Here is a 64,481-nt window from a genome sequence, read left to right on the forward strand (position 1 = left end):
ATGGACGATCAGATAGGTGTGTGGCTTAATAATAATAATTTTTGGTTCATCAAAAACACTACTTCATATTTTTTTACACACAAGTTACTAAAATGGGTCCTCATTGGTATATGTTCCAAATACATCATTCATTTCCGTGATTTCGTATGTTTTGAAATGATAATTTAGCGCCTGCTTGACCAGAAGCGCGTTCTCGGTTTTTAAAATGCACATTTCCAAAGAGCATGCTTCAAAAAACCTATAATGTAATAGCTATCACTCTGTTATGTAGAATATTACCGTGAATTAACAAGATGTTCAAAGCACTTTTCTGTAAAATTATAAGCACCTACATTCATGTAATAAAATCAGTACATTTAACGACAATAAAATTAAATGTAGGTAGTAAATACACTTAACTATGTTCTTTTATTAGCAGAATATAAATATAATTAATATTATTAACAAAAATTTCGAACCTATTCGGCTTCATATATTCTTCTATTTTCACTCTCAATATATAATATTATATCAATTGTATTCAGTAAACTTTTAATTATTCTCTTTTATAATAATAAAGTGTATATGATAATCAATTAAAAGTTGTTATGAATAAGTAAAAATGAGTGTTTGAAATCCTCACTTATGAAACAAAATAAATCTAACTAATATGTTACGAAAAAATCAATATTGATTGAGGCACTAAGTAATATTGAAATTTAACAAATTGTTTTTAAAAACTTTAATCAAAGCACACATTATTATGTCTTGATTTTGGATTCTTGAGATTCAACAAGAATTTTTTTACTAAGGTTTAATTATTTTCTCAAGTTATATTTTAAACAATAATTTTCAATGAATATAATTGTTCCTTATAAATACTCGGAGATTAAATCACACAAGGCAGTGACATGTTTGTTTCATATAAATGGAAGTAATATAGAGTAAAATGATGGACTGATCAATCCACATTATAAATGTCTATTTAAAGTGCCAAAAATGTTTTCGGTGTCCAGATGGCAACATCGGTACACTATCCATTTATAAATATACTGAAGCGCTTATTGATGTACCTAAAGTAAGGAAAAGTTTCTGCTAAGTAAACGTAATTATGAGGGAGACCTTCTCAGATAACTTAAACCTTTGACTGTCAAACAAAATAAAAGTTCATGGGTTTAGCGAGAAATGCCAAGAATTGTTGTTAAAGGAAGCGTGCTATTTAAAAAAACAATAAAATGATTATATTTGAAAGTTGTAGGGGAAGGTGTCGTACCGTGAACCTAGTTGTACCTGGGTCCTATTGCCATTGTGTGCAAACTAGTAGCTTTTAAACAAATGTATTGATTATAGTTTGTAAGCAATCCACTAGATCGGATTATAAATGTCATTTGACAGTTGCTAATTTCAAAGGACATGAGTGAAATGAAAAAAACCTTTTTCCACTAAAATAGTCCGTTTTTTTGTTTATATATATGTTACGTTTTCCTCACCGCCTATGTTTTATTTTTGCGCAATCGACATTTTTTATGATTGACTAGTAATCTTAGCTAACTATCACATGTTTTTTTTTGTAAAAACCTAACCTAAAAATAGCTATTTGGTTATTTCTCACATGTAGTGAGGGTGTTGTACCTTGGTCCTTTTAAATGGTTTGTACCTTGGACCGGTCCAAGATACGTCACCATATGATTTTTTTTTCCATTGGTACATTTCTCTTTTATAACCAACGAGGATAACTTTTTGGATTCAGCTTAGTGGGATATTTTTTTATTTACCGTTCAGGATCTACTTGTTAATCTCAATATATTACTTTCAGTTTAAATTTATCTTGTAACAATATTGAGTAAAATATTATTTGAAGTTGTTTATTCTTTCACGTACTTATATTTCTTTTGTGTTTAATAAATCTGAAAAATAAACGCTAATTCGTTTTCAAAATCATTGATTTCCTACAAATAGTATTTAAAGGTCCAAGGTACAACATCCCTAGGACCAAGGTACATTACGAGTGTAGTAGCAAATGCGCTTTTTTTAAAAACGAACGTAGCTCACAAATGAATCACATTTTTATGCCAAAGTGAAATCTTACAACTAGTAAAAGAACGTCGTGAAAAATAAATTTGAAAACACGCATTAAAAATGATGCAGGAAAAACTTCAGATAGGACCGAGGGAGGACACCTTCCCCTATATAATATCCAGATGATTAAATAATGTATTATGTACGTACATAATATTATTTAAAAATATTATTAAAATCTAAACAATACACATTTTGAAATAAAAACTTTATTTAATGCTGAAAATGAGTATTAAAAACAATGTTTTATTTTGTTAAAACTGGAAATCACAAAATGACTATAAAATATACACAAAACACACCTAAGTAATTAAAAGTATAAATAAAAAAAACATGTTCAAATATAAAGATGAGTCTAAGAAATATTTTGCCAGTTAAAAAAATGTGATCAAACTTGATTTATAATTAGCAAGTTCAGAGTTAAAAATATCAGCCTTATTCTTATACTCATTACTGTATTTGTGGAGTCTGGGGATAGGCGAGTAAATGCGATAGTTGGAGATCTACGGCGGGTATGTCTACCGGATACATGGATACACACCGACTTCAGTAAGTCTAGAATGTTTCAAGAGATTTGACAAGAAGAATAATAATTGATCATAGTTAAATATAGCTGCGGAGATATTAAAGATAATATACTTTGGAAATTTCTTCTGGACGATGAATCAGAATGGACAATATAGTTAATGTAATTTTAACAATAAAATCCTATTCAATTTGTATAAATATGAATCTTTCTTAAAATTTTCATTTTCATTTTTTTTTTTTTTTTAAGATAAACTTGACACGTAAATAGAAAGCGATTTCTCATTTATATAATAAATAAATAGTTAATTTGCCAAAAAAAACTTTCTGCTTTATTACATATGAACCGTAAATTGATAGATGTAAAAAATGAAACAGTAGCAAATAATTCAAATATTCTGCAAAACAATTTGACATTTATAATTTAACAATTCTTATCCTCTAGTAAAGGCTTGTAAATTTGTCATTCTTTAAAACATAATCCATGGCATTTCTCATACATTCAATTAAAAAACATCAGGTAGTCAAAGGATTAAGTTTGGTGTTATAACACATATCGAGGCTATACTGACAGAATGCATTAAGTCAAAAGTCTTTAAATATTTCGAATATTTTTAAATATAGGTGCAATATTTTGATTTCAAATTTTATACTATTTCTAGAATAAAGATTACTCTTTCAAAGCTTTAAAAAAATATTAAAATAGAAGAAAATTCTGGGAGAAAGAATTCGTTGAAAGAATAAAGAAAGCTATAAATGCGATTATCTCGGAACTTGTTTTATTGACTTAATGCATTCTGTCAGTAAAGCCTCGATATATATTACGTAATACATATGTGTTAAATATTATGTAGGTACTTAAGTTTTTTATTGTCAGTGTGAAAATTCATTCAATATTGTAGTAAATTTAATTTAGCCTTAAGATCTGTAATCCATCTTGTGTAAGATACACAATTATAATGAAATATTTGGAAATTTATTCCAAATAAAAAAAATATTATGCATACATACATGGGTTTCCGAAACAAGTGAATTTATATTAAGAAATTATGTATAAGATAAATGTCTTATTCTCGATGTCTGAGTGTTATATCCATATAAAAATATTGATGTGGTGGTTTTCTATTACTATATATAAATATATTTCAAATGATATGTATAAATTTATTGCAATCAAATTTTAATATTACATATTATGTAATTTGTTTCTCATTTCCCCTTGTACTGGTTTAGTTAAATGTATTTATGTAAAATGCAATAAAATTTAACATGTTATATAAATATTGTACAATGTCTTAAATAATTCAAAGGAAATATTTAAATATTACAACACACATAATTATAAAATGTGCTCAAAAAATATTCTACATAAAAGACATTGCAAATTAAAACATCGCAAAAAGTAGAATTGTCAAAAGGCCAATTAATAATAATTGAAACATTAGAATTGTATTAAATAGATTCAAAATCAAAAGCATTATATTTTTTTAATTATCCAGAGTATAAACTATCGAATTTGTATTGTCTCTCAAAATGAACATCCAAAGTGAAGCGTGTTTTGCTAATATCAAACTCAAAACCAAGTTTTAATGGCATTATAATATGGATGTTTTATTCTATTCTAATTAATAAGAGACCTCATTAATACTATATTATTAAACCATTAAGGATTGGAAAATAATCTTTGTGCCTAATTCCGAATTCATAAACGTAATTTAACTTTTTACTGATGGCAGAGAAATGCGGGAATTAGGATACAGACAATGAAGTCTATTTATTTTTGTATTTCTTGCCAGCAACGTCAAAACAAAAGTATTAATTTGATTTTTTACTGTGGATTGTTCTAGAGAAGAGTGAAAATATTAATTTAAGTGAGATTAATAGACCCCAATATAAAGAAACATATTTATTTTAATTTATTGTATTTACCAATAATGTATATTAAGTATGTTGTTCACAGATATAAACATTATGAGATTCAATAAATCATCTACAAAACCTACATCTTTGTTTAATTTTTGTACTTAATAAATAAATTTAAAAATTGGACAGGTGCCATGGCGCAGATGGTTAGACGACCAACTATGAAACTGGCGTCATGGGTTCGATTCCCGCCAGTTGCAAAAAAAAAATTTAAGAAACATATTTTTCTCAATTGGTCTGGGTGTTGTGGTGTATTTTTTCATAACCTCCTTCCATATCCCCTCTTTCCCATCTGCTGACAAGCCTCTACATAGAGGCTTAGCGGGTTATTCCTTTAATAATAAAAAAATATGGCAAAACGCATATTGAAAAACTAAATAAAATTCAACAATGAATTAAGATTTATGTATTAAATTAAAAAAGATTCTCCATCGCTGTTAAAATATCTACCTAACACTTTATCTTTATCTTCACATTTTTGCACAAATTGCCATTCTATTAGTTTCACTGATGCAGTGTAAACGTAATGGCACAGTTGACCAGAAGGATTTGAGTCTCTGCGATAATTCCTAAATGGTTAATTGAAGATCTAACTCGAGGATTTTAATATGTCATCATCCAATTTTGAAAGCCGTCCAGATTTAGGTACATCTTTTAGATTTCTACTGCCCGATTTGAAACCGAAATTGACATCTACGTGCAGTTACAATGTCAACATAAATTTCTTTAACAAAAACTGCGTTAGCGACCTTGCTGGCGTTTAAGTTGTGGTCAAAAAAGTAACATACAGTGCCTGATTTGTCGTTCATTTATTTCTGGTTTGGACATTTTATCCTTAGCAATGTTATAGATTTTATTACTCGTAAATAATGTCAAACAATAGTTCAATGCAAAAAAAAAAACTGTTGTACTACTAAAACTACTTAAATACATTTTTTTTATTATTACAATCTTTGAAATGGGTTTTTTGAGATTTCTTAAATTAAACAAGTTTTCTTCATTTTCATAAAGAATTTAATATTTTCGTCTCGGTTTCAGATTATGTACAACATTTTTTATACTATTATCCGCATTTTATACATAGTATCAAATTCACTCATTCAGAAATTCTTATTGTAGAATATTTCAGGAAAATAATTCACTTTCCTTTAATTGTGTATTTACTGTAGGTTTTTGTAGGATCATATGGCTCCCACCGAGATGCAGGGAAAATGTGTTTATTTCGCTCATACCAAGATCTAAAATGAAACAAAAATGTATACACTTATAACAGAGATAATTTTAATAAAATATCCTAAATGTGACTGGATTACATACTATATACATACAATTTTAGTGAAACAAAATGCTGAAGTTTAAAAATTTCAATTTTTATTGTTTCAAATCGATATTCATATTTATATTTTTGGGAATCGAACCCAGGACCTCAAAAATATCAAACATTTACAAAAAAAACTCAACATATTGTAAACATTGTTGTAAAGTGAAAAGTGAAAAATGACAAAGTTTAATGTTATATAAGTTGTATTTATAAAAAGTTTTACAACACCAATACCTACATTTAATTGATTGTATTGTGAAATTTCTCTAGAATGTACTAAAATAAAGACAAAAAGTGTTAAAAATTTATTACATTTCAAATACAAGTACTTAATCCATCTTCATGTGCAAATTAGTTGGCTAATTATAAACATCCATTTAACTGTAGAAGAAAAAAAAAACATACTGTCACGCTTTTCAAAAATTAAATATATACAATAAAACCCCTATTTTACGTTTTTCAAGCGAGCAACCAAAAAAGTGTAAAACTGAAAACTTTAAAGTGAGGAAATGAAAAATGTATGGGAAAAAAAAAAATTCATTAAAATATAATTATTGAACAAGACTATACTCAATATACTGCAGAAAAATTGTAAGAACTGTCATTATTAGGGATTATTCATATTAACCAATGATTTAACTAAAAATACATGTATAAATGATTTTATATTGGTACTTAAAAATATGAAAAAAAAAAATAATTAGCGTAAAATGCATACAACGATATTTTCCCTAAATATTGGGAAATTTTATTTACATGGTATCACTTTTTTTAGTATGGCACCACAAAATTTCAACTGTCATTTACATCGCGGCAAAACTGTTTCACACTTTTATGATAACTGTTTAAACTATCTTCTATTCACATTACGTTTATAACATCAAATAATATTTATATTGCCTTTCTTTTAACTTTCTGCATAGTAATTTATTGATTTTAAGCCTTTATTTTTTCCAAATATGCATCAACTGTATGTCACTATTTAGTAAAATGACAAAATTAGACACTTAAACGGTCAATTACACTGCACATACTTTGAATTTAGTTTGAGACAATAATTTACACATTTTCCTCGATTTTATTCTCCATTCACGCGGTGGAGCGCGGCTCTTCTTTTGACAGATCGAATAAGTTTAAAAAAAAAATTAAACGTAAAACTGGAGTTTATGAAATACACAAAAAACTTCATATGAGGGTGTTACGGACGTCAAACGGAAAGCGGCCCTTGTAGGGACCGCCCCTGCGCTATATTAAAATGTTTAGACTTAGGGATCTCGGTATGTGTTAGAAATGAGCTGCCCCTCCAATAAAGACTAGTATTTGTCACTTTCGGGGGTGGCCTTTTCCATACCGAGACATTTAGAATAGGCATTTAGTTACAAATTAGTTTTAAGTATATTTTTGAATGTGCATCGTTTCGCGCTGCGTTGCCGCCGCAAGAATGCCGTGAGAACTGGAGGGGGTAGTGCCTATATACGTGGAGGGAGGGAGACGGATGGAGCGGGCGTGCGGCCTTCTCTATCGCTCTCTCTCTCTCCGCGCGGCATACGACGGCTAGACCCGCTCGGCGGGGTGAATGGTGGGGCACGTAGCGCGAACGGTATATAACGTGTACAAATGAAAATAAATGACACTTCTTCTCTGACGTTTGGCTTTTACTCATCTCTACTCGCTTCTCCCCGACCCGGCTTTCTACTCGATTCTTCTTCACTTCGCTTGACACCTTCGCTTCACCCTGGACTTGGATTTTGGACTTCTCTCCCTACGGATTCCTGACCACGGCGAACCGGCAACTTCAACCTGAAATAAGAGGCCCTTCTGAGGACATCTCCGGCCCTGACGAGTTAGACAAGATCGCCTAGCCTCCGCTGCCTTACAACCAGTGGATCGGGACGTGTGCGTTAGTGACTGCAGCGGAACCACAACACGACGCCGGTAGCGCGTTAGCTACATTGTTGGTCCTTCGAGAAATCCGGATCTGCTGTCGTCACACGAGTGATCATCTACCTGATGCCTGCTTCTCTTCGGTCTGGAAGAAACGCCGCCATGCAGGAAGGACGCGCCGAATCCGACTCCGGTTCATCGACTTCGGCCCAGACGACAACGGAATCTACCGCCCACTCAAGAGAGATGCGAGCCATGCAGCAGCGACTGATGCAGGACATGACGGCCGGGATGGTTGAGATGTTCAAGGAAATGAGATCTCAGCTCCCGCTCATGTTGGCCGCTACTACAACCCCAGAGAAGACCACGACGCCCGCCGGAGCGAGCGCCGCGGCGGCGGCGCCTACCTGTGCACACCTTGGGTCGTTGGAAACGACCCAACCCGGGCCTGCGTACTTGGAGGAAGCCGCTGAGCCACGACCGAACGTAGCAAGCCCTGCGGACCACGCTACATTGGACCCGACGACACTCGGCTCCATGGATTCGGAGACAAGACGACTCACCGGCGAGTGGGTTGACAACCAGAACAGTGCTTCATACCCCACAGTTGACAGGATGGCCGCAGCATTCGTGAGGGCACTGAAGGACGGTGATTCGACTGGAGTGACGTCGCAGCCACGAAGTGATGACCCAAGGATGACGTCATTCATCGCGAGGCAGACTGGTGCGAGAGACCTGCCGCAGTTCTCCGGGGATCCGCTAGAGTGGCGGATTTTTAAATCGCAGTTCAACCAGTCTACGGAGATGTGCGCATTATCCAATGCAGAAAACATCATACGGCTGCAGAGATCACTCACAGGACGGGCCAGACAGACTGTATCGGCCCTACTCGTGGACCCGGGCAGGGTTCCCGAGATCATGAAGATGTTGGAATCCGCGTTCGGACACCCTGAGCTCGTCGTGGAGACGGTCTTGGAACGGGTGCGGAGGATTCCGAAGCTGCCAGACAACGCGTCCGCGGAAGCCGTGACGGATTACGCCGTCGCAGTGAGGAACGTCGTCGCGACCGTCGAAGGATTCGACGGTGAACACCTTTCTTCGCCGAAGCTTCTCTGGGAAATGGTAGGGAAGCTTCCCTACACGCACCGATGGATGTGGATTACGTCGCGCATCGGGACGAAGAGAAAAGCGAAGTTAAGTGAATTAGCCGACTGGCTAAAGGACGTGACGGGCGTGATACCTAACGCCGGGTGCCTCGATATCAACACAGGCCCCGTCAGGGCTGAAAGGAATCGCGCCTCTAAAGGACACGTGCTGCTGAACGTACACAGTGAAAGTGAAAAATGCGCAAAGTGCAACGGAACACACAAGCTCGACGTGTGCCGCGAATATTCGGGGCTTGGCGTGAAAGACAAGTGGGCATTTGTGCGCGATTTAAGACTGTGTTTCCTGTGCTTGGGGAAACGCTGCCGAACGTCGAAATGTCGGGCAACAAGGTGCAACATAGACGAGTGCGGAGGAAGGCACCATCGCACACTACATACGCCGCGCGCCCAGTCGACGGATGAGAATGTGTTACACGTATCGCGGAAGGAGGGCTCGGTCGCCCTTAAAGTGTTACCTGTGACTCTCAGTGGACCGAAAGGTCGAGTAAATACATACGCGTTACTAGACGAAGGTTCAACTATCACACTCCTGGAAGAAGAGGTCGCCGACGCGATCGGAGCGCGCGGTCCACAGGCCGGTATACAAGTCACGGGTATAGCCGGAATCGCCGCGAGTGATGCGTCATCGCGACGCGTAAAAGTGATAATAAAAGGCGACGCCGGCGCTTATGAAGCGATCGCCTACACAGTTAAGACACTCAACTTGCCGACACAAAAAGTTAAAAGTTGCGACAACTCGGCGCGGGAAGTGACAGTGAGACCTAAGATGCTTATAGGCCTCGATAACGCCGAGTTAATAGTGCCGCACGGCCGGGCTGAGTTTCGAAGTGACGGCGTCATCATAAGTGATACGCCGCTTGGCCGCGTCGCGTTTGGCCGACACGTGAGTCATAACGATAATAACGCGAGTGCACCTACGGGTGAAAAATATAACGAAGATAAGTCAGTTTCTAATGGCATAGTGAAAACGGTCCTAGTGAGTGCTAAAGGACCGTCGCGTGATGACGCGCTAAGTGAATTAGTGAAATTTAACTTCAAAGTGGATTCGATCGGAATCACGACCGCGCCGCGGATATGTGCCGCAGAAAAAAGAGCGCTGGATATAATGCATAACTCCACAAAGCAGCTTCCCACAGGCCGGTGGGAAACGGGCCTGCTATGGAGTTCAGACAACGCATCGCTCCCCTACAACCGAGAAGCGGCAGAAAAACGCCTCTACTCGTTGGAAAGAAAATTAAAAAAGAACCCGGTACTTGAAGTTGCGTACCGGGCTAAAATCAGCGAGTATGAGGAAAAGGGATACGCCGTTGAGTTATCCAGGGAAGAAGAGGCACGAGAAAACCCAAGGAAATGGTTCCTGCCTCATTTTTCGGTATGCAATCCGAACAAGGTTGGGAAAATTCGGGTTGTGTTCGACGCGGCGAGCCCTCACAGAGGTGTGTGCCTCAACGACCACTTACTGACGGGACCGGACTTGCTCACGTCACTAGTGGGGAACATACAGAGGTTCCGAGAGGGTGGCGTAGCTATCGCCGCCGATATAAAGGAGATGTTTCTCCGCATAAAGATGACACCCGATGACACGATGTCACAATTGTTTTTGTGGCGTCGAAAACCGAACGAAGCAGTGAGGACCTTCGCTTTCACATCCATGATGTTCGGAGCCAGGTGTTCTCCGAGCAGCGCCCAGTACGTAAGAGACCGCGTGGCCGCGGCGAATGCTGAATCATTCCCGGAAGCAGCGCGGGCTGTACACGAGAAAATGTACATGGACGATTATTTGGACGCCGTGGATTCGACTGCGGAGGCTGCAAAATTGGTGAAAGACGTCACGGCCCTCCTGCTGACGGGGGGCTTTGAAATGACGGGATGGGCATCAAACAACGCCAAGGCATTGTGCTCGGTCCGCGACGAGGATCGAGCCAAGACGGCTATCATCATTGGCGAGGCCGCCACTACGGAAAGAGTACTAGGCGTGCGGTGGGACGCACGCGGACTATCTAGTATTCAAGTATAACCAAGAGGGCGGTGACGAACCTGAATGGCCTACAAAGAGGCAGATGTTGGGAGCCGCCATGAGGGTCTTCGATCCAATGGGATTTATTGGATGCATAACAGTGAGGGCTAAAATACTGTTACAAGCCGTGTGGCGATCGAACATACAATGGGACGAGGCTTTAAAACTAGAACACGTGCAGAGATGGCGCGAATGGCGGCAGTTACTAGCCGAAAGTAACTGCGCAATACCGAGGTGTTGTATCAACAGGAAGGCGGAGGAAATAACAATGCACGTCTTCAGCGATGCCTCGGAACAAGCCTGCTGTGCGGTGGCATATTTTGTGCACAGGGCGGGCACTAGCTTTATTATGAGCAAATGTAAAGTAGCGCCGCTAAAGCCTTTATCGATACCGCGTCTAGAACTTCAGGCGGCGCTACTCGCCGCGCGGTTAGCGGCGAGTATAAAGAGGGAAAGCCGCATGAAAATTAAAAGAACTATATTCTGGACGGACTCGAGCACGGTTCTATCCTGGATACGCACAGACCCGTTGAAGTATTCAACGTTCGTAGCGAACCGACTCGGGGAGATCGATGAAATCGCCGGAATAAACGGTTGGCGCTGGGTACCGACAAAACAAAACCCGGCAGACATCGGAACGCGAGATACACAGCCACTCGATCTGTCTTCGAACGGCATGTGGTTCCGGGGCCCAGATTTCCTCTCCCGGCCGGAGAGTGAATGGCCTCAGGAAAAAGGGACAATCTCGCCTCCTGAAGACGCGCTGGAGATAAGACCACCGCGTCACTTTGTGGGCCATTGCCACACGACGACAGGACTCCCGGACGTATCCCGCTTTTCATCGTGGGCACGACTTATACGGACGACGGCCTGGGTTATGAGGTTCGTCGGACGTTGCCGCCGTCCCAGACAACGTGACGAGCCCGAGAAGCCGGGAGGTGACTTCGAACTCCGGGCCGAAGAATTGAATAAAGCCGAAGAAATATGGGTGCGCCTGTCACAGAGGCGTGCCTTCGGCAAAGAAATAGAATGCCTACAACGGGGAGAGGCCCTACCGCCCGGAGGACGGCTACGCGCTGTCACGCCGTTTATTGATGGAAGCGGCATACTGCGTATGGGAACCAGACTACAAAGGATAGATGACCAGAACGTGAATGCCCCGCCAATACTGGACGGTGGGGATGAATATTGCAGACTGATGATAAGTTACCAGCACGCAGCATCAGGACATCCAGGGACGGAGCGCACGATAAGCGATATCAGGTCGGGCTACTTTGTCGTGCGCCTCCGTACGACGCTGCGAGGGATCATCAGGAGCTGCCGGGCGTGCCGCATGCTGAGATGCATTCCGAAGCCGCCACTGATGGGACAGCTGCCGGCGGCCAGGCTGGCTAGCGGGGAGCGGCCGTTCACTCACTGCGGCCTCGATTTCTTCGGACCGATGACCGTGACACTGGGACGGCGCACTGAGAAAAGGTACGGTGCGCTCTTCACGTGCATGACAACGCGGGCGGTGCATATGGAGTTGGCATACTCCCTATCCGCGGACTCGGCTATAATGGCTCTAAGAAGGATGGCCGCTAGGCGTGGTCACCCCGCGGTATTGTACACAGACAACGGTACAAATTTCCACGGGGCCGATCGCGAGATGAACGCGGCCATAAAGGAGCTAAGCCGAGATGAGAAAATGCTCGGTGAACTAAGCGCCAGAAGGGTGGAGTGGAAGTTCATTCCCGCCTCCTCACCACACATGGGAGGCGCCTGGGAGCGCCTAGTAAGATCAGTGAAGGTAGCGCTAAGCGCTACTATAAAAGCGCGTTCCCCACGGGAAGAGACACTGATAACGGCGCTAGCTGAGGCGGAATACAGCGTCAACAGCCGCCCGCTAACACATGTGTCTGTGGACCCGAAAGATGAGGAGCCGTTGACTCCTAACCACTTCTTGCTGGGATCAGCTGGCGGTTTACAGCCTTTGGTCCATTATAGTAAGGCGGAGGAGGCCACTTGCCTTAGGAAACAGTGGCGAGTGGCCCAACAGATGGCGGACATCTTCTGGCGACGGTGGGTGCGAGAATATCTGCCCACGCTGGCGCAGAGACCGAAATGGAGGGACCCGGCAACGCCCATACAAGAGGGAGACCTGGTATTAATAGCGGACCCAAAGCTGCCACGCAACACATGGCCCCGAGGACGAGTCACGAGGGCCAGCCCGGCCGCCGATGGACAAGTCCGCGTGGTGCAGGTCAAGACGGCGACCGGGACCTACACGAGACCAGCAGTCAAGGTGGCGGTCTTCGCCGAAGGGGGCCACTAGCAGCCGAAGGACGTCCGGATGCTTCAGCGCAGCGGAGACTGCACCGGGGGAGTGTTACGGACGTCAAACGGAAAGCGGCCCTTGTAGGGACCGCCCCTGCGCTATATTAAAATGTTTAGACTTAGGGATCTCGGTATGTGTTAGAAATGAGCTGCCCCTCCAATAAAGACTAGTATTTGTCACTTTCGGGGGTGGCCTTTTCCATACCGAGACATTTAGAATAGGCATTTAGTTACAAATTAGTTTTAAGTATATTTTTGAATGTGCATCGTTTCGCGCTGCGTTGCCGCCGCAAGAATGCCGTGAGAACTGGAGGGGGTAGTGCCTATATACGTGGAGGGAGGGAGACGGATGGAGCGGGCGTGCGGCCTTCTCTATCGCTCTCTCTCTCTCCGCGCGGCATACGACGGCTAGACCCGCTCGGCGGGGTGAATGGTGGGGCACGTAGCGCGAACGGTATATAACGTGTACAAATGAAAATAAATGACACTTCTTCTCTGACGTTTGGCTTTTACTCATCTCTACTCGCTTCTCCCCGACCCGGCTTTCTACTCGATTCTTCTTCACTTCGCTTGACACCTTCGCTTCACCCTGGACTTGGATTTTGGACTTCTCTCCCTACGGATTCCTGACCACGGCGAACCGGCAACTTCAACCTGAAATAAGAGGCCCTTCTGAGGACATCTCCGGCCCTGACGAGTTAGACAAGATCGCCTAGCCTCCGCTGCCTTACAACCAGTGGATCGGGACGTGTGCGTTAGTGACTGCAGCGGAACCACAACACGACGCCGGTAGCGCGTTAGCTACAGAGGGGAATATTTGAATGAGAATGTATGGAAAAAAATGGGACCTAAATATTTCGGTGTAAAACGCGGGAAAACGTAAAATCGAGGAACGTAAAAACGAGGTATTACTGTATATATCGTGGATATAGCTGTGAGGTAAAAAATTAATACATAAACTTAATACTTTTTAGCCGATTTCATAATTTATTGAAATCATAATAAAGGATTACCTTAGCAGAACTTTTCCAGCGTGAGAATCTTGTTTTTCTTGCGTGGCATCACTTAATAATCTTACATCATCAGAAACATCAAACTGAAATAGGGGTCCACTCTTTCCTCGAGCCTACAATAGTAATTATATTACATTAAAAAATCATAGCGCTGATAATACAATACATTAATATTTTTTTGGCTTAGTTTGATAGTCTAATAAAAAATAAATAAATAAAATAAAAACTACAAAATAAAACTATGTACACTAGTACTTAAATTAAAAAATATATATTAAGAATACATTATGTCACTTAAACATACTGTTCTTGCGCTGGCAATATCTGTCAAGTAACATTGTAAAAATAGTTGAAGAGATCAATAAAACAATGCACATTTTGATGATGGATTTTTAAAAATATATTGATAACCAAAAGAAAAAATATGCATTTCATTTTGAAAAAATATTTAAGTATATTTTGTTGAAACAAAATTATGTAATTTTAATGAGAAATTAAAAACATCTTTAAAAAAGAAAAATCACTCAACAGATTTTGCCAGTGCAACAATAAAACATAATATAATATTATATATAGACCATTGCAGAAGACCTTTAATATATTTATTTATTAATAATCATAATACAGTTGTATTTTTAAATAAAATGTATGCTTGCACTTTGCAGTATATTGAATCCCAACTCAACACAGGGCTTTTGGATTCTTGGAGTTTCGGATACGTTATTATTTTACGCACTATGTGCTTTTTTGTAATAAATAAATTTAAAACATTAAAACTAAACTATAAAGAGTAGATTTTAAAACAATAATTTATTTGAAGATTGTGTCTGTGTGATAAGAAATATGTAAATGAATAACAGTCTAAATAATTAAGAGTTATTACAAACCTTTGTAACTATGAAATCGTAAAATGTGTAGTGATGCGGTAAGATTAAATCTTCTTTCACATACATTAACTGGTCCGCTGAAACAGTTTTCAGTTCACTAAACTCTGGCCGTAATGTGTCAAGACATCTCTGTAGAAATTGATACACTGAATTTCCTGAAATTACAATAAAATATATTATAAGTTTTACATACTTTTCACAAACATTTTCAACATGAGTGAGATTGAATATTGTGCGGAATAAAAACATCATTATCATTCTTTTAAGCACACCTAATGATGCATAAGATGCAGGATTAGTACTCCAACTGCAGGGTATTAGCAATCATTTGTAATACACGTAAAGCTAAAATGACAAGTTTCAAGTCTTACGCGCCGGGCTAGGGGCTATGACATACTGCAGTGGAATATGAAATTAATATTTTACATCAGCCCGGAATAGAACCTGGAATCGTAAGCATGGTATGCACAAAGGCTAACCAATTAACCGAGAGAGACTAATCTCCACTCGATTTCCTTTTTCAGGAATTTTATCTGAGAGTATTATTGAACGGCAAATACTCATCCAGGGTTCTGGTTCTATTTCACAAACAGAACTATATTCGTAATGCCGTGCGGACAAGGTGTTGCTTTATGTTTGCTCGGCGGATCAGGAATACATCTGTGTGTGAAACGGAACCAGAACCCCGGATGAGTGTTTAAGATTCGATGGCTACCCTCAGGTAAAAAATTTAAAAGAGGAAATCAAATGGAGACAAGTCCGCCTCAAAGTGCAATGCTGAAGGTCCTAGAGGCGATTCCTGGCAGGGTGGACGTAAAATATTGATTTTAAAGGTGGTTCTATAGTGCAATGGTTCAATATTTTATCTCTTATGTCATTTCTGTCACATTGAGTTACAAGTTTCATTTTAACGAAATGTTTGCTAGTAGTTTTGCTACCCGTGCAGACCCTGACCTTGAGCCTCAAAATGATGAAAATCCACTCCAGTCCGGTGGTGAGATTATTATGGAGCGTACGCCCATTTCTACACCAACTTTGAAAAAAAAAAAGTAGTATGGAAGAAAAACCTCGAGTTGAATGAGCATCAGCTTCGTTTCGTGATTTGATAATTAGAAATGCTACCATTTACATATTTTCTAAGGAATGAATAGACTGCATTGCTGAGCGAAGAAATCTATATATATTCAAAAAGACCCCAGTAATTACTTCTAGTCTTTCACACTGACACTTTTTTCTTTTCTTTCATGAGTTCTTATTATTAACTAAAATATTTCAATTTTCAGAGCATTTCCTAAAAATCGTAAATAAGTAACTTGTGTCGGAAAAATGGAAATCGAGTTGTGGTATAGTGGGATTTGAACCTCGGACCTTTGGTCTGTGAGTCCACAATACTACCACAGGACCATGACCCGGTTTAAAAAAAAGGTTCTGAAAAAGATTTCTTTATCTCTGTTTTGATTATTGTAGTTCTTAGATCACAATAGGAAAAATCCTAACCTTTCTTGAGAGTAACATTTCTCCTATGACCTGAGCCATCCCAGTAGCTGAAGGTAACCGTGATGGGCTGATCCTTGAGGGTGGCTTGTGTCATGGCCCACTCCAGACGAAGTTCCTCCCGCAGCTTAAGGTCTGCCTCCTCACGGTCCCGATCAGGTAAAAAGGAAGTATCCACATCGGGGTTCTTTTTAATTTTCTTAGCAGCCTAAAATACACAAATTAATAGTAATGTACCAATTTTTTTCAATTAAAAAAACAATAAAAGCGTTGTTTGAAAATTGAACGCATTTTATCCAATTACTATGACAATGCCATAATCGATAAAATATATTTTGGTAATTGTTTTATAAATGTGTTTAAATTATATTACACCATCTGAAGCATTAGATAGATTTTGAGTTAATAATGTAGATGTATTGATAATATGATAAACTACCTGGTCAAAAACTATCACAAGTCTAAATGAACAGTTCTTAATTTGATAACACAAAATATGGTCTTGAATTTTCTTAAATCATATTGTGTGATATTTCAAGACTATGATATTTTGAGTTACTATAGTCTTGAATCAGAAAACAATAATAATTTTAGACTATTACATTTTGAGTTATCATAGTTTAAGAATAGACAAATGAATTAATTTTGAGTTTTGGTACCACATTAAATTTGCTAATTTATAATTTTTTTTATAATTTGCAATGCTTACATAGAGCTACCAGGAATAACTGAACAAAAAAAGACAGATCTTTTTAGCCTATACAAGAAAAATTTGATTCCTAAAAATAATAATTTAAAAGTCGTTAATACCGCTCGAAGAGAAAATCCATCGTCTTTTGAAGAAAACGATGGTTGAAATTATTCCGATTGATGAATTTGCACCTATAAACCTTTGTAATTTTGCAAGAGACTTTGAAAGTCCTTATTATTTTTTTCAGTTACATTGATAAACTATTAAAATTTGTTGAGATTGTTTCTGTTTTTTTTTGTTTTTATAGGTTATTTTGACCAAAAATAAAAAAAAATTGTTCAAAATTAATGTTAGTTTATTATAAACAATATTTTGAGTTTGTCCAAATTTTTGTAGACAAGGACTGAATTCAACTCCCCGAGGAGCTGTTTATAATAAAATATTACAACAGAGATGAAGAACATTTAAGAGACGGTAATATAGAAGTCTAGGCATATAAAGGGCTTATGACCTGTCAATGGCTGGTTTAAGTGGTCATTTTACACACTGTGTAACATTCACCATTTTGCCTATGTTTGAACATCCATATTTCTTCAATTCTTCCATTTGTTGATTTTAGTGAAGTTTAAGAGTTGAAACCTTTAATGTTGTGAAGAGATTCATCTGACTGAATTATTTTACATACTAGGCAACGCCTGAAAACAATTTTCCAATTTTTAAACTTCTTCTTGGACCAGTTGGTTTCATTACAATGTTTGAGTTTGTCCAAATGTTTGTAGACAAAAAAATGGATTTCACCCCCTCGGGAGTCATTAAGATTAACAAATTACAACAGGGATGGAGAATACCTTAAATAAGGGAATATGGAAGTCTAGGCATTTAAAGGGCTTATGACCTGTCATTGGCTGGTTTAACAAAGCGTCATTTGTATTTTTAAATGAACATAGATAAGTAGCATTATAAAGGATTTTTCAATAAGGGCGGGTAGATGTCGAAATGAAATAAAACAAGTTGTGTGTGAGGTATTAACAAAATTAAAAAAAAATAATTAAATGCCCATATGTGCGTGATTAAGTGTGAAATATGACATTGTTTAAATGCCCGCCTCGGCTTCTTACGGTGGCATGGATCTGAGTGATCCAATTTTCAATGACTCTTCCGCGTAGATCCGGCTGAATTTGAAAGATGGCCTGTGTTATGTTCACCTTTAGGGCATCGGTCGATTGTGGTTTATTTGCATAGACCTGTGACTTTAAGAAACCCTACAAGAAAAAGTCCAGCAAGGTCAAATTGCATGACCTCGGAGGCCAATTCAGATCACCCCTGCGAGAGATAACCTTACCCTCAAATCGTTCATGCAGAATGTCAATCGTGGCGTTCGCTGTGTGGCACGTAGCGCCGACCTGCTGGAACTACATGTCGTCTAGTTCCATATGGTTCAATTAGGGCTATAAGAAATTGGTTATCATCGTTTGAATAATAAAAAAAATATTTGACAGATGTCATCAAAATAAAATGGCCGCCACGGGTTGTCAAAATCTACCCGCGCTAATTGAAAAACCCTTTACTATCAGGAAATTTTTCTAAAATAGATAGTTAAATTTTGGCACTTGAGCGTCACAAATAAACACATTTTTAAACAGTTTTAACAGAAGCGCAGTTATAAAATCATGAAAGTTTGTGGTGTTTAAATATATTTTAGTTAGAACAAAGCATGCAATATAATAATATGTATAAAACAATTATTTCAATGAATATTATCTTTCTTTCCCCTCTTTGTTTATAGCATATCCACACATTAGCGATTTATAAATATTAACTTAATGTTTTAAAAAAATTAAACACATGGTTTTGAATTTTAAATTAAAGTTGGAGAGAGGAACCATATTTCACACCCAGCCTGTTCGGCAGCTGGGTATGATTAATAAGTCGAAATAATCGGCATGCGTGCATGAGAAGATGTATGAATATAGTGGAAGTAAGGTCCAGATGTAAGACGGAGTGGTACAGTGTTCTATTTTCTTTGTGTGTATTTTTATAATATAGTATCTGATCTAATTATATAATTTTGTATTCACTTTTTTTATAGCGCATAAAATTACTGGGTTAAAATGAAAAATTTATAGTGCTATGCCAAAAGTAGTTGAAATAAAGATTCACAATATTGGCATCAATCTGACATTATATTTATTTGAAATGATTGTAGTTAAGGTGATGATGTAATAAAATTGAGCTAATTATAGTGATAATCTAATTGAGGCATTTAAGTAATAAAGATTAAACATGTTATATCAACTAAACTTACCGGTTCGTCAGTTTGATCTTTCCAGCTTAACTTTTTGTCTTCAGTACTGTCATCTGAATCTTTGTCTTTATCATCATCATCATCTTCATCTTCGTCTTCTTCAACAGCAAATGATAACGCTTGAATCTGATTAACACTCCACATTTAAAAATAAAGTCTTCTAAGACTTGAAATAACTCAAATATTTTAAATAATAAATACGTACTTACGTGTATTTTCAATTTTAAATATTGTCTATGAATATTTGTAATTTAAGTATGCCAATTTTTAATTTGTGGGGAAATTTTTAAGTAGTTTATAGAAAAAAGTAAAAAATTTTGGTTGATTGGAAAATATTGCTATAAATAATAAATAGTAGTTATTCTGTACTAAAATTTTTAAAAATAAAATAAAAAGAGACTTTATAATTTTAAAATGAAGGGCTTAGCATTTATATATAATGTTAGTTACAATAAATATGATCAGCGCCTAGAATATTTAGTTTGGATAAGTTGGAAGTTAGGAGACAGATTGTAGACTTGATGTATCTTTACAATATAATTAATTGTAATATTGACACTAAATTTTGTTTTAGAGTCAATATTACAAGAATTTACCCCCCCCCCTCTTCAGTGAGGTCACATTATTATTATTATTAATCATTGTTTATAATGTGAAAAGAATGAAAAAATAATACTGATATCTTTCAATGATACATTAAATAATTATAGGAGAACTGTAATGGAATTAACCAAATCAAATACTCCATTATGTTAGTTAGGAAAAATGGTAATAACCTGTTAGTATTATGAAAGAATTAATAGAATTTTATTAAGCTTGACCATTTAAAAAAGTAATTACAAAGTTTTTAAAACTTATTTTTGCATGTTGTGTTTTTGTATAGTTGATGAACAGTATCCAAACATAACAAATTGTGTTTATTGTACGAATGTCATATGTATTGTTTATTTTTTGTGAACAATAATCAATAAAAAAAAAACAAATTCCTATGCTTGACTCATAGTCAGTATAGATGTGTTATAGTTTGTTACATGATATTAAAATATAAAAATACATACGCTCATACCTGTTGTTTTTGCTTATTTTTTTGGGCTTGTTTAGCTTCTATTTCCTTTAAGCGTTCCTTATCCTTTTCAGCTTTTTTTTGGGCGAGTTTCTTTTCTCTTTCTTTGACAATATGCTCTTGTTTCGCTCGCATTTCATCGAGAGTAACCAAACCGATGGTAGAACTTTTAAGCTGCTGTTCAACAGCATCATAATGAGTTGCGAATTTGTTTTCTATATTATGTATTCGGAGATCTTCCTCTATTTTCTTTTTCCTCAGTTCTATTTCTTGCTGAGCTTTTTCGCGTTTCTTCATGAGTTGCATGGCTCGGCCAGCTTCAGATGCTGCCCCCTTGTAATGGGCCATTTTTTTAAAAGCTGTCTAAAAACTAAAAGTAATTATTGAAACGCCTAAATTATTTAATGAGACAGTCTCGATTAATACTAACACAAACGATAAATTAATAACAACGCAAACGTCAAGGCTCGTGACAGCAAACTCAATCCACAGAGAAGCACAAAGTAAACAGTACTATAATGTCTCCAATAGAAAAACACACTAAAACCATAGGGAATAGAGATACCTACTTACATCATAAACGTGATACGAGCTAAACATACCTGTTTAAAATATTAAAACATTAAAATCTTTTGTCCCCGTAAAAATAAGCAGGTATTTTTGTTTTAGATTATAAAATCAATCTTTGTTTGGGAAAAAACGCGGCGATGTTTCAGAATATTTCAATACAAATTTAAATATAACTTTCCAATACAATGGTGGTTTCACTTATGTGGAGAAATGACGGATGGTGGTCCGGATGCTGTGTTTGGACGAACACATGCTGGGCGATGTCCTGGGCGGAGATCTGCCATGGATAGAGCCTTGGGTGGCTCTCGGGATTCGGTCCCGTGGCGATGGTGACGGCGACAGCCTGCTGGAAGACTGGCCAGCCGTGGTTTGGGCACACGCGGTGGCGGTGCAGGAAACTGGCGTTCCTTTTGTAGGATGGTGAATATCCTGGATGAGGAGTGACCTTCGTGGCTGGAAGGCGGCCTCCGATGACCCTCGTGGAGTAGTCGGATTCCACGAGGTTGCTACGTAGCACTGGCTACCCTGTACACTCACTGCACTTAAACTCCCTAACTTCGACTTCCTCACTGCATCGTCTCCGCGATAGAGATGGTACGATCACGTAGACTCGACTCACTTCCCCGACTGTCGACCGACTCTTGGTCGACTCTCCTTCCCGACTCTTTTCCGACTCTTTTGTTCCGACCGTTTGGGGTGGTTTTATAACGCCCAAATTATGAGCTCTCTCCTTCTCCCTTTCGCTTATTGCTTAAAACTCATTGTCTCTTTTCCACACTTATTCATAAACACATAGTCACATTTAAAACTAAAATATTATGTTCTGCATATTATTTCTTATTAAACTAAATTATAATTAACTAAGATTAGAATGTATATCAAATTAAATACGTTTAAACTAATTAATTAAAAATAAACATACACTAAACATAGAAAACTCAATCATTTAATGAATTTATATTATTGAATATTAGAAAGGAATCATTAATTTAAAAAAAACTGGAAATGATTCGCCTCCTAGTGTAGTGGTTGGCGCGTTCACCTACCATACTTGAGGTCCTAGGTTCGATTACTGGCAAGGTGTATGTAAAATCCCTTCATACATATTATAAAATAGTCGCTGATACGTTGCGATTGGCGCACTGGTGCAGTGCCCTATGTACCATGGGTGCGGATTAGAAAATGATAGCGCAAAAGTTAATTAGAGTTTTAAGTTAATATGTGGCAAGTCGGAATAATCGGCGCGCGTACAAATGAAGATGTATGAAATTTGAAGAAGAAAGGTTTTTATGTATCACAGAAGAATTAATTTTGCGTTTTATTTTTGTTATTTTTAAATAAGTTTTTAAAATACAAATATTATTTTAATGGCCATCGATTTGCGAATTATTATTTTAAAAAAGGTTATGTTTTTCCCAGCGGAAAACATGGGTCAATATTTATTGTTAAGTTATTATTTTCAATAGAAAGGATTTTGGAATTCCGGGTAATTTGCCGCTCGGTCATTTGAATTTAACCCGAGGTCGTAATTGACATTAACAATGGACGAAATATTTGTGGATACCTAGTAACGGCTCAGGTAAATAAGAATTTATTTTAATGTATTTATTTGTAAAGGAGGTAATTAAAAATGGGGTTCTTTTTGAACTAATAGGTTATATTGAAATGCATTATTGCTGAGAAACCCCAGATTAGAGAAAACAAAAGATTGTATTGGAAAGTTCTATTTAAATTCGTATTGAAATATTTAGAATATCGCCGCGTTTTTTCCCAATACAAACATGGTTGATTTTATAATCTAAAACGAAAATACTTGCTTATTTTACGGGGACAAAAGATTTTAATTCCGGAATATTTTAAACAGGTATGTTTAGCTCGAATCATTTTTAACATTTCATCAGTATTCATCACTAATCCGGATCTAGTCTGTGGTTTGGTCTATGCCACGTCTATGTGCACGAGTGACAAGTAGTTTTTGGCACTGGGTCAACTATATATCTTTTATCGTGCTTTTGTCTATGGGTTAACTTTTTTGCAAGATGGTAGAATAGGATGTGAAAATTTTGGAAATTTGATCAGATCTGATTATTTTAATTTAATACTGGTGATGTTTCTTAATTCTTTTTCGATTCATGCTTTCGTTGTCTTATTATCTAACCCATTGATTTAGTATTTTACAGAAATTTGAATAGAATCTATCATTTAAATTAATGAACAATGGGCTTGAAAATGGGTTCTTCGGATTTACCTGGTTCTGTTAATTTATCCGAAAAAGAACACGATGTTATTGATATATCCGATCTCGAAGAAGGAGAAATACACGAAGCTAGTGATCTCGATGATATATCGGATGTTTCTACTGAAGAAGAATTGCTATTAAGGGAGCGAATAAAATTTTTGGAGAATTACAATTCTGCCCTCGGTAAAAAAGAAGCCAGACTACGATCTAAAAAGGGTAAGGAATTTGTTCGTATTTTTGTTATTCGAAGCATTATTTTTTGATAATGAATATAAAATTTCAGATGCCAAACTTGATGTTAACAAAATTCGCAAGCCCAAATTGAAACCTCCCGTTCGCGTGTCTTCACCTTTGACTAACCTTGTCGTGATTGACGATGTAGATGACGAGGTTCCATATGCCGTTTTCAAAGGAATCAGAAGTAAAGTCACTCGAAATACGCCGAAGCGGCGTAAGCGAACTCGCTCTCGGAAGAGTCTGTCGCATAAACCTGTTAAAGAAAAATCTAAAATAGCATTGAAAAATGTTCCGTCGTCTTCCAGCGATTCCGATTGCGAAAATACTAAACAGCACAAGCGCATCCTCAGAGAAGCTGTCGGAATACCTAAACTCAAGGTTGATAACTCCACACTAAAATCTAGATTATTTAATTTTATACAAATGCGTAACACTAACAACACCGATACAAAGATCCAAGAAGTAGATAAAATAGAATCTTCCGAAGAAATAAATATCAATATCGGGTTAAATACTTTTCACCATCAAGATCAACATGTTACAAGGATCGTAGAATGTGTTTCAAATAACCTGGTAGTAAATGCTACAAATGATAAACAAAATGTAAAAGTCAAAGGTGATTTAATTGATAAAGAATTAAATGCTGTTTATTTCCATTTACCTGATAAACAAGCAAATGATAAATCTGCTGCCAACGGTTGCACATCGGAAGATGATGCCGAAACTTTACGCCAACTAGCTTTAAATTCTAAATGTTTGCGCAAAATATCAGACCCTCGTCTTTTAGATTGTAAGTCATTAAAATCCCCCGAAACTAAACATGAGAAAGAAATGAAGTCACAAGAAGAAGTAAAGTTAGATGATAGTACCGATAGTGAGACAGCTGAACTTAGGATGATCGCTTTAAAGTCAGCCATTTTAAAGAAAGCGTTAGATAGGAAAAGACTTCTGAAAAATAAAGATAAGAGAAATTTTAAGCGCAAGAAAAAGTCTCTGTCTAGAATTTTTTCAGAAGATGAATTAGAAAATTTGAGTTCAACTCATCTTTCCAATGATAATAATACTGAAGTCGAAATGGTAGACATGGAAATAGAAGTTGAACGTTGTAAAAGTCCATCTACCCAAACTAGTATTTTCGTCCGACCGGAAAATTCTTTGGGACTTCCCGGAGACGTGGGCGAACAAAACTTATTCAATGAGTACCAATATTACGATAGCAACAATTACATTCTCAAACCCATGAAGCACGAACAGTTTCCTTTAGACACGACAAAAAAAATTGAAAGCATAGAAGAAGAAGAAGAAGATGAGGATATTTTAAGGGTACGGTTATTAAATTCTATAAGTAAAAGTATTTCTAAAAATGTCTCCCAAAAATCTTCTAAAACCCCAGTGCCTACCATTCCCGCTATAATGGAACCTGATCAAGTTAAATGTGGAGAACTTTCCGATTCCGGATTAATCATTAAATTAGGAGAATCCGACTCAGGGAGCGACTGCGAAACAACCAAGAACTTAACTAAAATGCACCGGAAATTAATGCAGCAATCCGAGTTCCAAAAAAATCTAGATCTCTATCTGAAGACTGCGCGATCGCAATTCGAAAGTAAATCACCCGTAGTCAAAAAAGATAATGCTGTAGTGAAGAAAGATACTCCACAGGTGTTTATTGTTACTTTTTTTAGAAAAAAAATATGTTTTGAATATTGTAATGGTATTAATTTTTTGCGATTTGTTTCTCTAGGCTGTGAAGCATTTACCGGAAGCCGATCAGCGAGAGTATAGGCAGTTGGTGAAGCGAATGTCTGAACTTAGTGCCAGGAAGCAAGCAATCAAAAATTCACTGGACCTTTCGCAGAATACTCTCAAAGTGGCTATGTCTTCAGCTAACATTCAACTTCCAGTGGTTACCAATATCACAAGAACTGTGCAATCTGCAATCAATAAGAATAACACATCAGCAACTGAGAGAACTCTTGAAAGAGGAAATGGTCCTAGTGTATTAGATATGCAACTGGATTTAACAAAGTAAGTTTTCATTTTGGTTTTCTCCCGAATTTCAGGAGTTTTGTGAAATAATCATACTAATCATTTGTATTATGCAGGATATTTACCCTTTAAACTTAATTTATTTTACGCTAACTGTTGAAAATAGCTCTGAATTAATATCTTGCAAAATGATAGAAAAGAAAATACATTAACAAAGAGAGTGAGAATTTTTCTCTGAATGTAATTTTTTTCAGCGCTCTTGGATGCAGACCACATTTTAGTAAACTTTTTTGCAAAACCACATTGTTTCTTCTTTCCATCAATTATGTAGTTGCAAAATCATTCTTTTACCGCATTTTTTCTGTCTAACTGTAGTCTGGTCTTCCTATTTTTTTCATTTCTATTTCGTTCTAAAGATCAAGTTAGTTTATATAATCTGACAAATACGTTAAAAAATATTCTTAATTTATTATTGTATAATATATATTATATTATTATTATATATTAAGATGTGGTTGCATCGCAGAATGCTTAAGATATCTTGGACAGACCTGATAACAAACTTAGAAGTCTTAAGTCGAGCTAGAACGAACAGAAAACTCTTAACCACCATAAAAGTTCATAAAATTTCGTATCTGGGGCATATAATGCGTGGAGAAAAGTACCACTTGCTTCATTTAATTTTGAAAGGCAAGATTGAGAGTCACCGAGGGGCTGGAAGAAGACAAATGTCCTGGCTGCGAAATATACGAGACTGGACTGGCTTCAGGACTGGAGCAGATTTTCCAGGCAGCACAGGACAGAGAGACTTTTGCCAGTGATTGCCAAGTTGGGGATACCTGACAGGGCACTAAGAGAGAGATAATATATACTAATAGTTTGGCAATAAAATGGTCATTTTTTTATAGTTCTTTGTATTTCAGGAGGAAGATTATAAACCAAGAAAAAGTAGCGAAACAGTTACAAGATGAATCAGTTAGACTTAAGTTGAATAAAGAGGCGCTGTTTATTCAGTTAGAGGCAATTAAAGTTGCTTGGAGGAAGTCATGCACAGCATACAATAATAACCAGAAAATTCTTTCTGCGACACAAGTCAAATTAACATGGCTGAGGAAGAAGCAACAAATTTTGCAAAAAAGGTCAGTGTCATTTTCTTAGCTTATATAATTGGGGCTTAAACTATATTATTGGTCAATATAAGAGTTATATAACCAATAAGTAAAAAGTCCATTTTACTCTAAATTACTTTTATTTTGTACAATTATTAAAACAAAATATATTTTTTTATCAAAACATATTTTAATAAATTACATTTTTTAGGATTAACATTTCTCCACAAACTAAAGTAAACAATAATATTTCGATCACAATTAAACAAAACGTTACTCCACTCGATGTTACACCTTCTAATGATAAACTTTTGGAAAATATAGCAATTAAATCTAATACGGTAAATACTGTATCTAAAAATATGCAAATGGTTAATAAGATAGTAACCAAACCTTCTACGGCCGCTGCTCTTCTTACACTAAAAAAGACTGAATTAGAAAATCCCAGCAAAAGTCAACTAATGAAAAACAAATTTCACGAACTCGGTAAATTAACAGTTAATAAAAATGAAACTCCTGCAATGATGAACAGAAAAACTACTAAACTTTCAAATGATCCATTCTTTTCAAATACCGATCACAGTTTACCTAAAAGAAGTAAAGGTAATAGTGAAAATATTGATATTTCAAATTTAGAGGACAGAACTCCCGATATAATGACTGTCGAAAAAGTGACCTCACCTGAAACAGAATGTGTATCAACACCTTTAGAAAGAAATTTCCAAATAGAAAAAGAATTATGTACTGATGACAACATAAGTAATAAAAAAATCTGTAACAACTATTTGGAAAGAAGTGTAACTCCATATAATTGTACGGAATCTATTCTTATTGTGCAGAATTTAGAAATTCCAGAGAGCAACCGAGGGGCAACTCGTATAGATACAATACCTGATGGAACAAATGTGATTGATATGGTAGAAAATAGTCAAATAAATTCCCCCAGTAACTCTGTTATCGATTTAGAAAGAGTTAAACATAAAGATTCAGTATCTTGCGTAGAAACCAAAGACAATTTAAAAACGGAGTCTATAACATTAGGCAGCTGCGAAATTGTAGTAATTCCATTCACTCCAAGTGTAGTAGATGCTGGTAGTGCAGAAAGTAGTTTATTTAATGCTCAATCAGATTCCGGTGATACTTTACTAGAACATTCCAATAAAGAAAGATGTGCAGAGGCTAATCTGGATTATATATCACCCCTACAAGTGCTAAAGGACAAGTAAGTAAATGTACCTAGTATAGTATACTTGTTGATACATTTGACGATTAATGATGAACCCTTTATTTTATCATTGAATTTCACACTTATGTAACAATAACGGTTTTTCTCATGTTATTATCTCGATTATCTCGCCTTCTCTTTTCTTGTATTTAAAGTTGTATACTTTTTAGCTGGTCTGAAGATGCGCAGGCTATATTTTGCCCGTATGAAGTTGGAGGAAGTTGCAAGGATCCTGAATGCAAATACTTTCACCCGAGGCCTTAGAAACCCAATATCCGTACCCTGATTTTATTTTTAGATGCAGAATAATATCATTCTGTTATCATAGTCCTTACATTCCTTCTTTTCCTTTTATTACACATTTTTTATACACAAACGGTACTAATTTTGGTGAAAGTATTGCATTCATCATTGGAGCGGTTTATATAAAGTGTAATGTATAACATTTTACCTTCTACCCGACTTCCTTGTGCATATGTCATTTTTAAATGTATTTTCAGATTTAAACAAATATTAAAATATAAAGAAAAAGTCGGATAATTTATACAAATTTCTGAACTGTAAACCTAATTTAATTATGATATTAACTTCTATTTAATTATAATATCAATAACATGGTAATTTTATTTATGATAGTATTTCTCAATACGAGAAATCATAACATTACACATTTCCTGTTTACCCTTTTTTTATTTATTGAAAAATATATTAATATTGTTTTTCATTATCTTTATATGCGTGTTATAATCATAAAGATTCACTGTGACCTTTGATAATGTGTACTAATTATACTCCAGTTTTTTAAATATTGCTTATACATTTTATTCATGCATTATATTTTTATAAAAATAATTAACAAGTTATCTCATTAATGGTTGCACACTTTGCTTTAAACTTTCATCTCTAAATGAAATGTTAAGACAATAATAACTCCAAAACTACTTTTAGTAGTTAGCAATAATTGCTTTTATTTTTAGGGTAAGTCATTGGTCTAATGGGGTTTTCAAAATATTTGTTTTATTTGTAGAAACCATTTAAAAAATATTCATCACTTGTTTGAAAGGCCCCATGATAATAGATATACATATTTATAATTATTATGTAGACTTTTGTTCTGTATTTATTAATATCAACCATTTGAAATATTTATTTTAATTTTATTTATTTATACAAATCAATGTAACAGTAGGACATCTTAAAAAACGGAGTTAGAAGAAAATAATGACTGTTTTGTATTTAACGAAATTTTGTTTGAACGAAAATAATATATAAAGTAGTCATTTGCATTATATTACATTATATTGCATTATATACATTTGCATTATACACAAATGTATTAACTTTCAATTTTTTCAAAATGTTTTATTGTTGCACTGATGTAGGTATATATTTTTTTCCTACTTGTTTTTTGCAGTTGCTCTTGTGATTCAATTAAACAACAAAATCTTCAATATATATATAATTTAAATAATACACACTATCTTGTTCATAACATATCACTTCAAGGGTACTTCAATGCTAGCTAATTAAATTTACATATCTTTATTGGTTTTTGTGTGGTTTTATCTTTAAATGTTTTTTTATGATCGATATTGTAGAACAGTATCGATTGATTTAAGTACCCAGTGATATGAAAAATCAGTATTTAAAATAAGTTATCTATAGGTAATGATAATTTAGATTAAAGTTATTAATTATTTATTTGACTAATGTATATCTTCATTAAGTGTTTTAATTTATTGAACTGACAATGAATTAAACGGATGTTTCCTAATATGTGCTTTCAGTTGGCGTTTGCAAACTGTGATGGGTTGGGTTCATGGCTAGCAGCCCCTTGGTAAGTTAAAAGTCATTATTTTAGTGTATTATTACATTGAGTGAGTAATGAGTGCACTTTGAACTGATGATTTCACACCAAGACACTAATGAACATGAAACTACAGGTGTATTTGTAAATTTCTTTAACAATGTTATGTAGCAGTTAACCTTAAATACTTAATAAAATATTATTTAATAAAATATCGTGTTTTCATTTGAATATTTATATTGACTATGCTGGGAATTCTACTTTGACTTATGATGAATGTCTCGAAATCTGTTGATTCATCAACTGAGTAGGCATCAAAGTCTGTTGTTTCCGTGTTGCTATGACATTTTTTTCAATGTTCTCCTCTATAAGGTGTAGGTATCTTTTGATCCTGATGGCAGAGAAAAATCTCATGGATTGTTTACCAATTGCTGTGTGGTATAAAAAGTTTAAATGAACAGAATAACTGGCTTGTCATTTTCAGCGTGTATTTGAGTTGAAACCCCAATCAGATTTTTAAATCTTATTTGTTAAATCTTTGGCAAAAAATCGGATTTATGGGCCAGTTTAAACAAAACATCCCGTTACCTCGTTTAAAATCATGTTTTTGCTGTTTACTTAATTTTCTTTTATATTTTCTACTTTGTTTTTTTCTACTTTCTTGGATAATGTTTTTTCAATGTAGTATGTTTCGACAACCCTAGACGTGGGCGCAATTGTCAAAACACTAGCTAAGAAATCTAAGACAATTTTGCCCACTTAAATATCTATTGTGTTTGTTCAAATAGATATACATAAATACGTTCTATAGCGTCTTTATTATGTATGCAATGAAATATATAAAACTTACTTTCCTCCTTTCAACACAAACTCCGCAACAACAAAAGTTTTGACAATATTTGTAGATATACACAAAAAGACCTTCAAGTTTAACTTCAAATTTCAAGTGATCAACTGAAGCTGGCGGTAAACTAAATATTTAGTTTTGCCATGGAACTATCGAAATATACTTACCAAATGTAATTTTTATGATACCAGTAACTTTTTTTACTTTAAAACTTGATTTTGTTAAGGATTTCGGCAGTGGGCAAAATTGTCATGGCTGGGCAAAATTGTCATGTTTGACGGGAACGTTTTTGTACACAAAATTTGGTACGGTATAATTTGTAATTTTTGTCGATTTTGGAAGTTAGTCATAAGTCATTAGTCATAATATGGTCATATTAATTATTACAGGATAACGATACCAAAAAACCATAGAAAGAAAACCAGAAAATACAAAAAACATACATTTGTCTTTAATACCAAAAGTGCCAACATTACTAGCTGAAAATTACGATTTTGGTGGGAATCCTTGGACTTAGCCAAGACCCAAACCATAGTATAGAGATAAGGTAAAAGTTACGAGCGTGACAAGATAATATCGAGCCATAATCGGCAGAACAATGTAAGCGGCAAATAGTGAATTGTGTAGAAGGTTTTTACAATTTTTGTTCCATAAACATGTATGTACATATTTTGTAACAATCCGGTAAATGGCATTTTTATGGTTGGTTACTGCCAATACTGAAATAACAGCAAAATTGTTTAAATACCTTCCGCTTTTAAGATAGTGGCGGTAACGCTGTTTTCCCTAGAACTCTGACAGTGGTGCGAGCTAGCTTTTAAGTGTTTTTTACAAATATGCTTTTTGCTAGCTAATTCTTATTTATTTTTATCAAAAGTATTAAAAATCTTTTTTTTTTCAACGTTATCACTTACGATCATTATTTCCTAAATCCGCACCTGGAAAATGGTCATTGGAACGTTAATCTTAGTGTAGGCATCTCGTTCAATATTTTCATAAGGAGAAAAAATGTCCAGAGATATAGATATAAATATTACAGAGCAAAATATTTTTTTAAAATATTTACCTTTTCGGAAATTGAACTCGAGATGCACGGCAATTGTACGGTCATCGAATTTGACCACAATTGAAAAAATGGACGTACGGCCTTACGTACACTACTTCTGATTTATTTCGTACAAAAATCATAACATACATATATAACGTTCCAAAGAGGCTTTTAGCAAAAAACTTTATTAGAGACAGGCATAATAAAATATTTCGGTAGATGTAAGCATTTAAGTATATGACTTTAACACAGTAGAAATATGGGATTTCCTGTTGTTTTATTTAATTCTAAAGTTTATCTTAATTATTAAAAGAATTTAGTTAAAATTAATGAGACTGTCTTGTAATATTATGTTGAGAGGAAGGGGTATATAATATTGAAAGAGTGCTTGATTAAAATTTCCATGTAGTTTTATAGTTTTTAACAAATAAAGGATAACAATCCTTATAATTAAACAAATATTAAACCTATCTCTTAAATTAATTCTTAATATTACGGACTTATAACTAAACTTAATACTACCCAAAAACGATCTGGAGGCAGTAGCTTTCAGCTGCGAGGTGTAGCGTGGGTAGCTAAGGCGGCAGCATCTAGCTGCGGCGAGGACGCGCGGTTAGCGCGTAGTTAGGGTCGTGTCTGTGGACGACGCGTGGAGCTGCGTGTTGCAGGCGGAGTTGTTTGCGGCGGCAGCGTCCAGCTGCGGCGAGGGCGCACGGTTAGCGCGTAGGCGGACGTCTTGTCGACGACGCGTGAGGCTGCGTGTTGCAGGCGGAGTTGTTGTTTGCGGTGGCAGCGTCCATCTACGTCTTTGACATGGCTACAGGCGGCCACGTGGTGAATGCTGGCAAACTGGGCCAGGGAACTTCGAGTTGAGCTGCAGATCAAATCGACGTACTGGGACAAGTCTGACCTGTCCCGCGACGAGCTTCGTACTCACGTCGTCCTACTAACTAACTGACCAACTGGCGGTTACCGACTGATCTACAATAATGAATCGTATGAAAATAATGAAAATAAATCGACAACGTTCATGAAACACGTGTTTTTCAACATCTTGCAATGTATGTTTATTAAATCAAATTAATTTAATTTTAGTAAAATATATTTAAAACTTGGCAATAAGGACGAAAGGAATTAGCTTCAAAGTAAAAACCAATATTTTTTGTGAAATGCTGACTCCCAACATAAGCAGTATCAGAAAAAAAAAAGACGTACTTACGGATGCCGGTAATTTAAAAACAATCACGCCGCTTTTAAATTTTGGCAGATACGGGAGTAAATCAACCTTAAATTGAGTCTATGTTTGAATGAAATCCAGGCTGAAAGGGTTTAACAAAGTTGATGCAGAAACATCTTAGATAGTGGATGATAGATGATTCCAGTGTCGAACTGAATGGATTTATTATATTTCACGTTATTTAGAGTAATTAAAAATAGTAATGTTTTTTTTTATACTATAAATTTGTTGAAACAGAGAAAATCTTATTGAGAGGGGAATATGGAAGTATGACCCGTCATTGGCTGGTTCAAGTGGCCACTTTGCACACTGTGTAACATTCACCATTCTGTCAATGTTTAAACATCAACATTTCTACAATTCTTCCATCTGTTGACTTTTGTCAAGTAAAAGAGCTGAAACCTTAATCATGTGGGTGAGATTCATTCTGCTGAAACATTACAAATACTAGGCAACGCAACGCCTGAAAACATTTTTTCAATTTTTATACTTCTTATATCAACTAGTTTAAAATCTACCATGCTTCAAGTGTGTCAAAATGTTTGTAGGTAGGCTGGATTTCTTTCCTAAATTTGTTGCAACAGAGAGGGAGAACATTTTTAATAATAAGCCCTGTAAATTGGTTTTATTTTATAATATGTTATTTTGCAATTTGGTTTTATGGAAAACAGAAGCACTCAGGATGCTATTGCAAAATTATCCACATATATTCATAATTCACTGGACAAATCATTAAAATGTATTGGTATATTTATTGACTTAAAAAAGCATTTGATAGTGTATCACACAATAAACTTATATCAAAATGAAAAGATGTGGGAATGGGTTGCAAAACCATTGAATGGCCAACAAGTTATCTATTCCAACGACCACAAATGGTAAAAATAAAATATGCACATAGTCAAATGGAGACTTGCGATTTTGGGATACCTCAGGGTATGGTGATAGGTCCGCTTTTATTTATTCTCTATGTCAATGACATATTTTGTCAAAATTTAAATTAAAAAATAATGTCATATGCCGATGATACGGTTGTTTTAGTTGAGTTAACTGGAACTCAGTAAATTTAGTAGCTAATGACGTTATAAATAAATTGTAATTATGGTTTGACAAAAATATATTATCTTTAAATACGGAAAAGACAAAAATCATCCCACTTTTTACTAACAAAACAAATTTAGATTCAATAGTAAAATTAATTATTCACCAAAGCAATTGCAACAAAACTAACTGCGATCTTGATACAACAGATACAATTAAACATCTCGGTGTATACATAGACCAAAACTTAAAATGGAAATACCATATTAGTGAACTAGTTAAACGAATTATAAAATGTATATACATATTTATTAGATTGAGGAATATTTTAAAAATCAATAATTTATAAATAGCTTATTGCTCAATTGTACAATCTTTTAACAATATGGTATTGTAGGGTGGGGTGGTTCATACGCCAATATATTAAACCCTCTAAAAATAGTACAAAGATTAATTATAAAAGTAATTCTAAAGAAACCCTCAACATTCGATACGGAAAGTCTATTTAAAATATTTAAGGTTCATACAGTAGACACTTTTTATAAAATAAATTCTATTATACAAAAAAAAAGAATTTGAGATGAATAAGTCACTCAGATACCAACATAATATTAAAATTCCTAAATTCCACACAAGTCATGGTCAAAATAGCTTTGTCTTCAAAAGTGTAAAAAATTATAATAATTTTCCCAATGAACAAAAAACTATTAAAACTAATATATCAATAAATAAATTTAAAGTAAATCTAATGAAATTTTTTGAACACGTGTACAAACTACATTAAATTTTAATTAGTATGAATGTGTTATTGTTTTATGTTTTTTCTTTATATATCCTATGTTTTTATTTTTTTCTCATGTACTCTTATTTAAAATTACATAAACTCTTATAATAAACAACGACAACAGTGTAAGTCACTCTTCAAGCACAAGGGTTAGTCTCTTTTTTGGAGAGTTACAGTGATAACATTTACTAGACGTGTAAAAGTAGATATGTATAGAATTTTAAAAAAACATGTACGTTTTCTAAAATTTATTTATAAAAACATAAATAAAAAATAAAAAATGCCTAAACTTCCATATTCCTTCTCAAAACTGTTTTCCCTTTCTGTTGCAACAAATTTAGATCTAAATAACTTCATAGGGAGGTAATCCAGCCTGTCTACAAACATTTGGATATACTCACAACATTGTTGATTTTTATAACCATTACACTTTCAATTTTTGATTAAGTCGGTAAAAGGTAGGACCGGATAAGAAAGGTTGCGAGGAGGCGGTGATATCAGATAGGAGTAGTTTTTGTGCAGTTCTTAAAGTTACCGGGAGAAGTAAAATACTTCACAGAATCGGAGGAGTGTGATGCATACTGATGCACTGAATATACGGACTTTACATGGAGATAATATGAACCGTACTAAAGCTTCATGTTAAAACTTTTTAAGAATCAAGTTTAAGTTAAAATGAACTTTAGCTTGTACCTACAACCAGCTATTTGATTAGGGAACAATGGATTTAAGAGCACTGGATTCAATTGAATTAAAAGTTTTTGTAGGACTTTTTTAAAACCGAGCAAACTAATCGGTAACTCACAGATATTTCATATGAGCTGTTTAAAGAGCTATTAAAAAATACTCTATTCCAGTTTTGCAAGTCCTTAAAATTGAAATTGGACGTAAGGAATCTGTTATAAATGTCACGAAAACCTTGGGTAGCAAATATTCAGTTTTTATCCAAGAATAAAGCGAGCTCGGTACTCACACTGTGGTGAAAAGTAATAAGAATGTACCACCTTACCTTGTTTCTCAGTTTTCAAATGTTCAGAGCTTCTTTGTTTCAGGTCCCGACTAGCTAGGAAATTCCTGTGTTTAGAAAGGACCTTCTTTCAAACATGTGTTTTTTTTTCATTGCGTTCAATGATGCTAAAAAAAAATCAAATAATAATATCAAAAAATTCAAAATACATTTAAATTAGAAAACATGCAGGTAATAATAAAAATTGAAGCACAAATATAAATTAGAAAATTAACCAAAAACAGTTAAGAAATGAGACAAAATTATTATATTTTATTTATTTAACGGATTTATGCAGTCCATTTAAACGATGGTAAATACAATTTGTTCTAATAAATACTGGCACTAATAAAATAAAATAAAAAGAAAATTGAATAAGATTAGAAAACATACCTAGAAATTATAAAATATACCGTTAGTAGTTAAGAAATGAGACCTAAATGTAAATTAGAAAACATACCGATAATAACAAAAATTAAAGCACAAATATAAATTAGAGAATATACCATTTATAATAAAAAAATGAAAAATAAGTGTAAAAACTAATAATAATAATAAAATCAAAACAAATGTAAATGACTAAACATGAAAAGTAAAAATACCATATAAATAAAAACAGTAAGGAGATATTTGGCAATTAAAAGTAACATAATTTTTAGTCATAAAATACTTTACATGATATAAAAAGGTCTACCCCTTATCCACTTGCTCACCTCTTATAAAAATTTTAACTGACAGACGTCTTTATGTCAGGGTCCAACATGATAAAAACCCTGGGGCCCAATACTGCAAAATGCCTCTGAAAAAGGTAGTTCTACTTTGAGGTACCCCAAAGTTTATGCTCGTTGCATATCTTGTTTTAATATTGTGTTGTGTTCTATTTTTTATTAAAGACCAGAAATTTGTTAGAAATTCAATAACATAAAATTGTCTGACAGTTAGTAAATTTGTTGTTTCAAATAGAGTATAAGAGGGGTAGGTGGATGACAGTTTAAGCATTATCTTCAATATTGTTTTTTGGAGAATGGCTAATGGATTTCATATTGCCTACAAACAATACAATAGATATGACAATATGACAGTTCACACTTGAGGGCTGTGAAAATGTATACACGACGGCGTTGGTTATAAGAAAATTCACGAAGAATATTATTCATTTTATACCAAGATGTATAAAAATTGTTAAAGAACGAACTAAATAACAAAATCGTATTTTTTTCTGCCGCCATTTTCTGAAGATTTTTTTTTATGGAGCGTTTTTATGGTTATTGTCACAAGATCCTGTCCCTACGTGTTTACACAAGGACAATGTGGCCGCTGGCGACCGCACGTGGTGGTGGGGATAATCATTGTTCAGCGGTGATAGCCTGCCCGTCTTCTTGTTGGCGATGTTTCTGGACAATTTTTTGTCCTACAAATTGCTTATTACAACAGAGATGAAGAACATTTTAAAGAAGGCAATATAGAAGTCTAGGCATCTACAGGGCTTATGACCTGTCATTGGCTGTTTTAAGTGGCCACTTTACACACTGTGTAGCATTCACCATTCTGCCCATATTTGAAAGTCTATATTCCTTCAATCCTATTATCTGTTGATGTTTGTAAAGTTAAAGAGCTGAAACCGTTATTTATGCGAGTGAGATTCATCTTATTGAATTATTTCACCTACATACTAGGCAACGCCTGAAATTTTTATTTTTTCAATTTCTATACTTCTTCATGGACCAGGTGGATTTATCAACAATATTTTGAGTTTGTCCAAATTTTTGTAGACAAGGACTGGATTCAACTCCCTGGGGAGCTGTTAACATTAACATATTACAAAAGAGATGAAGAACATTTTAATGAAGGCAATATAGAAGTCTAGGCATCTACAGGGCTTATGACCTGTCAGAATCCAGTCCTTGTCTACAAAAATTTTGCTAAACTCAAAATATTGCTGTAAATTGATGTTCACGTGTGGACAGTGATCGAGTCCTGGGACAAACAATATAGTATTGTCCACGTGTAAACGGCTTATAGAGATGATTTGCATTTCAGCGGAAATATGAAAAGTCACTTTTAATAAGTTTTGAAGGAGAGCAATTTTAAAGTTTGATGGCTCTGAAAAATAAGAATTTAAGTTTACAAGCCTAACTCTACTGTTAGTAGATGCACTGCACATTTTCTTCAGATTTTTTTAGCATAGCTTGTTTACACAAAATACTGAAAAATGAAAAAAAATTCAAGACTTGACATATCATATTTATTTTATTTTATTTGGGAATTTCACAGCTATAACATATAATAAAAAAAAAATACTTGTTTATTTTTATTACCTTATACTTGTTTTTTATTTTTTACTATTATATCAAATTGCATTGTAGTATTGGCAAATACGCATTTCATAGATACATATTTTTATTTCTTATTTTTTCGTGATAATATATGCTTGCTTGTTTATTAATTTAACTCAAAAATGTCTTTCTTGCTTACCGTAACACTTTATTTATTGTTTGCTTTACAAAATTTATTTCATAAGCTTATATCTTTGCATTTTTTGTCTATATGCTTACTGTTTTTTCTTGCATACCTTTGTTATTATTGTTTTTTTTTTTACATTGTAAAACTTTTTATCATATCCTTTTTAACTAATTTCACAATTTTTTTCTGTATATTCTGTTTATTATTTAGTATGTTAGCATGTATTTCATTTTAATTTTTTGTAAATGCCTTTTGGGCGTTAATGAACAAAATAAATAAATAAATAACGTAAAAAGTAAGAAAAAACATATTTACAATACTAGATCCAATTAAAAAAAATCCACTGTAAATCTAATAATACATAATATTTAAGAAAAGAGTTAACAGGATTGTATGTGTGCGATGTTTGTATTCATGTGTGTTTATGTGAATGCATGTAGTATATGTGAATGTTTGGATGTGTGTGTGTGTGTATTGGGTATGAGTGAATAGATAATAAATCATAATGTAAAAACAAAAACATAGTAAAATAGAATTTTTTTAAAATTGAGAACTCTATTTTTAAACGGGGAATTATTAACCGAGCGAATAAATAATATATGGATGACTGTTTATGAGATACTAAACTGAACGGCGATAAATTATGTTGGCGAAAAATTAACTTCACTAGCGATAATTATGAATGACTAAAAATTCGTAAAATGAGCTACTTAGGATACGATAATAATCTCCTAAAGACAAGACAGATGCAAGACCTCGAACTGATAGATGACTTTGTGTACCTCGACTCGCTTATCTTCAACAACGGCAGTTGCAGACCTGAGATTGGTCGCAGGATTCAAATGGCCAAATAAACAATGAACCGTTTGGAGAAGATTTGGCGAGATCGAGGTATATCAATAAACACAAAAAAGCGGTTGATGGAAGCCCTGGTATTCTCCGTTTTCCTTTATGGGGCTGAAACGTGGACAATGCGTGCCTACAAGAGGAAGAGGATCGATGCATTCGAGATGTGGTGTTGGGGAAGGCTGATGCGAGTGCCTTGGACAGCCAGAAGGACGAATGCATCGATACTGGAAGAGCTCCATATTACAACTCGTCTATCAGTGGTGTGTTTGAGAAGGATACTGTCTTTCTTTGGACATATTGCTAGACGTGAGCCAGACAATCTAGAAAAGGCAATAATGTCTGGCTGAGTTGAAGGTAGGAGAAGCCGGGGTAGAATCCCATATATATGGACTGACCAAATAAAGGTGGCTACGGGGCTAAAATTTGATGAGTCAGTTCGTCGGACTGAGGACAGACTGGAGTGGAACAGACTAATTAGAAGGGTTCATGGTGATCACGATCCTCAGCATTGAGGGACCGACTTGGAAGAAAAGCTACTAATAGTGGGAAACAGTAAATCTAAGTTAGCAACTAAAATTCCACGTGTCCAAATTAAATAATAAATTGGGTGAAAAAAAGTTAGTTTAGGATAGGTTAGGTAAGGTTAGGCGTTCGCTCGAGAATTATTATACTGATCACCTTGAATAACTCGTAAATCAAATTCGTATTTTCAAGTCACCGTTTTCAATATTTTTTTCGTCCTCAGTCTTTTACCCACTTAGTATTTCAGTACGCCATAATCAGTATTTTTGACACCCTTAGTTTGAATTTATGTTCGATCACTTAAATACTACCCATTTTAAACATAGATGTACAAGAATTAAATAGATCTATTGTGTAAAAATGGAGAGGATTCGGCGCATGGTTATTTAATTTGAAACAATTATAAAAACAATCTTAATAAGACACTACTATCACATTGTAGCTATTGTAGTTTCAAATACAATTATAAAATCTATGCATAGACATATATGTACATTTTAAGCTAAAAGGAAGAAACTATACAAACCTAAGGGAAATGCAAAGTTTACCTAAGCTATGAGCCTCTTAAGACTGCTCCTTTCTTGTAAAATACAATACCTAGGAGTCTAGAATCTACAATCTACACAGGAACCATAATACCTATAGGTTGAAACTTATCTGGTATAAAGGTAAAAACTAGAATAGGGTTGCCTCGCCATAATGGTTTTTTGGAATACATTTTTTTTAAATCAAGCATTTTCTGTGTCTGGGAGGACAAAATAATGCAATTATATGAGTGAAATGGAACCTGATCCCAGTGATTCAAACACAGATATTGTAGAAACACTTTTCATAGAGGATGGAAGGTGATTTCTCATTTGAACCGCATGAGTTAGAGCAGAAAGAGAAATTTTGGATGGGAATTAAGACGGTGCTTTGAGAATAAGAATGATGAGGTAATAGACATGGACTGATAGGCGTTGGAATTTTTTACGGAGGTATATAGGAGCGTTAGGACGATGAGTACAGTGAACAGAAGTGAGATGGTGCAATAGACTCTCCGTTGTATAATTTTGAGCCATTTCAGTTGCCTGCGATAATCAGAGATGTGGTCATATTCCGTAAGACTAAATATTATACACCTAGTGCCTATTATATGCCTGGTGGTGTAGTGGTCAGCGCATTTGCCTACCACGCAAGAGGTCTCGGGTTCGATTGCCGACATGGTTGACATGATATATTTATTTAAAAAGCTGAATTTACACTAGAATATTTCATAGTCCCAGGACTGGCACCTGAAACGTAAGACTGGTCATCTTACCTTCATGTAACAAAAATGATCAAGATACGCCGCGATTTGTATACCAATCCAGTGTCCTAAGCATCATTAAATGCAAAAAGGGAATGATGATGACATTTAGTAGAATACGTTGAGATTAAAAAAAGAAAAAAAAATGAGAACCATGTGCATATTTCATAGGCAGGTAAATTACATATTATTTCTCAATATAATAAATGCATACACTGTACATTTATTATTATGCAATAAAAAATGGCAACGCACGTCTCGTAATTCCAGATATATGAAAGTTAAATTTTATTTATATTTTATGACATTCTAAGTACCGTTGTACATAAAAACACAATTTAATACTACCCGTTTAAGTATGTTTTGTTCTAAAATATACAATAGGCAAAGGCGCAACATTTATTTTAGAAAATTTACTTTGAACATCCATTTAGAAATTTCCCCGAATAATTAAAAATATATATTTTTAATTTGCAACATAAACGGCAAGAAAGCCCAATTACAGTGGTGAATTACAGCACAGGACACTCAGGCTGGAAAAAATGATATTTTATTATTTCTGTTCTTACCGGGAATCGAACCCGGAACCTTCCACTCGTGAATCATGAATAGTGAATCAATCGGCTCATTTACACAAACGAAGTTTGTTTCAGAAATGTGTTCGAGTGGACAGCCCTGTTATTTTGAGGAGATAGAACATTGTGGATTCAAGTCAACCCAGATGAAAAGAAAAGTCTTCGAGATGTTCTTGTACTCTGAACAAAAGTTTGGTTTGGATTCGGAAGCTCTTTAATGTTTGCAGCATACCGGGATTGCATTTTGTAGAGGGTACATTTAACATTTTAGCCGAGCTTTTCGTCTGCGGGAGGGGAGTACTTAACGTAATGAATGTGATTTTTAGTGAGTAAAGACATTTCAATTCAATTGTAGTTAGGAGAGTAACTTAGGAAACTTCTCGAGAAACTTTTATTTGGATAGGAGGCGCTATTCAAACACAAGGAGACGGAAATCTTCGCTATTTATTCCAAACAAACTAACGATCTTCTGACAGAAATCGAAATGTTTCAAAGAGATTCCCGGGAAGTGCAAATAGGAAATCATAACATCCGGTGAAGTAGGCAAGAAAATTTTAATGTAACTCGTCGGAATAAATTATGAAAAACTTGAATATTGTAATTTATACGAGTGTCATCCACAAAATGAGTCCGCGGAAAATTTTTCGTGCCAAAGTTAGCGCACCTGACGTGTAGGGGGGATCCTAACAGTCAGCGTCAGTTTGTTTGGTCACGCGTGTTTGTCGGCCATTTTGTTTAGTCGCAGTATTTTTTTCCAATAGAAGCACGTCGCGCGCTCCCGCCTCCGGAGCACCGTCAAAATCGCGTGACCACCGCGCGTGAATTTTTGTATCATTTTGCATAGGAAGGAAAAGCTTTTCTGAACTCTATCGTGGCGGAGGATGAGACGTGGGTTGTCACTACACCCCAGAATTGAAAAGAAAATCACGTGGCGTCATTCATTTTCTCCCTCCACCAAGAAGCCCAAAATGACCCTTCCAGCAGGAAAAGTTATAGCATCAGTTTTTTGGGGCCGTAAGTGGGTCCTTTTGGTTGATTTTATGCTTATTCTAGAGGCTTGTCAGCAGGTGGGAAAGAAAGGATATGGAAGGAAGTTATGACAAATACACCACAACACCCAGACCAATTGAGAAAAAATCTTTTTTGATTTTTTTTCTAGCAACTGGTAAGAATCGAACCCGCGACGCAAGTTTCACAGTTAGCCGTTTATCCAACTACGCTACAGCGCTCTAATACAGAGGCTTACTGCAATACCCTTAAAAAACTCAAAAGAGCCTTACAGAACCGCTGAAGGGGAATGCTGACCCGGAGAGTAAGCCTCCCGCATGACAACGCCAGGCCCCACACCGAGTTACACAGGAGATGTTGACATCGTTTGAATGGGATATTGTCACCTATTCACCCGACTTGGTACATTCGTACTATCATCTTTTCACTAAACTTTAAGAGTTGGGAAACGTTTTTCCAGCGATCAGGAGGTGAAGAAGCAGCCAAGAAGCACTTAAAATAGCTGGCGGCGGATTTCTATGACACTGGCATACATAAAGTAATGCCCGACCACAGAAATGCCTCGATCTCGATGGCGATTACGTTGAAAAATAGTTTAATATTTTTGTGAATTATCCTGTGAATTTCAATTAAATACAAGCATTTTTCAATCCCATATAAAATTTTTAACCTTATTTTGTGTATGATCCTGTACATACGTTTGAAATCGTGATGTTTTTAAAAATTCAAAATAATTTCAACCAAATGTAATTAATAAATGAATTAATCATACTTTTTTCTTGAGTGGATAGGTACTAGGTATCTAATGTTTAAAGGTACTAGGTTGTACACTTTTGTGTTTAGTTATGTATTCATAACATGGTCATATTATTGATAACATTTATGTTTTTTCTTTTAGAATTTTTATTTACAATATATTTGAATATACTCGTAAAACAAATTACATTATGCCACAGGTCAGAGTAAAAAATAATACAACCGTTTTTTATTTACGATTTCTTGTTGCCTTTTGTCTCCAAAATATTATTGTTTATATTATATTCTTTTTAATGTCATGTTTCTGTTTTGTATCTTTTTTTAGATGATGTTAAGTAGTTAACCCATTCAGACCCGAATTAATTAGTGTGGGTATAAACAATACATTTTGTACCGTGTGTACTTAAGGAATTATTTAACTTTTTAAAATGTTTTTTATCTTTTATACTTTAGAAATTGCTGATAAACTGCGGACAAGCCGGTTTCGAGGTTAAGCAAGTTCCTTTATTTTTATTTGATTACATGTACCTATTCTAATAAATAAATAAATTATTAAACGTTTACGTTTTATAAACAATGGGTCTCAAATTGACAATCAACCGACAAAAATAAGTTTAAACGTGATGTTATCTAACAATATATATTTATTTAATTAAATTCATTTAATTTTCCTGAAATATGTTTAAAACTTGTCTTATATAAATCATTTATAAGGACGACTGGAATTCGCTCTAAAACAAACAAAACAGCCAGAGCCAGCTGTCAAAGTTAAAAAATTAATGTGGCTGTGTAATGCTGATTACCGAGGTTTACAGAAAAAAGAGAAAAGTACTTAGGTGTTCCAGTAATTAAAAAACAAACTCACCGCTTTTGAATTTCGGTAGGTGCGAGAATTAAAAAAAATAATACATATATTTTTGAATGAACACCCGGTATAAAAGTGTTAAAATATAAACAACTAGATTAAAAATAGATAAAAGAATGTCCCATTATGGATTCGAACAATGAGCTTTTATGATGAATGATTTCATACTAAATGAATAAATAACATTAAAAATCAGGGTATTTTGTAAAAGCTGTTATTTTTTGTTTTCTATTTAATGCTATTCAAATTTATTTCCCCTCACCGCTTCCGTATCTGCATACCTTTGGGAAAATGACAAGACCTTTGAGTAGAACCTTCATAATATTATGCATACATCTAGCAAACTCTTAGCTGCATTTCTTAAATTCTTTATGCACGAAGAAAGTTTCACACGTCTGAAAAAAAACTTTGCCGAAGTGTACGGAGAAAGCACAGAGCATAAAGCTTAATCCCTCAATACCGTCAGAGTGAAAAGTTTGGATCCCTTATAGAAAATACCAAATTTACATATTACCCTGAAAGTTCAGAAGACCGAGCTATATTTTTTTCGAATCACATTAAAGGCATTAAAAAATATAAAAGAATACGAAACTGACTCTAGATTAGCATATTTTATACATACATTACTATCAATAAAATTAAATGATAAGTTTGATAATCTTGAGATTGCAATAATTATACATACATACATACATTCCATATGCACTCCCTAGTAGGAGCATACGGTGTTCACAAAGAGCCTAAAGGCATTCTTGAAGGCTGCCAGCTCTTGTGCGTCTTCTCAAGTCAGGTTCACGCTCCGTAGTTCTGACATAGACTAGATATTTAAATTTAAAAAAATAAACTCAATATGTAACAAACAAAATTTCAAAAGAAAAAACATTTATGGAAGATTACGGAATGAAATATATTTAAATAGTAGTATTCTTATATATTAAACAATAATGTGTCCACACATAAATTACTGTTCTTCCATTCTTTTTTTATGTAATGAAGGAGAAATTCAAAATATACAAATTCTTAAAAATAAGGCAATGAAGATTATATTCAAAAGAAATATCTATTCTAATGTAGAAAGAATGCACAAAGAAATTGGCTTGCTCACAGTAAAGCAACAAATCAAATATAATGTGGCAATTTTTTTACATAAAATAATTAAGGGGATGAATAAAATAAAAACAATAATAAAATTAAACCAACAATGTCATACATATGAAACAAGGGGTAAAAAAAGATAAGATTACCAATGAGGAAAAAAACAGAATCTCAAAACTCATCGTACAAGGGATTGAAGCTGTACATTGAATTACCTGAAGAAATAAAGGAAATAGAAAAAATTGAAATATTTTAAAATTAATTTGAAAAAATATGTTCTTGAGAAATTTTGATAAAAAATTGTAATACTTGTATTATTAAAAGTTTATATTAGTTCTTAAGATGTTATGAACTAACTTAATAAAGCATAAATAAATAAACTGCCAACGGACAGTCAGCAGCTATTATGGAATAATATTAAAAGTTTATCAAACGTAAATTAATCGATTTGTCAACTTTCTCAGACGTAAATAGTATCTACCGAAGCATGTAAAAATGATTGCAAACAAAATAATTCGCTAGAATCATATTAAAGACTTCTTCTTCTTACGGTGCCTTGTCAGGTGACGACCGACGCCGTCGTTGGCGATCACTACAGCGAAAGCATCTCAGTCCTGGGCTACTTTTATATTCCGCAGACAGGACAACAGCTTATTGGATGTACTCGCCATAGTGATTCCTGGGAAAAGATGATCAAAGTGGTTTCCCGTTGCCTTTTCTGGTGGATTTTTCCGTCGGGGTTACTTTTCCTTAGCTGGTTGGCTCTGGTTTGGAACTGCTAGAAACTCGTCTTTCATCCTTTCGTTATCTGCTGTAATCATACCGTTATGAGTGTGATCAAATTAAAAAATCAGTCAGTAGTGTTGCCGGTGGAATGCAACTGGGCGTTTGCAGCATTTTATAGAACCACACCCTTCAGAAAAATGCTACTCACTGCGGCTCTACTGACAATTTGAACTTCTAAATTAAAGACTAATAAATGACAATACAAAGTCCATAAATATATAAAATAGTAATGTTGCTAGTACAGTAGAACTCCGTTTCTCAGAACTCAAGTCATCCGGATTGCCAAATATCCGGATTGTTATAAGGAAATATAAAATAAAATAGATGTTATAATAACAAATAAAAAAGGGCGCTGGCGGCCGACGCTTTTCTTCGTCAAAGTATTTAACTTGGCTGAACATGTTTGAGTAAGTTTTTATGTGATAACGTCTGACACTCATTAATCAGGATAGTTGGAGTTTTACTGTACATTTATTTTTGTAGCAGTTCAACCACCATCCGCCTCGTGGTGTGCAGTATTTAGTGCGTTTAGCTATCATTCATAAGGTTTTGGATTCTGTTACCCGAAGCATATGTCTGATCATCTTACCTGCATTTACAAACGAATAACATACGCTAGCTTTAGTGAAAGAAATACGGTCGTATGCCTTATCTTATTTGGATAAGGGTATAATTATTAGTGTGCAGTTATGTTAACACGCACGCAACGTTTCAGTAGTGCTCCGTACTACATACATAAGAAATAGAAAAAATAAATGTGTTTGGTTTGATAAGTCTCATCATCTGATGATTCTACACTGCTCTAGGGACGTTCGTGGATATTTATATTGAGGGTGGATGGACGGGGGATGTATCGATCTTAGAAGAGCAGTTACCGACCCCAGACGAAGCAACACTTAACCTCTCACTACAAAAACAATGATAATAATCCGAAGTGAGGCTTCATAAACTGCTGAAGGGACCTTACAGGCTTAAACCAGCCACCCCTGCTTATAGGGATGGGAAAATTTAGTATAATATACAAGTTTCGTTGAGACAAAACTTCATCCTTGCATTCTGAATAAATGCTGGTTAGAATGTACTCGTATTTAACGTTGATATTTGACAATTCTGGGACTTTAGCACAAACATTTGGTAAACAATATATGGAACTGAATACAAACCAGAATATGTTTTGTCTTCATTTTGCATCAATTTGCATTTTTAATACATTTGTAAAACTATGTAATATAGAACCCTAACCTCCCTTCACTTTATTGTTTTTCAAAAAACATATTTTTATTCCTTTTTCTCTCCTTCCAAACTCATTACCTGATTCCACATTCCGCCTCCTTAATATGCATTACATAATATACTTTTATTTAAATTAATATGTGCAAGCCTCATCTGCCCATTAAATAACAGCTGTTATTTTGAATTAATTAGGTTTTTTCATGTATGGATATATATTTTAATATAAAAATAAAATAAATAAAACAACTTTTTTAACCACCATTTTTTTTTCAACGACCGGTTTCAAAGCAAACAAGTTTCTCCGTCAAAAAAATAATATACAAATATATATATTTTGTTATTTAGTGCAAATTTATGGCCCGTCTGTTTTTTGATTGGCTGGAAGATATTGCTATTTGAAATAAGTCCTTATTCAATGTACTTAAAGATTTAAATAAATAAATAACCTATATTTGACAATAACTTAGGAAGTAAACTTTTTTTTTCGATTCCGCGAATTTAGTTGTAAGGACGAGACATTACTTTTTTAATTAAGTACTGAACATTCAACTATCCAATTTTATAAAACATAAATAATTCAAGGCAAAATGAAAAAAAAAAGTTCTTTAGAATCGGTCAACAAATCAATAAATTTTAAATACTCAGCATTGTTATTTTATTTTCTCGGTAATCGTTTTTTCATTGTTATGATTTTATGAAGTTTAATTGAAATTGTTCTAGCGTTCCTTTTTATAATATTATCATTTTTTTCATCATAATGATCTTTATTAGGATATTATAGTAATATAACTTGCATTGTTATTTAATTATTTAATTCCAAAAACACGTACGACGTTTGCTCAGAGGAATTTCTCTTTTGTGGCCCCAAGAGTTTTCAATGTCTTGGATGAATATATTAAGTTCTCCAAAACGAAAGCCATTTTCAGGAGGAGTGTACAAGTCTGGATTTTGTCTAAGGGAAGAAACCATTGCAGGAGACTGCTGCGAGATATTGCATAGATTTATATACTATTAAGCGTGTTGTCCAGATGCCCTTTGAAATATATGCTTGTTTATGTAATAATACTTAATTTTTGCTATTGTTTAATTATGTACGTGCTTTCACTTTCCATTGTGATGAATCATAACTCAACACAGGGACTTTGGCCTCATAGAGTTTGGGATACGTTATCATTGTTTTTTTGTTGTAATATGTATGTATTTGTATGAAATAAAATAAGTAAATAAATAAATTGTCTTCGTTTCTCAATAAAGAAGTTCAGTGATTTTGGAAATCGAATATAATTGGAGTAATTTCATAGCAAAAAATCCTAATGATAGTAATACGGTATTTATTTATTAAAAATGTTTTACTTCGATAGTCTATTAACGAAAAACTATTAAAATAAACCCAGAACATCTTCATTTTTCTTTCTATAGTTAAAGTTAACAACCCCTTATACTAGTATGTAAAATTGCAATTATTTTTTCACAATCAAAATAATAAAATAATACCGGAAATGATAATTTAATTCAAAGGTGGCACCCCTTACGGCAACGAAATGCACTTTCATTTCAGATTTCCCGCTTTTCCTCCCTGTCCCGGAAGAGCCTTCCACCCTTCTCCTTCCTTAAAGCCTCCTTTTATACCGATACAGGTAGGGAGAAGTGCAGAGGAAAGAGGAATGATCTCAGCAAGGGCTGCTTTTGTTATTCCGTACATCACGGATATTTAGGAAGTCATTTTGTGATTGAGAAATATGTTGGTTTCTAAAGGGGTTTATACAATTTGAAAATTTCCTGTCATTAATGATTATTTTACTCCCAATAATGATCGTACAATTATCTTCTTCTTCTTCGTTTTGTATGGCCTTTTCACCTCCCAACTCGGGTATTCAGTCAGTATCGAGTTTTCGTTTTTATTTTATTTAGATATTTACACATTTTTTAGCAATGTATATAAGTTAGTTAGTTAGTATTTAATATATTAAAAAATTTACATACGTAACTAGTTGCAAAAAAACAATAAAAACAAACAAAAAATATGGAAATCGCAATTATTTATTTTTGCTGTACCAGGGTTTGATAATGACGCAATACGATAATAAAAATTATACTAGGCATAAATGTAATTGTATAAAAAATTAAAAATGGATTATTTGAATGACGACATGTTAATTTACATATTTTATTTAATGCTGTCATTAAAAGCTAACTTGTAATGAAAAAAAAAAATCGCACAGCATCGACGCGACGCGACGGAAACAATTTATTAAAATAATCTATTTGACCTTACATATTTCTTTTACCTTGTATTTAAATTAACACAAATCATATTGTAATGCAGATCATCTAATAAATATATCTAATCACACCAAGGATTAAAATTAACAAATTATAACAGGAATGGCGAATACCTTAAATAAGGTAATATGGAAGTCTAGGGATTAACAAGGCTTATGACCTGTCATTGGCTGGTTTAAGTGGCCACTTTACACACTGTGTAACATTCACCATTTTGCCCGTATTTGAACATCCATATTTCTTCAATTCTTCAATTGGTTGATTTTAGTGAAGTTAAAGAGCTGAAACCTTTATTGTTGTGAAGAGATTCATCTGACTGAATTATTTCACATACAAGGCAACGCCTGAAAACCTTTTTTTAAATTTTAAACTTCTTCTTGGACCAGTTGGTTTCATTACAATATTTGAGTTTGTCCAAATTTTTGTAGACAAGAACTGGATTCAACTCCCTGGGGAGCTGTTAACATTAAAATATTACAAAAGAGATGAAGAACATTTAAATGAAGGCAATATAGAAGTCTAGGCATCAACAGGGCTTATGACCTGTCAGAATCCAGTCCTTGTCTACAAAAATTTTGCTAAACTCAAAATATTGCTACAAATTGCTGTTTACGCGTGTACAGTGATCGAGTCCTGGGACAAACAATATAGTATTGTCCACGTGTAAACGGCTTATAGAGATGATTTGCATTTCAGCGGAAATATGGCTAAGTATGAAAAGTCACTTTTAATAAATTTTGAAGGAGAGCAATTTTTATTAATCAAAAAATACTGTTTTATTAATCTTAATGACTCCCGAGGGGATGAAATCCAATTTTTTGTCTACGAATATTTGGACAAACTCAAATATTGTAACCAAGGATTAACTTTTATCAGCTCATTATATATATTTAAACTAAATTAATTTTTAATTTTGTTGCGAAAGACAGAAAAAACTTTTTTGAGAGGGGAATACGGAAGTCTAGGCATTTAAAGGGCTTATTACCTGACATTGGCTGGATTAAATGGCCACTTTACTAACTGTGTAACATTCACCATTCTGCCCATGTTTAAACATATCCTTGATTCTTAAATTTAACTTAAAATGATAATATTGTAGATAAATCCACCTGGTCCATGAAGAAGTATAGAAATTGAAAAATATAAAATTTTCAGGCGTTGCCTAGTATGTAGGTAAAAAAATTTAATTAGATGAATCTAACCCGCATAAATAAAGGTTTCAGCTCTTTAACTTCACCAACATCAACAGATGAAAGGATTGAAGAAATGTAGATGTTTAAATATGGGCAGAATGGTGAATGTTACACAGTGTGTAAAGTGGCCACTTAAACTAGCCAATGACAGGTCATAAGCTCTGTAGATGCCTAGACTTTTATATTACCTTCTCTTAAATGTTCTTCATCTCTGTTGTAATATGATAAAATAAGGAAGTTAAGTGTTTTTAAAAAAAAAAATATTTGTTTATAGACTAATAAACAAGCCAAAAAAATGTTTTTTTTTTGTATTTCGTATTATCGGCGCAATGATTTTATTAAGTTTTGTATTTCTGAAATAACTTCGAGCGTGACGACAGAAGTTCTTCTCTGTTGATTCTCCTGATTAGTTCGTTTAAGGTAAGCAAACCGGATATACTTCACAGCTCTCATATCATTGGTTGGTTCATATGAACCAGTAACGTCGTGTAAAGTAGTGCGTCTTTATTAATATATTAATTTTTATTTATTTCGTACATTTTCAAAAAACTTTGCATTACAATTTAATGCTCCAATTTTTGCCGCGCGCAAGAAAACATTTTTTGCATCCAATTTTCCGTAGGGCTGAAGTTCCTCATGGCATCTTCACCGTGCACTGCGAAAATATCACGAGCAGCATTAGAAGCTTTATTCCCTCGATTGAACGCGAACAATGCATGACGGTTTGACATAATTAAGGAAATCTGCACCGACTGCATTCAGGGTAATTGTAGTCTCATAAATAATGAAACACCCCTATGTCACCCACGCAGTACCAGAAACAGAAGGTCCTCCCTTTCCATGTTTGCTTTACTGGGACCTACGATTGATTGTAGTTGAGGAATCCAGAATGATCAGAACTAACCCCTACAGTTGGTATTTATACTATAGTTCAAGTTAAATATCGATATAATATGTTTATTTGTTTGAAGGTCTTTCAGTCTACTTAATCGTCATGATCATTTGAAAATGCCCTAATTAGGTGAAACTGTTTATTGTCCGATTGAACATATTATTGTGAATTTTTTTGTTGGACGTTTATTGTAATTTATTATAGAAGTATATTTTTAAAGCCTATGGGAACGCTCAAAAAAGTCTAATAACGAAATTCTCCAAGCCACTGCAGAGTGGATCCAATCACCGTTGTTCAAGCGATGGCGCGATATGTTAAGACCACCATAAGTGCTGCAATATAAAATTTTATTTTATGTTTATATTTATGTTTATTGTTATATTTACGTTTATTGCTATATTTTTGTTTATATTTATATTTATGTTCATGTTTATATGTTTATATGGTAGAATTGGCTCTGCACTTTATAGCCATTTTACTGGAATAAATATTTAAATAAATAAATCCATTCATTTCTCATTACGGTAACCATAAACCTTTCGGGCCTAAGAGGGATATTTAGGATTCCCCAGGTAGCATATGTTTTCAATACCTTTTTTGTTAATGATCATATTACAATATTTTTAGTTTGTCTAAGTGTTTGTAGAGAAAATACTGGATTTCACCCAGTAGGGAGGCATTAAGATTAACAAATTACAACAAAAGAACATTTTAGAGAAAGGAATATGGAAGTCAACGCATTTACAGGGCTTATGACCTGTCATTGGCTGGTTTAAGTGGCCACTTTACACACTGTGTAACATTCACCCTGATGCCTGGACTTCTATATTACCTTCTCTTAAATGTTCTTCATCTCTGTTGTAATATGTTAATATAAACAGCTACCCAGGGAGTTGAATCCAGTCCTTATCTACAAAAAATTTGAAAAACTCAAAATATTGTTGGTTTAATTATTTTACATAGACAACGCCTGAAAACAATTTTCCAATTTTTAAGCTTCTTCTTGGACCTGCTGTTTTTTTCTTATATTTTTTATTTTGTGAGCGTTAACCTTTATATTACATTTATTTATTAATTTCGAATACTTATAGTTCATGGGGATGGGATATTTAAAAACTTGATAAAAGATGGGCCCACAACAATCAAATCAAATTAACAAGTATTTACGATAAATTTGGGTGTATCACGGAAAAAATACAACATAATTCAAATAAATGGATTTAAGTTGTCAAATATGGATTTTTATGGTTGCAAAATTAATTTATAAACACTTATAAGTAAAAAAGCTGTTATTCAATGTTTTTCCTCAATAAATCAGTTAAATGGTAATAAAGAAAACACCGGGCAAGTATATTCCTAAGGCCACATGTTTTTTTTGTTAGCGCATAAAGTTTTCATTTAATTATCAATGAGTGAGTTTAAAGAAACGAATTGCTCAATTTGGGTAACTATATTATTAAACTTAACAAATATATTACGGTAATTTTTTTTTAACACATCTTGTTTTAATATTAATTAAATTTTAAAACAATATTTATATCGTTGAATCCGTTCAGACGGTTTAGAAATTTATTTTTATAACTTGTGTAACGACTAGAAATGTAATAAATCAATAGAAAAAAATAGAGCAATTTCTGGTAAACTCTCTACATAATGTAGGATTTGATGCTTGTAGATAGCACGGGAGCTCCCACCCAGTTGAATATGAACAAAATAAAATGATAATATGCTTTGATGGGTGTTTATTGAATTTTATACAATCAAATTTGGTGTAATTGATTTTTTTCATTTATTTTTAAAGTTTTTTTATTGCTTGTTCTTTTACATGTTATATATCATGTATTTTTTAAATTATGTTTTTGTTCTATGTAGTATATAATATGGTGATATTGATTAAGTGTTATACATATATTCGTCTAACTCAACACAGCAATCCGGTTCCATGGAATTGTGTCTTAATAAATGTTCAATTAATATTTTTGAATAAAATAAATAAAAACGTAAATATATTTTTAAAGTAATCGAAAAAATTACTGCGTGTGCGTTTTACTTGAGTAACTGAGCACTGAACTAAATGTTGTAACTGACTGAGTACTGACTAATTAAACTGAGCTACTCTTGGGCTACATGCTTAAGCCGACTGACTGAGGATGGTACTGCTTACATATACAGAAATTGTCCAGTATTCATTTTACTTCCTAGTGGGGTTTTGAGTTTGTATGCTATTTTCCTGGCTGTCAGAAATTTGATATTCGTTTGCTTCAGTACTTTGTCATTAGTTATTTGAATGTTTTGATAATCAATTGTTTTCACGCAGGAAATGTTTGATTCAATTTCTGCACTGTCCTATAGACGATGTCAAATGACAGTGGGCGTTACTTTCTGGGTAAATCTTACTACTAGAACATTTTGAACTCAAATATGCGACAATAAAACATATTGTAACTTATAAAGTAGTAGATTTTGGTTACAGAGATTGTGGGTTTATTCATTTATAAAGTTGTCCTAATTTATATGGGAAAATATTTGCTGAAAGTTTCCCAGTGAACGAGAATGAAATATTCAAATATTTAGAAAGTTAAAATACTTATCATTGCTTTGAAGTTATGTTATGTCAAAGCAAAAAAAAGAGAAAATAAATGCCGCAGGAGTTAGATTTATACGGTTCAGATATTGACTCAAAAAATATGTTTTGTTTTATCCACACTGTTAAATTTTGTACGCAATTTATTGATATTAAAGAAGTCACCTCGTAATGTTTATCTAACTTTTCACTGAAATACTATACGCATATACAAATACTATGCTAAAAAAAAAAAAGGTAGCCATGATTCATATATTTTAATAGAATTTTTGGCTGCGAAATTCCTTTATTTCTGATTTAGAATCTGAGCGGTTAAGATTTAGTACTAAAATTGTATACTTACTTAAAATATTGTAGGAAGTAGCACATAATTTAACACATTTTTAAAATTCACTATGCTTATGGCAATGAAGAACTTTAGTGCTACGGGAAATTGTAAATAAAAAATGTTTTCTTACACGCAGTAAAAATTAAAACATTTAATTGTCCAGCGAAGTTTTTCTGAAAAGCATGAAAAAATAATAAAAATGAATTAATCTACTTTAAATGACGTCACAAGTACTTCTAAATCAACAAATAGTAGTGTTGTGATAGATTTCCGGTTTTCGGGAAGCTAATTCACCAATCAGAACAACTTCCCGATTAGAACTAGTGGCTCACGCGTGGAGAAGTTGAAAAAAAAAACTTTAAAAAATCGAAGCGGTTATAATACGATACACAGAAACATATTTTTTAAAATTAGTTTGATAGTTTAACAAATTACAACAGGGATGGAGAATACCTTAAATAAGGGAATATGGAAGTCTAGGCATTTACAGGGCTTATGACCTGTCATTGGCTGGTTTAAGTGGCCACTTTACACACTGTGTAACATTCATAAGCCCTGTAAATGCCTAGACTACCATATTCCCTTATGTAAGGTATTCTCCATCCCTGTTGTAATTTGTTAATCTTAATGACTCCCGAGGGGGCGAAATCCAGTCTTTTGTCTACGAACATTTGGACAAACTAAAATATTGTAATGAAACCAACTGGTCCAAGAAGAAGGTTGAAAATTGAAAAATTGTTTCCAGGCGTTGCCTAGTATGTAAAATAATTCAGTCAGACGAATTTCTTCACAACAATAAAGGTTTCAGCTCTTTAACTTCACCCAAATCAGCAAATGGAAGAATTGAAGAAATATCGATGTTCAAACATAGGCAAAATGGTGAATGTTACACAGTGTGTAAAGTGGCCACTTAAACCAGCCAATGACAAGTCATAAGCCCTGTAAATGCCTTGACTTCCATATTCCCTTATTTAAGGCATTCTCCATCCCTGTTGTAATTTGTTAATTTTAATGACTCCCGAGGGGGTGGAATCCAGTCTTTTGTCTACGAACATTTGGACAAACTTAAATATTGTAGTTTGATAGTCTTTTAACAAATAAAAAAAAAAACAATAAACTTCTTTACTATCGCTTTATGTGAAAACTAGGTTATCTTGTTAATTATTTCTTTATTTTATTTTTCTCATACAGATTTTAGAATACGTATTTATAGAAATGGATTATGAATTAATTTGTCATTTTATCATATTTACATAAAGCTTCATATTTTCTAATTACCTGATTCACTTAAACACCCCGTATCGATGCAAAAGTACGCATTCCTCAGTCAGCGACATTTTATCATTTTTTTATTGTTAAATCATTATTTTGTTCGTATCCAATTAGAAAGCGGAAACATTATTCACATCATATTTATAACAGCCTTCGTTTAAATGCATCCCCATTAAAAATTATATAATGCGCCCTTCTGATGCTCGTTCAACCCCCACTTTACGCGGGATGGTAAATGAGCCAAATTATGATGAGATTCCGAAGAGAAAATCCTCGTTAATGAAGCTAATTTCATTCTTCACCCGACATAGAATTCGTACAAAGGCAAAAGCGTACTTAAACTTTCAAATTTAAATTCCCGAGGCTTGGAAACTGAGCGGACGAGGAAGCTTATAAATCAACCCCTTTAAATCATTATTAATCTGGAGGCATTCATAATAACACTTATTGATGAAGATCATTTAATTAAATAAAAATATAATTTTCAAAATAACGCAAGTATTAATACTAATGAAGCAATCGTCATTTTTTAGACACACTAACGTTGTATTCACAGTCGCTGTGTAGACAGTTTTTTTTGTAACGATTCCATTTTAAAATGAATAAGGGAAGTATTCTAGTTATTATTAACGCGATCAAAGCAATATTCAATATTTTTTTTAGATGCATTCTATTTGATTAATATATAGTTTGTATTGAGAAACACAAAAAACACTATTTTAAAGAGAAAAATGACTAATTTTTTAAACCTTTTACACGTCTTTTTGCTTAATAATATTTTCGAGCGGACAAAAACCTATTAGTATTTTTATCAGTATTTTTTTTACTCTACATCAAAAAAGACATTTTAAGCTGAAATAAGGTAAGTATAAATTGTTTAACTATTTCTCCCACAACCTTAAATATTTTTATAGACTAATAAGTGCATGTAAGGGCTGTTTATTAAAATTCATGGCTTGTTGGTTTTATATTTTTGTGTAACAACTATGGTGAAGGTGTGTAGTGGATTTTGTATGTTGATTCAATTGGTGTCCTGACGAAACCGGTAGACATAGAAAATTCAATAAGTGGTTATATATAAATATTTAATAACATTTACCAAAATGTAAGTCTGACTCATTCCTTACGCTTAGCAGCCACTCAAATATTGATCGTTTAAGTGAGCGATTATAAATTCTTATGTACATACTTATTCAGAGAGGTTGTCTGAGATGAAGGATTTAAGGATATTCTTTGACCAAAACTTGATATTTATTTAATATATAAACAAAATTACAAGTAATGCTTTAAAATGCTTGATTTTATATTAAAAACTGGTAAAAACTTCAAATCCAATAATTCTAATAAATTCTTCACGTTAGAAGTATTTAAGATCAGGGCCCCGATTACGATGGGAAGTTAACATTTATTGTCAATTTTATCTACAAAGAAAACTAAGTTTTCTGTATGAAAAGCAGAACATGCATACAATTTTTTCTTCTAAACATGTTCAATTATAGGTTACCGACAAAGACACTTTAAATGTTCATACAAATATACTCATTTTTGTACACATATATCGGCTTTTCTTTATAAATAGTCAAAGATAACTCTGTTAACTTCCTATTGTAATCGGGGCCCTGGACAATGTGGTCTTTTCACTACGATTACCACATACATAACTAACAAAAAATTCATGAGATTCATTAATTTTTAGATGCATATTCCAATACCAAATATTTATTACATTTTTTATGATTGTTCTAATCACACTGTCAGAGAGATGAATTGTAAATACGAGTATCTAAAAGTTCAGCCACGGTACACATATCTAGTCACTAAAGTAACATACCTTCATTATGACGTCATAGTTGAAGATAAATTCTCCCGAGCAATAACAAAGATACACTACCGACCCTTCATCTTCAAGTTTTAATGAAGGTACATCGGTATGTACCTTAGGCTCTAGTACTCTGCGGGATACATATCCACGCATCGAAAGTGTAAAATAAACATTTCCACGAAGCAATTTTTGCCATTTATTTCAATTTTTAATCGTTCTAAGGTGGCCATTTTTCTTCATAAAAGCCTATTTAAAATACAAAAGATAAATAAGTCAAATTCGAAAGCCAAATTGATTCTGACATAACTATCAGTTTTGAAACCGAACGGCTAGATGCTGAAATATTAATATATAGCGGCATCAACATTGTTTCCAATCGTTCTGTAAGCATTTATCTATATATTGGTAAAGCCGGCTTTGTAATACCTTCATAGATACATACGGACGAAACCGTCTCGGGAATTATCAAATGTCGTTTAAAAACCATATTCAAGCGAGGACTTTCTACTTTAATTGTCATTTATTTAAATTTGAGATATTTTAGAAGTGGCTGCTTTTTATCAATAAAGGCCATTTAAAAATATAAAAGAAAAATACTCTAATTTCAATTAAGTGTTGAACGTGGAGTAAAGTTTCGGCGCTTACATATTGGAAAGGAGCAGAGATAGTAGAGTTAAATTTAATTAAAATTGCGACGTATGAAATTGAAAATTGAAATAAGGTAACTCGTTTATTGACAAAAAAACATTGCTTTTTATTTATTTATTTATACTTTTACATAGTTTGTAAAAAACATAACCAATTTATTACAATATTTGAGTTTGTCCAAATGTTCATAGACAAAAGACTGGATTTCACCACCTTGGGGGTCATTAAGATTAACAAATTACAACAGGGATGGAGAATACCTTAAATAAGGGAATATGGAAGTCAAGGCATTTACAGGGCTTATGACCTGTCATTGGTTTAAGTGGCCACTTTACACACTGTGTAACATTCACCATTTTGCCTATGTTTGAACATCCATATTTTTTCAATTCTTCCATTTGTTGATTTTTAATAGTTTATTACCAATTTATATAGACCAATAGAAAAAAAAAATCATAAACAGTGCACACATTTTACCTATTTGGCTTGATCCACTCATCGATTCGTGCGCAACCCACCTCCACTATCCATTTCTTAATAGCAAATTTTATATTGTGAGAACTTACTAATTATCCTTATGGATAATGGAAATAGATTGTACGCTTTAACCGAGTAGTAGGCCAATCCTCTTTGACCGAAGGTTGTATTTGTTTTTTTATTTTTTTGCAGCATCAGGGTGGAGTATCTAGTAACTCTTGTATTTTAACGGAAGGTAGAGAATAATGTTAACGTGCGAATGGAAACAAAGTTTTTACATAAAGTTGTTTCATAGATTTGATATTAAGATTTTCAAATATACCGAGGGAGCTAGTTCTGATTGGGACTCTTAAGATAATTTTTATTAAAGTTTTTTGTGCAATTATTATTTGATCGATCAGTGTGTCATTTGCACATCCCCATACAATTATTTCATATTCCAAAACTGATTGAATTATTACGTAATATATTTTACAAGTTCTTTTGGGCCAATTATATTTCTTATGGTTTTAAAAAAGTAAATTTGCCATCTCAATTTATTTTTAATATGATCAATTTGATTAGTCCATCTTTAATTTCCATCTATATAAATGAGTAAAACCGAATGGAAGACCCACGATCTTTAAAACGGTTTACAGGTATGTGGAGGTAGTACTTTCACTGGTTGCGAATGAGGAAACGATGACGATAATGAATGAATGTATTAAGTGTTAGTGTAGTTAGCGTGAGTTTAATTTTAATTTACTTATCTACTGTCGACAAACACATGTATCTACATGCACCTGTCATAATAAGAATGTTTTGTTGAGCATATTTACAGAATTTCCGCGTTATCGTGTTGGCATACACTTTACTTGCGTTTAATACCTTGGCCTAAAAATTACAGGGGAGTAAGTGCCTAAATAATCAAATTAATAAAATTATTGCAACACAGGGAAAAAACGATTTGAGAAGGGAGTATGTAGTCTAGGCATTTTAAGGGATTATTTATTTATTCATATTTTTTGCTTACAAACTATAATTAATTACAAAAATAATGTGACCTCACTGGGGTTTCCCGTGTCGAGGACACTGAACAATATGCTTTTTTTAAATTACATTTGAGAATAAACAAAGAAAAGTAACTTTAAAAAACGATAATTAACAAATATTCCAACAGTTTTAAAAACAAAGTATTTATGTACATCTATATTATTTATATTACAAAACACACAATGAAAATAACAAAAACCTTACATAAGCTATACACTTGTGGAGCAGTTGGTTCAATATTGGTATGGGCGAATGAGACAATCCATTTTACTTCTACCTAGCTCCACTATCCATTTTTTTATAGCCTTTTAAAACATTTTCTCGTTACTAATTGTTTTAATAGATAGTGGAAGTAGGTTATAGATTTTAATTGAATAATACTAAAAATCCCTTTGTCCGAAAATGGTTTTAGTTTATATTTGTTTAAGTTGTCTATGTGTTGAGGATCTAGTGATTATATTATTTGTCTATTCTGTCTATGTTTAAACATCTAAAATCTCTAAACTCCTCCATCAGTTGGCTTTTGTAAAGTAAAAGAGCTGAAACCTTTAAAGACGCGGGAGAGACTCACCTGGATAAATTATTAAGCCTAATAGGCAACGCCTGAAAACAGTTTTCAATATGCATACTTCTAATACCAGTTAGTTTAATCAACAACATTTTGAGTATGTCCAAATGTATGTAGACTGGCAGGAAATTATAACTCCAACAGAAATTTTTTTACTTTTTTATTTTTATTCTTATATGAACAAATAACTTTCAAATTGATGTTATGAAATAATTATCCCATATATTTACATAAACATACATACACACAATCTTTCATGTATGTGTGTATATGTGTACTTACATATATATATATATAAATATATATATATATATATATATACATAAATATATATTTGCTCTATATAGCTGCTCTTACTATAAATGTGTCATAAATTTTGAAGATGTTTTTTAAATTGGCTTAAACTTATTTTCTTATATTATACTTTAAGATTCTTCTCATCGTTTCTTTGAATCCCTTAAATATGTATGTTTATATTTGTTTTTCCTTTTTAAAAAGAATGTTATTACTATTTTATTTTATTTTTACATCTGAGCATGTTTTTCATTCTTTATTTCAATTCTTTACTTTTAATTACTCTTACAATATTATTTCCATTTGTAAATACTTACAACAAACTACAAACTTTAAAATATCTTTTTTTACTTAGATTTGAATTTTTAAACAACTTTCACTTCGGTTTTTTTTCCTTCTCTTTTTTATACTTTCATAATTAACCTTACATATAATTGCTTTGTAATATGGAAACTTCACTGGTCCATTAGAGTTAAGTCTAATTGTGTAAAATATTAAACTTTGTAACTGTACTGTATGTTTCCTTAATAAAATAAAATAATAATAAAAAAATATATATATATTTATTTATTAATTTTACATAAACGGCATAAATTGCCTTTAATATATATTGAACATAAATATGAAAAAAAAATATAAAAAATTACATAACTATAACAATAGTAACAAGTAGGTAAATACACATATGTAACCAAAAATATTAACGAAATAAATACATAAATATAAAAAAAACAAAAAAAGGAAAAACATTTTTAAATATAAAGAAAAGTTTAAGAATAATATTGCGAGAGAAAAAAAGAAATCAGACTCGTTTTATAACTATCAAGTCCAGAACGAAATATATCAGCCTTGTCCTCATACTGATTGCCATATCTATGGAGCCTAGCGATAGTCAACTATCACTATTGGACTATTCTCTAAAAATTAAACTGATGTATTGACAAACAATGACATAAACGAAGACCTTACTATGACTAAATGGACAAACACAAACTTACTTACACTTAATGAAAAAAAATGCAATATTCTCCATTTTGAATCTAGAAAAAAAGGTCATAAATTATGAATGACTATCTGAAATTGTACATGTTAAATACTAAGGACTAACAATTGACATGGACAATTCATATTAACAATTTAATAAGCAAAAATATAGAGTCTTTTTAAAAAAATCATAAAGCTTGTTCCAAAAACGAAAAAAAAATAATGTACGAAGCCTATGTAAAAACTAAAATTAAGTTGCTACTACTATGGGGAACAGGAAATCAAAATTACATAAACAGACTACAAAGACAGCAAAATAAAATATAAAGGTTAGTTTATGACCTACCCTATTTAACAGCAACTAAAGAACTTTTTAAACAAATTAAACAATTAAATGTAACTGAACTCTTTATACTAGAATCCTTAAAATGTATTCATAAATTAGTCACTGATGTAATTGTAGACAAAGAACTCAAACTTGAAAAAAAATGTCATAAACCCAATACGAGAATATCAGAAAAATATCATAAACAACCTTCTAAAACGAGACAAGGACAGTCGAGACTAATAAACCATGGACTGAAATCATACAATAAACTACCAGACAAAATTAAGCAAAAGACTCAGACAACCTTTACAAAAGACGTTAAAAATATTATCATGAACAGTAAAATGTGAGTTTCAAAAGTAATAATATTTTGTTAAATGTATGTAACCCGTAAGGGTTTATCAATGAAATTTAAAAAACAAAAAATCAAATATTTCATGTCAACTATGTCGGAAATCGAACCCAAGACCTCTTGCATGGTAGGCAAACGCGTTGACCACTACACCACGAGGCCGAAAAATTATGTCTAGTTGTTGCCTGCTCGCAGTTAGATTAAACGTGTTTTTTTAATTTCATGCCTAGTATTTTATTTACATAGTCTCAACTGCGATTGGGGTGGCAATGTAGTGCCCTATGCAGCATTCAGTGGGGATGACAAACTAGTAGTCATAAATGGAATATTTTACCACTACTCAAATATATAATCGCTCCTTTGCTATTCAATCTATTTATCCATGATCTAAAAAGTATTTTTCTTACTTCATCAATTTGGCTGTTTGCTGACGACACTAAGATTCTCCAACAGATTGACAGCTCTTCCGATTGTTCACTATTACAATCTGATTTACTGTTTTTTAGCACCTGATGCTCATCCAATAATCCACATCTCAACTTAAGTAAGTGCAAGGTTATGAGATTTTTTCGTCTGGAAAATCCAATCATATACGACTACTCACTGAACGATGAAATATTATCATCTGTGTCTAGTATACGAGATTTAGATATTATACTTGACACTAAACTTTATTTTACAATTCATATTAAACATGTTATCAATAAATCCTTAAAACTCCTTGGATTCATTAACAAAAGCACAACTGAATTAAGAAATACCAATACCCTTAAAACTCTCTTTTGTTCCCTAGTTCGCCCGCACCTAGATTATTCCTCTGTTATCTAGTCTCCATATTATGATGTTCACATCAAGAACATTGAATCAGTTCAACATCGAGTTTTGAGAAAGATAGGCTGGAGGTTGGCTTATCTAGAGACTAATATACGTATAATGAGTTAGAAACACGCTTTAATATATCTTCTCTTTAAGACCGTCGAAATAGATCCGACCTTCTAGTCTTATTTAAAATTCTCAACTCACTTTTTGATGTGTCTGAACTACTGAGCTCAATAAAATTAAATATCCCAACTAGTAACCTCAGACTAAACGAACTCTTTCATACCGATAACCATAGAACTAACTATGGTTTTCATTCCCCTATGCCCAGAATTCTTAGGTCTGCTAACAAACATACCAGTATTGATTTCATTGATAACACGTTGTCTTCTTTCAAACGATCACTGAATCAAATTCAATTATAAACACCTCTCTCCCGCTTCCACTCCCACAAAGTCTACTATATATCATTGTGTCTTTAAACTTTTCTTTAAATATATAAATATGTTTAAATTTATTTCAACAGAGAGGGAAAACATTTTTGAGAAGGGAATATGGAAGTCTAGGCATTTACAGGGCTTATGACCTGTCATTGGCCAACCAGCCAATGACAGGTCATAAGCCCTAGACTTCCATATTTCCTTCTCAAAAATGTTTTCCCTCTCTGTTGAAGTAAATTCAAATATAAACAACTCCCTAGGGAGGAAATCCAGCCAGTTTGCAAGCATTTGGACATAATCAAATATATAAATATGTCTTTGAAAATGTCCATTGGGCGTATAATGCGTGAAACAAAGATAAAAATTATGACATTACGGGCCTTAAAATTAAATTGTTGGGTTGTAGTGGTTTTTGACTGATTTTTCTCAATTTGAGTTGATTCGTCACACAACGTCAAAGTTCAGTGCAACCTTGAATAAATTCAACAAATAAAATCAAATAATTGCTAGGTAAACGGACGACCGGAAACATCGTATAATATAATGTATCGTACAACACAATGATTAGCAGGTAGAACAGGTGGTTCTAGTACAGTAGTAGACTGACTTTGGCGCGTGGCTAACTTAACTATCGTGAATATGATTTATTAACAAAATGAAACGAATCACATCCAAATTGATTTCAATTCAAGTGTTTATTTTATTATGTGTACTAGCATTTTTGTCGCTTATCCTTTGTTACGTAGCCTTCGGTCGCAATGATAACCAAGAATTGGAAGTGCCTCAAGACATCCAACATTTCGTGGACGATTATTTAAATGAATACATCAGAAAGAACCAAAAACACAACTCCTCCATCAAAAACATTCTCATGTGGACTCATAATTTACCGAACCTTTCGTCAGTTTGAAACTCGGTCGACA

The 64,481-nt window shown here is 33.7% G+C and overlaps 2 protein-coding genes across 3 annotated transcripts; one reads left to right on the top strand and one right to left on the bottom strand.

Annotated features, from left to right (window-relative positions):
• Positions 1-5,497: 5,497 nt before the first annotated feature.
• LOC148273740 (protein FAM50 homolog) lies at positions 5,498-21,180 on the bottom strand. 2 transcript variants are annotated; one of them, XM_088238276.1, is made up of 6 exons: positions 20,667-21,180; positions 19,601-19,726; positions 16,608-16,812; positions 15,111-15,265; positions 14,224-14,336; positions 5,498-5,744 (listed from the first exon to the last, which is right to left on the bottom strand). In XM_088238276.1, the coding sequence occupies exons 1-6, from the start codon at positions 21,009-21,011 to the stop codon at positions 5,645-5,647; spliced, it is 1,044 nt and encodes a 347-aa protein (XP_088094402.1). In that variant the 5' UTR covers positions 21,012-21,180; the 3' UTR covers positions 5,498-5,644. The 2 variants fall into 2 exon arrangements, with proteins under 2 accessions (XP_088094402.1, XP_088094403.1); XM_088238277.1 differs by lacking the exon at positions 5,498-5,744 and adding an exon at positions 6,066-6,103 and having other exon boundaries at positions 20,667-21,163.
• A 2,067-nt stretch (positions 21,181-23,247) lies between these two features.
• LOC148273741 (uncharacterized) lies at positions 23,248-30,051 on the top strand. The gene is made up of 7 exons (XM_088238275.1): positions 23,248-23,688; positions 23,756-25,371; positions 25,454-25,737; positions 26,622-26,837; positions 27,019-28,029; positions 28,203-28,464; positions 29,820-30,051. The coding sequence occupies exons 1-6, from the start codon at positions 23,451-23,453 to the stop codon at positions 28,294-28,296; spliced, it is 3,459 nt and encodes a 1,152-aa protein (XP_088094401.1). The 5' UTR covers positions 23,248-23,450; the 3' UTR covers positions 28,297-28,464; positions 29,820-30,051.
• The last annotated feature ends 34,430 nt before the right edge of the window (positions 30,052-64,481 follow it).

The sequence above is a fragment of the Micrasema longulum genome, unplaced genomic scaffold, assembly GCF_059751315.1.
Source record: "Micrasema longulum isolate JH-2025_06_02 unplaced genomic scaffold, ASM5975131v1 h1tg001853l, whole genome shotgun sequence".
Classification (NCBI taxonomy): domain Eukaryota; kingdom Metazoa; phylum Arthropoda; class Insecta; order Trichoptera; family Brachycentridae; genus Micrasema; species Micrasema longulum.

What these genes read in the sequence shown, in the direction of transcription:
- LOC148273740 (XM_088238276.1), bottom strand. Translation starts at nt 21,011, where the DNA reads ATGGCCCATTACAAGGGGGCAGCATCTGAAGCTGGCCGAGCCATGCAA. An exon ending in AAAATAAGCAAAAACAACAG is followed by an intron (nt 19,727 to 20,666) that starts GTATGAGCGTAT and finishes AGTGTTAATCAG; the next exon opens with ATTCAAGCGTTATCATTTGC. An exon ending in AAGATCAAACTGACGAACCG is followed by an intron (nt 16,813 to 19,600) that starts GTAAGTTTAGTT and finishes TGTGTATTTTAG; the next exon opens with GCTGCTAAGAAAATTAAAAA.
- LOC148273741 (XM_088238275.1), top strand. Translation starts at nt 23,451, where the DNA reads ATGGGCTTGAAAATGGGTTCTTCGGATTTACCTGGTTCTGTTAATTTA. An exon ending in TGAAGAAAGATACTCCACAG is followed by an intron (nt 25,372 to 25,453) that starts GTGTTTATTGTT and finishes TTGTTTCTCTAG; the next exon opens with GCTGTGAAGCATTTACCGGA. An exon ending in CTACAAGTGCTAAAGGACAA is followed by an intron (nt 28,030 to 28,202) that starts GTAAGTAAATGT and finishes TATACTTTTTAG; the next exon opens with CTGGTCTGAAGATGCGCAGG.